At 43.0% G+C, this 71,756-nt stretch overlaps 1 protein-coding gene across 1 annotated transcript; it reads left to right on the top strand.

Annotated features, from left to right (window-relative positions):
- The first annotated feature begins 24,645 nt into the window (after positions 1-24,645).
- MARCO (macrophage receptor with collagenous structure) lies at positions 24,646-66,238 on the top strand. Its single transcript, XM_090266707.1, has 16 exons — positions 24,646-24,781; positions 38,152-38,253; positions 39,081-39,302; positions 40,315-40,350; positions 45,004-45,048; positions 48,092-48,136; positions 48,438-48,545; positions 51,790-51,888; positions 51,996-52,031; positions 52,511-52,609; positions 52,704-52,766; positions 62,401-62,445; positions 63,314-63,412; positions 63,932-63,976; positions 64,622-64,798; positions 65,974-66,238. Exons 1-16 carry the CDS (start codon positions 24,748-24,750, stop codon positions 66,102-66,104), a joined length of 1,386 nt encoding a protein of 461 aa, XP_090122833.1. The 5' UTR covers positions 24,646-24,747; the 3' UTR covers positions 66,105-66,238.
- The last annotated feature ends 5,518 nt before the right edge of the window (positions 66,239-71,756 follow it).

Below are 71,756 nucleotides of genomic sequence, written 5' to 3'. Positions count from 1 at the left end.
AAGTTAAGAAAACAATTCCATTCACAATTGCTACAAAATGAATAAAATACCTAGGAATTATCCTAACCAAGGAGGATAATTCTGTATTCAGAAAATTATAAGACACTGGGAAAAGAAATAGGAGAAGGTACAAATATGTGGAAGTACATATTGTGCTCATGGATAGGAAGAATTGACATCATTAAAATGTCCATACCACCCAAAGCAATCTATAGATTCAATGCAATTCCTATCAAGATTCCAATGACATATTTCATAGAACTAGAACAAATATTTCAAAAAATTTTATGGAATGACAAAAGGTCCTGCATAGCATATAGTGATCCTGAGAAAGAATAAAGTTGGAGTAATCATGCTACCTAATATAAAACTATACTATAAGAATAAAAGAATAAAAACAGCATGGCACTAGCATAAAAACAGACACATAGATCAATGGACTACAATAGAGAGCCCAGAAATAAACCCACACCTTTATAGTCAATTAATATTTGACAGAGGAAACAAGCATATACAATGGGCAAAAGATAGGTTATTCAATAAATGGGGTTGGAGAAACTGAACAGATACCTATAAAAAATGAAACTAGACCATATGCTTACACCACACACAAGAATAAATTCAAAATGGATCAAAGACTTAAATGTTAGACTTGAAACCATAAAAATCGTAGAAGAAAACATAGGCAGAAAAATATTGGACATTGCTTGTAGCAATTTTTATCAGATATACCTTCACAAGCAAGGGAAACAAAATAAAAATAAACAAATGAGACTATAGCAAACCAAGAAGTTTTAGCGGAGCAAAAGAAATCATCAACAAAATAAAAATAAAACCCAGAGAATGGGAGAACATATTCGCTGATACATCTGATAAGGGGTCAATATCCAAAATTTATAAAGAACATAAAAAACTCAATATCAAAAAACAAACAACTCAATTTTAAAAATGGGCAAAAGACCTGAATAAACACTTCTCCAAAGAGGACAATAGACATAGGAAAAGAAGCTCAACATCACTAGCCACCAAAGAAATGCAAGTTAAAACTACAATAAGATGTCATCACACACCTGTCAGAATTGCTGTCATCAGTAAATCAACAAACAATAAGTGCTAGCAAGGATGTGAAGAAAGGGGAACTGTTTTCCACTGTTGGTGGGAATGCAGACTGGTACAGCCACTGTGAAAGACAGTATGGAGATACATCAAAAAATTAAAAATGGATCTGCCTTTTGACCTAGTGTGATCCCACTTCTAAGAATATTTCCAAAGGAACCCAATTCAAAACCAATTCGAAAGAATATAAGCAACCTCTATATTTATTGCAGCATTATTTACAATTGCCAAGATATAGAAGCAGCCCAAGTGTCTATCAGTAGATGAATGAATAAAACAACTGTGGGACATTTACACAGTAGAATACTACTTGATTATAAAAAAAGAAGAAAAATTTACACTTTGTGACAGTATAAATGGACCTAGAGAATATTATGCTAAGTGAAATAAGCCAGTCAGAGAAAGAAAAATACCATATGTTTTCACTCATATGCAGAATCTAATGAACAAACTGAACTAACAAGGAAAGTGGGGACAGACACAGATGGAGAACCAGATTACAGCTCATTGTGGGGGAGCTTAGGTGGTGGAAGGAATTATTGAAAAGGAAAAAGGACTCATGGACAACAGAGTGGTGATTACTGGGGGGATGAGGGTATAAGGGCATTAAATGGTAATGATAAAAAATACAATAAAAGTTAAATAATAAAAAAAAGAAGCACAGGAAATTTCCTGGGACTTATACTTGGCACTTCTTTGTCTTTTTGTCCCACTGTGCCAGCTCTCAGGGCAACTCTTCTTTAACATGGGACCTTCATCTGAAGTCTTTTTGTTGGGAACTCAGGCTGGTTACATGTATAAACACTCTGGTTCCTCCTTTTGTGTATTTTTAATAAAATGGATGAACTTAGGAGAGAGACAAGATGGTGACCATGTAGATGGAAGCTGAGTCAACTTGCTCTTGTCCCCAATTCAGATACTTAGCTGAACTTATGAAAAAATGAATGGATTATTCAATGGAATCTTAGCTGATATGAAATTTGGAAGCCAAAGAGTATAGAAGATGCATCACAATGGGTGCATACAAGAAGTGGCAGGGTTTGTGACCCCCCAGTCAGCCAGCTGAAGGAGAGAACACAACAATAAGTGAGCCATCAATAATCAAAGCTGAGGTACAACAAGAAATCCCACATAGACACACAGGAGACTTCTGGCCAAGATGGAGGCCTAGACTGACACTCCATCTCCCTCCATAACTAAGAAGAAATACAACTACCGCAAAACCAGAAATAACCAGAAGTTCCAGAAAATAAATGGAAGTCCAATATATGAAGTTATACAGAAGTGGTGATTGTCCGGACAGGTATGAGGGGTGAAGCCGGGGTGAAGAGGTGAAGCTGTGCTGGCAGTGGCAGCAGCGGGGACGGCAGCGGGACAGCCGCGGGATAGCAGTAACCACAGACACCCGTATTTTAGGGGAGGTGAGAAACAATTGGCGATCACCCCAACTGCAGACCAGACCCATCAGCTTGCGATTCCAGTGCTGGGGAAGGCAGACCCCCATTGCCTTGGACTGTGAGGCCCAGAGGGAGTGTGGATGGAGAAGGAGGATCCAGGTCTCTCAGTGATGAGTGAATGGCAGAAATCAGTCTTGGACCCCCACACCCAGAGAAAATGTAACAGCATGGTAAGAAGGGTTGCCCAGTTGTGACGAGTACACGAGGCTCTGCCCCCTATAGTGTAGGACGTGTGACAGCCCTGCCTAGGAAGCAAAGGTAAACCCAAAACTTTCAGGATGGCACATATCATGATAGAGATTCCTGTGATGCAGCTGACCAGAGAGCAAATATCTAATCTAATGGCTCTGCAGATAGGAAATCTTTCTGAGGCTCAGTTCAGAGCTTTGGTTATAAAAATGCTTACAGATCTAACAGCAGATCTTAAACAAGACGGGGAAGGAATGAAGGCTAGTCCTGCTGAAATGAACAAAAACACATATGAAACTAGTGGTGAGGGCAAGAAAACCAGAGATCAAATCAACAAATTGGGACATAGGGGAGGAACAAACAGTCAACCAGTGCAGAAAGAGGAAACAAGAAGTGAGGAAAATGAGGAGAGGCTCAGAAACTTATCAGACAGCTATAAACAGGCCAACATCCAAATGATAGGGCTGCCAGAAGGTGAAGAAGAACAACTAGAAATGGAAAAATTATGTGAAAAAATAATGAAGCAGAACTTCACGAACTTGGGGAAGGAAAGAGACTTACAGGTCCAGGAAGCACAGAGAGTTCCAAATAAACTGGACCCAGGGAGAACCACACCAAGACACATTATAGCCAAAATGTCAAAAATTAAGGATAAAGAGAGAATCTTAAAAGCAGCAAGAGAGAAGAAGAGAATTATGTACAAAGGGGTCCCAATAAGACTATCAGCTGATTTCTCAAAAGAAACTCTGCAGACAAAAGGGATTGGCAAGAAATATTCAAAGGAATGAAAAGCAAAAACCTACAATCACAATTACTCTATCCAGCAAAGCTGTTATTCAGAATAGAAGGGCAGAGAAAGTGCTTCCAGGACCAAGTAAAACTGAAGGAGTTCATCAGATCCAAACCATTGTTATAGGAAATATTAAAGGGACTTGTTTAGGAGAAGGAGGATCAAAACTATGAACATCAAAATGAAAACTGTATCACAACAACCAACAACAGAAGCTAGGGAATTGAAACAAAGGCAGACTAAGTAGGCAACGAGAATGGAAAAAGAATTACAGGTATGAGGAACATTTTGGGGGGAGGTCAGTGGGTAGGAGGAAGGGCGGAAATGGAGGAAGATGGTACAGGAATTAAGAAGTATAATAGGAGGGAGTGGAGTGGATAGGAAGATGTTCAGAAGAACTATATGCACAACAGATGGACATGGACAAAGGTGGGGGAAAACTGGAGGGAGGGGGGTCACTGGCTGGAGAGGAACAAAAGGAAAAGAAATTGGGTCAACTATAATAGCATAAACAATAAAGCATATTTTTACAGTAAAAAAAAATATATACACACACACACACACACACACACACAAATATATATATATAATCACCCTGGAAACTTCTCTGTACTCACCTGAGGTTAGTTCCCCTCTACCTGCACCCCAGGAAACCATGGTTCTATAAATGAGTGTCGCTTGTTTTGGAACCTCATATAAATGAAATCACACAATCTGTCCTCTTTGGGGTCTAACTTTTTCTTTTTCTTCTTTTAAAAATTATTTATTTATTTATTTGTTTATTTGTTTGTTTCATTTATTTTTAGACAGAGGGGAAAGGAGAAACAGAGAGAGAAAAACATCACTGTGTTGCTGCCTCTCACTTGTGACCCCAACTGGGGACCTGACGTGCAACCTAGTCATGTGCCCTGACTCGGAATCGAACCAGCGACGCTTGGCTTGGAGGCCGATACTCAATCCACTCAGCCACAGCAGCCCAGGGGGTCTAACTTTTTCATTCAACACAGTGGCTTTTGACATTTGTCCATATTGTTGTTTATTTCTTTCTATGCTGATTAGTGTCCTATTGTATGTATATACCACAACTTATTTAATCTTTATTTATCTATTTGCCTGTTGATGGCCATTTGTGTTTTTTAATTATATTTTATTGATTATGCTATTGCATTTTCCTCATTTTCCCCCTCTACCCCCTTCCACCCAGAACTCCCCACTTCCTCAGGCAATCCCCACACCATTGTTCAGGTCCATGGGTCAAGCATATAAGTTCTTTGGCTACTCCATTTCCTATACTGTAATTTACATCCTCATGACTATTCTGTAACTACTTATTTGTAATTCTTAATCCCCCCACTTCTTCCCCGTTTCCCAACACACCCCCTCCCATCTGGCAATTATCAAAACACTCTGTATCCATGATTCTGTCTCTGTTCTTATTTGCTCAGTTTGTGTATTAGATTAAATTGTTGATAGACATGTAGTTCTTTCAATTTTATTGTTCATGCTTTTGATGTTCATTTTCTTAAATACGTCCCTTTAATATTGTATATAATAATGGTTTGGTGATGATAAACTCCTTTAGTTTTTTTCTTATCTGGGAAGCTCTTTAACTGCCCTTTGATTCTAAATGATAGCTTTGCTGGGTAGAACAATCTTGGCTGTAGGTCCCTGATTTTCATGACTTTGAATATCTCTTGCCAGGCCCTTCTATCTTGCAAACTTTCTTTTTAGAAATCAGCTGACAGTCTTATGGGTACTCCCCTGTAGGTAACTAACTTCATTTCTCTTGCTACTTTTAAGATTCTCTCTTTATGTTTAACCTTTGGCATTTTAATTATGATGTGTTGTTGAGTGGGCCTCTTTGCATCCATCTTGTTTGGGACTGTGTGCTTCCTGGACTTGCATGTCTATTTTCTTCATCAAATTAGGAAAGTGTTCTTTCATTATTTTTTCAAATAGATGTCCACTTTCCTGCTCTTTCTCTTCTCCCACTGGCACCCCTATGATGAAAATATTAGACCACTTAAAATTGTCACAAGGCTGCTTATACTGTCCTCATTTTTTAAAAAATGTTATCTTCTTGTTGTTCTGATTGTTTTTTTCTTCCCTATGTTCCAAATTATTGATTTGATTTTTGGCTTCATCCATTCTATTGTTTTTTCTCTATAAATTGTTCTTTATTTAAACTAGTGTATCCTTCATTTCTGACTGGATCTTTTAATGCTGGTGAGGTCCTCACTAAGTTTCTTGATTATCCTTTTTTAAAATTATTTTTATTATTTTTTATTTTTTGGTTTTTCAATTACAGTTGTCCCATTTTTCCCCAATTGCTCCCCGCCACCCACCCCACCCCTTCTCCCACAACCATATCCCTCCCCATTGTCCATGTCCATGAGTCATTTATACACATTCCTTGACTAAACCCTTCCCTTACTTATTCCCCTTCTCTCCCTCCCCGCTATTGACTGCTATTCTGCTCCTTGTTCTATTTAGTTCATTTATGTTGTTCTTTAGTTTTCTGTATTAGGTGATATCATATGGTATTTTCCTTTCTTTGCTTGGCTTATTTCACTAAGCATAATTCTCTCTAGTTCCATCCATGTTGTTGCAAATGGCAGGAGTTCCTTCTTTCTTTCTGCCACATAGTATTCCATTGTGTAAATGTACCACAGTTTTTTGATCCACTCATCTACAGATGGGCACTTAGGTTGTTTCCAGCACTTAGCTATTGTAAACAGTGCTGCAATGAACATAGGGGTGCATAAGTTCTTTTGGACTGGTGTTTCAAGATTCTTCGGGTATAATCCTAGTAGTGGAGTCGCTGGTTCAAAAGGCAGTTCCATTTTTAATCTTTTGAGGTAATTCCATACTGTTCTCCATAGTGGCTGCACCAGTCTGCATTCCCACCAACAGTGCACTAGGGTTCCCGTTTCTCCACATCCTCGCCAGCACTTGTTGCTTGTTGATTTGTTGATGATGGCCATTCTGACTGGTGTAAAATGGTATCTCATTGTGGTTTTTATTTGCATCTCCCTGATGGCTAATGATGTTGAGCATTTTTTCATGTGTCTATGGACCTTCTGTATGTCCTCTTCGGAGAAGTGTTTGTTCAGGTCCTTTGCCCATTTTTTAATTGGGTTGTCTGTTTTCTTGATGTTGAGTCATATAAACTCTTTGTATATTTTGGAAATCAGTCCCCTGTCTGAGATATCATTGGCAAATATGTTTTCCCATATGGTTGGTTTCCTTTGCATCTTGCTGATGTTTTCTTTTGCTGAGCAGAAACTTTTGTTTAATGTAGTCCCATTTGTTTATTTATTTTTCTTTATTTCTCTTGCCTTAGGAGATGTATCCGTGAAGATCTTGTTACGTGGAATATCTGAAAATTTCCTGCCTATGTTTTCCTCTAGGACTTTTATGGTGTCATGGCTTACATTTAAGTCTTTGATCCATCTTGAGTTTATTCTCGTGTGTGGTGTAAGTTGGTGGTCTAGTTTCATTTTTTCGCAAGTCCCTGTCCAGTTCTCCGAGCACCATTTGTTAAAGAGGCTCTTCTCACTCCATTTTATGTTCCTTTCTCCTTTATCAAATATTAGTTGACCATATAGTCCTGGGCTTATTTCTGGACTCTCTATTCTGTTCCACTGATCTATATGTCTGTTCTTATGCCAGTACCAGATTGTTTTGATCACAATGGCTTTGTAGTATTGTTTGATATCTGGTGTTGTGATTCCTCCTGCTGTGTCCTGTCTCAAGATTGCTTTAGATATTCTGGGTCTTTTTTGGTTCTATATGAATATTTGGAGTATTTGTTCTAGGTCTGTGAAATATGTCATTGGTATTTTAATAGGGATTGCATTGAATCTGTAAATTGCTTTGGGTAGTATGGTCATTTTGATGATGTTGATTCTTCCCATCCAAGAACATGGTATTTGCTTCCATTTATTTGTATCTTCCTTAATTTCTTTCTTGAATGTTACGTAATTTTTAGAGTACAGATCTCTTATCTCTTTGGTTAAGTTTACTCTAGGTACTTTATTTTTCTTGTTGCTATAGTAAATGGTATTTTCTTTTTTGTCTCTGTCTCTGTTATTTTATTGTTGGTGTACAGAAATGCCTTATATTTCTGTATATTTATTTTGTACCCTGCTATTTTGCCAAATTCACTTATTATATCAAGTAGTCTTTTAGTGGAGTTTATAGGGTTTTCTAGGTATACCATCATGTCATCTGCATATAATGATAGTTTTACTTCTTCTTTCCCAATTTGGATGCCTTTTATTTCTTTTTCTTGTCTGATTGCTGTGGCTAGGACTTCCAACACTATGTTGAAAAGGAGTGGAGAGAGTGGACAGCCTTGTCTTGTTCCTGATCTCAGGGGGAATGCTTTCAGTTTTTGTCCATTGAGTATGATGTTGGCTTCAGGTTTCTCATATATAGCCTTAATTATGTTGAGGTATTCTCCCTCTATTCTCATTTTGCTAAGTTTTTTCATCATAAATGGATGTTGTACTTTATCAAATGCTTTTTCTGCATCTATTGATATGATCATGTGATTTTTGTCTTTCATTTTGTTTAGGTGATGTATTTTATTTATTGATTTGTGAATATGAAACCATCCTTGCATCCCTGGGATGAATCCCACTTGATCATGGTGTATGATCTTTTTGATGTATTGCTGGATCCTGTTTGCCAATATTTTGTGGAGGATTTTAGCATCTATGTTCATCAGTGATATTGGCCTGTACTTTTCTTTCTTTGTTGCATCTTTACCTGGTTTTGGAATTAGGGTAATACTGGCTTCATAGAAAGAGTTTGGGAGTCTTCCCTCTTCTTGGATTTTTTGGAATAGTTTGAGGAGGATAGGAGTTAGTTCTTCCCTAAATGTTTTGTAAAATTCACCTGTGAAGCCATCCAGTCCAGGGCTATTGTGTGCTGGGAGATTTTTGATTACTGTTTCAATTTCCTTCTTTGTTATTGGTCTGTTGAAACTTTCTACTTCTTCTTGATTTAGTTTTGGAAGGTTATATGTTTCTAGAAATTTGTCCATTTCTTCTAGGTTGTCAAATTTCTTGCCATACAGTTATTTGTAGGAATTTCTTACTATCGTTTGCATTTCTGTGGTATCAGTCGTGATTTCTCCTCTTTCATTTCTGATTTTGTTTATTTGTGTCTTCTCTCTTTTTTTCTTGATGAGTCTGGCTAGAGGCTTGTCGATTTTGTTTATTTTTTCAAAGAACCAGCTCCTAGTTTCGTTGATCTTTCAGATTGTTTGTTTAGTCTCTATGTCATTTAATTCTGCTCTGATCTTGATGATTTTCTTCTTCTTGCCCTAGGCTTTGTTTGTTGTTGTTGTTCTAGTTCTTGTAGCTTTAGGGTTAGGTTTTTTATTTGAGATTCTTCTATTTTTTTTTTTTTTCAGATATGCCTGTATTGCTATGAACTTCCCTCTTAGGACTGCTTTTGCTGTGTCCCATAGGTTCTGGGCTGTTGTGTGTTCATTATCATTAGTTTCCAGAAACTTCTTGATTTCTTCTTTGATGTCATTGTTAACCAATTCATTATTTAATAGCATGTTATCCATTCTCCATGAGTTTGGGTGTCTTTGACTTTTTTCTCTGAGGTTGATTTTTAGTTTCAAGACATTGTGGTCTGAAAAGTTGCTTGATATGATTTCAATTTTCTTGAATTTGTTGAGGCTTGTTTTGTGTCCTATCATGTGGTCTATCTTTGAAAATGTCCCATGTGCATTTGAAAAGAATGTATATTTTGCTTCTTTGGGGTGGAAAGTTCGATATATATCAGTTAAGTCCATGTGGTTTAGTGTGTTGTTCAATGCCTGTGTATCCTTGGTGTTTCTTTGCTTCAAATATCTGTCTATTGTTGATAATGGGGTGTTAAAGTTCCCTACTATGAGTGTGTTGTTGTTAATATTCTTCTTGCGGTCTTCTAGTATTTGCTTTACGTATTTGGGTGCTCCTATGTTGGGTGCATATATGTTTATCAATGTTATATCTTCTTGATGAATTGTTCCTTTCAGTATTATGAAATGTCCTTCTTTGTCTCTTTTTATTGCCCTTGCTTTGAAATTCGTTTTGTCTGATATGAGGACTGCTACCTGGGCTTTTTTTCAGGTCCATTTTCTTGGAATATTTTTTTATATCCCTTTGCTTTCAGTCTATGTAAATCTTTTGTTTTGAGGTGTGTTTCTTGTACACAGCAAATATGTGGGTCCTGTTTTTTTATCCATTCCATTACCTTATGTCTTTTAATTGAATCATTTAATCCATTTATATTTAAGGTTATTATTGACATGTATTTATTCATTTCCCTTAGTACCTCTGTTCCTCTCCTTATTTTTTCTTCTTCTTTTTTTTTTTTTTTAACATTCCCTTTAGTGTTTCTTGCAATGCTAGTTTGGTGGAGATGTATTCTTCTAGTCTTCCTTTGCCTGAGAAACTCCTTATTTCACCTTACATTTTGAATGAGAGCCTTGCTGGGTAGAGTATTCTTGGTTGTAAGCCTTTGTTTTTCATTGCTTGAAATATTTTTTGCCATTCCCTTCTGGCTTGTAGTGTTTCTTTTGAGAAATCGGTCGATAGCCTTATCAGAGCTCTCTTGTATGTTATTTGCTGTTTTTCTCTTGCTGCTTTCAGGATTCTCTCTTTGTCTTTGAATGTTGCCATTTTAATTATGATGTGCTCTGGAGTGGGTTGTTGGGGGTTCCTCTTCATTGGGACTCTCTGTGCTTCCTGATTTTGTATAACTTTTCCTCTCATCAGGTTGGGAAAATTTTCTGTCACTATTTCTCCTATCAGTTTTTCTCTTCCTTGTTCTTCTGATCCCTCTTTAATTTCAATTATTCTGATATTGTTTTTCCTAATGCTATCCTATAATTCCCTTATTTTTCTTCATACTTTTTCAATCTTTTTTCATTTTGCTGTATCATCTGGGAATTTTTCTCTACATTGTCTTCTAACTCACTAATCCAATCCTCTGCTTCGTTTAGTCTGCTTTTGACTTGATTCTACTGTGTTTTTCAGTTCAGAGATTGAATTCTTCAATTCTTCCTGGTTCTTGTTAATAGTTTCTATGTCTTTTTTTATGTTGGTGTAGTTCTCTGCAAGTTCCCTGTAATTTTCTTGGAGCTGTTGGTAACTTCCTTGGAGGCTGTCATAGTTGTTTTTGAGGTTGTCGAGTATATTGAGCTTCTTCACCACCATTGTTTTTAATTCCGTGTCTGACATTTGGGCTATGTCCATTTCATCTACCTCTCTTTCTGTGGATTCCTCTTTTCTTTTCATTGAGAGGTTGTTTCTGTGTCTTACCATGTTGGATTCTTCTTGTTTGTTTTTGTTTTTTGGATTTGTCTGCTTTGACTTCCCACCTTTGTGGTATGAGATTCTTTATAGGAGATCTGGAGGTTTCAGTGGTGCAGTCTCTTTGATCTCCTGAGCCTGATGTTCTTGGTGTACCCTTTATGTTGTTTGTTTATGCTGTCTGGTGATATTTCCGATGCTCTTTGGTAGGATCTTCCTTCTGGCTAGTTGATTGAGAGTCACTCTATCCACTTTGTCTTGAGTTCTGTTGTGGAGATGTCAGTTCAGCCTTTGTGTGTCGTCTTCTTTTTCTGTGTCCACAGCTGGTCTAATGAGACAGATCAGAGGTTCCTTTTTCTTGCAGCAGAGGTGTGTGCCTGCAGTGGCCGGCATGGCGCATTTCTTGGCACCTGTTGGACCCAGCCGAGGTGCTTTTTCGCACGTGCCCCTGTGCGCACAAGGTGGCCCGAGAGCTTGCTTCAGGCCTGCCAAGCCACGTTCCAGGAGTTGGTCTCTCACCTAGTAGGACGGAGCCCCAGACACTTGTGCACAGTGGAAGTGAGCTTCTGTGAGTCGCTGCCACCTGCTGTTCCCTCGCTGGAGCCACCCGCCACTCCCTCGCTGGAGCCACCCGCCATTCGCGCACCCACCTGGGCAGGCATAAGCAGAGCCTGAGCAAGTGGTCTGTGCTCTGGCCTGGTGCCCACTGGAGCTGGCCATGGGTGTCTGCGCACAGTCTTTTGTCTGTCCAGTAGGCCCTCTCTGCGCCTGTTGGGGCACTGATCTTATGTCTGTTGGGGTGTGTCCGAGAGGCACCTGGATGCTCGGCCCCGTGCACCGGGTCCCGTGAATAAGGGCACTTTCCTATGCGCACCTGATCGACCCAAGGGGAGGGTTGGGGAGTGGTCAAGCGCACTTCTGTGCCTGCGCTTTTCAAGAATGTCCTATCACCCCCAAAATTTCCACCCCTCTCTGCAGTTCACAAGAGAAAAATATATAGGCAAATTATGTTCTCACATGCACAGCAGTACGCCGTTTCTTGTCTTTCAGCGCCAATGCCACATGGTTGAGTCCTGTCTCTGCCAGTGGGCAGAGATCCGCTCTCCTCCCGGTTCCTCTCTGGCAAAGCCTGTGGTTGCCAAAAAGCCATTGTGTACTTCCAGCTGCAGCTCAGGCAGCCATCCCAGTCAGAAATCTCATCTAGCCCCTTTTTCCTCTGCTATCCTCACTAAACAGGTTGTTCCCAGATGGTGTTTCTCTAATCCAGCCGTGCCAAGGCTCGACTCCTGCCAGTGTCCAGCTGCTCACTGAGATGTTCTGTCTGCAATTAGTCCAAACTACAAACGGGTCTCGGAAGCCAGAAAGCACAGCCTCCCCTCACTCCTCCGCCATCCCTTGAGCATTCTTATAACTAGTGTTTTGAATTCTGTATCTGATAGATTGCTTATCTCCATTTTATTTCGTTCTTTTTCTGGAGTTTTGATCTGTTCTTTCATTTGGGCCATATTTCTTTGTCTCCTCATTTTGGCAGTCCCCCTGTGTTTGTTTCTATGTATTAGGTGGAGCTGCTCTGACTCCATGTCTTGGTAGTGTGGACTAATGTAGCAGGTGCCCTGTAGGGTCCAGTGACAAATCTCCCCTATCACTCAAGTTGAGTACTTGAGGTGTACCCTCCATGTGGGCTGAGTACATTTCCTCTTGCAATTGATCCTTGGTTGTTGTTGGCAGATCAATGGGAGGGATTTATCCAGGCCATTCACCTGCAAACACTGGCTGTGACCACTGACCATGAAGCTCCACCCTCTATGGATAATCACCTGTGCAGGGGCAAGGTGGTGGTGCTCTGACATGGTCTGTAGCTCTCCGCTGGGTGCACAGGCTCTGACGTTTCTGGGTGATTCAGGCCAACATTAGCCCCTACCTGTGTTCTGCCTGGGGCCACCCTACCTGAGCTATAAAGCTGTCTGAGATTCCCAGGTGAAGCCAAGCTGTGAATCTAGGCTGGCTGTTGCTAGTGCTGGGTCTGGGGCTCGCTGAGGCTGCCTGTTCCTTGTTTGAGAGGATTCTGGTACTTGTAAAGCATGAGCTAAGACCAGTCATTCATATGGAAAAGCATCTTGGTCTGGCCCATAATTTGGGTGGGATGTAATCTGAGGATCTCCAAGGTGCGTCAAACAGTTTTAGCTAGGTTGATTGGTCTCAGATACAGCACCAACTTGTGGTTCTGTGGAGGGAGGGTTTCAAGAAGGGACAATGGCCTCTGCTTGCCTTGATGCCAAAAAATTCAGTTCCTCCCTATATGCCATTGGTGTCTTTCAAGCTGCTACCCCGGTGCTGGAGCTCAGAGGGAGTGAGTCAGAGTAGGTGAGTCTGTGTGTGGGTTCTTTTAGATTAACTTCTTGGGGATCCAGCAGTTTCTTCCACTGACTCAATCCCTGATGGTTTTTGCAGCCAGAGGTTGTGGGGTCTTATCTTCCTGGCACTGGAACCCTGGGCTGGGGAACCTGATGTGGGGCTGAGACTCCTCACTCTTGAGATATCCCTCCCAAATTTGTATCCACTGCATGTGGGTGAGGGACCAGCCCATTTCATGATTGCACCCCTCCTACCAATATGGATAGATGTGGTTTCTTTTTCCTTTCTCTCTCTTTTTTAAAATTATTGTTTTTCAATTACAGTTGTCCCATTTTTCCCCAACTGCTCCCCACAACCCAGCTTATCCCTTCTCCCACGGTCATATCCCACCCCGTTGTCCATGTCCATGAGTCATTTATACATGTTCTGTGACTAAACCCTTCCCTTACTTATACCCCTTCTCGTCCTCCCCCCTCCCTCCTCCCCCCTGATAATTGTTATTCTGTTCCTTGTTCAATTTAGTTCATTTGTTTGTGTTGTTCATTAGTTTCCTGTATTAAGTGATACCATACGGTATTTTTCTTTCATTGCCTGGCTTATTTCACTAAGCATAATTCTCTCTAGTTCCATCCATGTTGTCGCGAATGGCAGGAGTTCCTTCTTTCTTTCTGCTACATAGTATTCCATTGTGTAAATCTACCAGTTTTTTGATCCACTCATCTACAGGTGGGCACTTAGGCTGTTTCCAGCACTTAGCTATTGTAAACTGTGCTGCTATGAACATAGGGGTGCATAAGTTCCTTTGAATTGGAGTTTCAGAATTTTTTAGATATTATCCTAGTAGTGGAATTGCTGGTTCAAAAGGCAGTTCCATGTTTAGTTTTTTGAGGTAACTCCAAACTGTTTTCCATAGTGCATGCCCACCAATAGTGCACCAGGGTTCCATTTCTCTGCATCCTTGCCAGCACAAGTTGTTTGTTGATTTGTTGATGATGGCCATTCTGACTGGTGTGAGGTGGTATCTCGTTGTGGTTTTTATTTGCATCTCTCTGATGGCTAGTGATGTTGAGCATTCTTTCATGTGTCTATGGACCTTCTGTGTATCCTCCTTGAAGAAGTGTTTGTTCAGGTCTTTTGCCTATATTTTAATTGGGCTGTCTGTCTTCTTGGTGTTGAGATGTGTAAGTGCTTTATCTATTTTTGGAGATCAGTCCCTTGTCTGAGGTATCATTGACAAATATGTTTTCCCATATGGTTGGTTTCCTTTTCATCTTGCTGATGTTTTCTTTTGTTGAGCAGAAATTCTTTAGTTTGATATAGTCCCATTTGTTTATTTTTTCTTTATTTTCCTTGCCTTAGAAGATATATTGGTGAAAATATTGCTATGTGGGATATCTGAAATTTTCCTGCCTATGTTTTCCTCTAGGACTTTTATGGTGTCACGGCTCACATTTAAGTCTTTTATCCATCTTGAGTTTATTGTGGTGTGTGGTCTATGTTGGTGGTCCAGTTTCATTTTTTTGCACATCCCTGTCCAGTTTTCCCAGCACCATTTGTTGAAGAGGCTCTTCTCTCTTCATTTTATGCTCCTTTCTCCTTTGTCAAATATTAGTAGACCATATAGTCCTGGGTTTATTTCTGGGCTCTTTATTCAGTTCCATTGATCTATATGTCTGTTCTTATGCCAGTACCAGACTCTTTTGATTACAGTGGCTTTGTAGTATAGTTTGATGTCTGGTATTGTGATTCTTCATGCTGTGTTCTTCTGTCTCAAGATTGCTTTGTCTTTTCTGGGTATTTTTTGGTTCCATATACATTTCCGAAGTATTTGTTCTAGGTCTGTGAAATATGTCATTGATATTTTAATAGGGATTGCGTTGAATCTGTAAATTGCTTTGGGTACTATGAACATTTTAATGATGTTGTTTCTTCCCCTACATGAACATGGTATTTGCTTCCATTTATTTGTATCTTCCTTAATTTCTTTCTTCAGTGTTACTTAGTTTTCCAAGTACAGGTCTTTTATCTTTTTGGTTAAGTTTATTTCTAGGTACTTTATTTTTCTTGTTGCTATAGTAAATGGGATTTTTTTTTTTTTTTTTTTTAGTTTCTATCTTCGGTATTTTATTATTGGTTTACATAAATGCCTTAGATTTCTGTATATTTACTTTATACCCTGCTATTTTGCCAAATTTGCTTATTATGTCTAGTAGTTTTTTAGAGGAGTCTATAGGGTTTTCTATGTATCCTATCATGTTATCTGCAAATAATGACAGTTTTACTTCCTTTTTCCCAATTTGGATGTTTTTAATTTCTTTTTCTTGTCTTATTGCTGTGGCTAGAACTTCCAACACTATGTTAAATAGGAGTGTAGATAATGGACATCCTTGTCTTGTTCCTGATCTCATGGGAAATGCTTTCAGTTTTTGTCCATTGAGTATGATGTTGGCCTCAGGTTTCACAAATATAGCCTTAATTATGTTGAGGTATTCTCCCTCTATTCCCAGTTTTCTGAGTGTTTTCATCATAAATGGGTGTCATATTTTATCAAATGCTTTTTCTGCATCTATTGATATGATCATGTGATATTTTTCTTTCTTTTTGTTTAGATGTGTATTATATTTATTGATTTGTGAATATGAAACCATCCTTGCATCCCTGGGATGAATCCCACTTGATCATGGTGTATGATCTTTTTGATGTATTGCTGGATCCTGTTTGCCAATATTTTGTGGAGGATTTTAGCATCTATGTTCATCAGTGATATTGGCCTGTACTTTTCTTTCTTTGTTGCATCTTTACCTGGTTTTGGAATTAGGGTAATACTGGCCTCATAGAAAGAGTTTGGGAGTCTTCCCTCTTCTTGGATTTTTTTGGAATAGTTTGAGGAGGGTAGGAGTTAGTTCTTCCCTAAATGTTTTGTAAAATTCTCCTGTGAAGCCATTCAGTCCAGGGCTTTTGTGTGTCGGGAGTTTTTTGATTACTGTTTCAATTTCACTCTTTGTTATTGGTCTGTTCAGGCTTTATGCTTCTTCTTGATTTTTTGGAAGATTATATGTTTCCAGAAATTTGTCCATTTCATCTAGGTTGTCAAGTTTCTTGCTATACAGTTGTTTGTAGTAATTTCTTACAATCCTTTGTATTTCTGTGATATCGGTTGTGATTTGCCCTCTTTCCTTTCGATTTTGTGTATTTGGGTCCTCTCCCTTTTTTTCTTGATAAGCCTCACTAAAGTCTTGTCTATTTGGTTTATTTTTTCGAAGAACCAGCTTCTACTTTTGTTGATCCTTTTGATTGTTTAGTCTCTATGTCATTTAATTCTGCTCTGGTCTTGATGATTTCCTTCCTTCTGCTCACCCTGGGCTTTTTTGTTGTTGTTATTCTATTTCTTGTAGCTTTAGGGTTAGATTTTTTATTTGAGATTCTTCTATCCTTTTCATGTAGGCCTGTATTGCTATGATTTTTCCTCTCAGAACTGCTTTTGCTGTGTCCCATATGTTTTGGGCTGTTGTGTGTTCATTATCATTAGTTTCCAGAAACTTCTTGATTTCTTCCTTGATGTCTTTGTTAACTCATTCATTATTTAATATCGTGTTATTCATTCTCCATCAGTTTGAATGTCTTTGATTTTTTTCCCTGAGGTTGATTTCAAGTTTCAAGGCATTGTGGTCAGAAAAGATGTTTGATATAATTTCAATTTTCTTGAATTTGTTGAGGGTTGTTTTGTGTTCTATCATGTGGTCTATCTTTGAAAATGTCCCATGTGCATTTGTAAAGAATGTATATTTTGCTCTTTGAGGTGAAAAGTTCTATATATATCAGTTAAGTCCATTTGGTTTACTGTGTTGTTCAATACCTCTATATCCTTGGTGTTTCTTTGCTTCAAAGATCTGTCTATTGTTGATAATGCTGTTTTAAAGTCTCCTTCTATGAGTGTGTTGCTGTTGATATCCTTCTTGTAGTCTTCTAGTATTTTCCTCATATATTTGGGTGCTCCTATGTTGGGTGCATATATGTTTACCAGGGTTACATCTTCTTTATGGATTGTTCCCTTATATTATGAAATGTCCTTCTTTGTCTCTTATTATGGCCCTTGCTATGAAATCCGTTTTGTCTGATATAATATTGCTACCCCAGCTTTTTTTTCACGTCCATTTGCTTGGAATACTTTTTTCTATTCCTTCACTTTCAGTCTGTTTAAATATTTTGCTTTGAGATGCGTTTCTTGTAGACAGAATATATGTGGGTCATGTTTTCATATCCATTCCACTACCATATGTCTTTTAATTGGAGCATTTAATCCATTTATATTTAAGGTCATTATTGACAGGTATTTATTCATTTCCCTTTGTATCTGTGTTTCTCTCCTTCTCTTTTTTTCTTATTTTTCTTAAAGCATTCTCTTTAGCATCTCTTGCAATGCTGGTTTGGTGGAGATGTATTCTTTTAGTCTTCCTTTGTCAGAGAAACTCCTTATTTCACCTTCCATTTTGAATGAGAGCCTTGCTGGGTAGAGTATTCTTGGTTGTAGGCCTTTGTTTTTCATTGCTTGAAATATTTTTGACCATTCCCTTCTACCTTGTAGTGTTTCTTTTGAGAAATCAGTTGATAGCCTTATCAGAGCTCACTTTCTATATTATTTGCTGTTTTTCTCTTGCTGCTTTTAGGTTCTCGCTTTGTCTTTGAATGTTGCCATTTTAATTATGATGTGCCTTGGAGTGGGCCTTTTTTGGTTCATCATCATTGGGACCCTCTGTGCTTCCTGAACTTGTATGACTTTTTGTTTCATCAGGTTAGGAAAATGTTCTGTCATTACTTTTCCTATCAGGTTTTATATCCCTTGCTCCTCCTCTTCTTCTTCTTGTATCCCTATTATTCTAATGTTGTTTAGTCTTATATTGTTCTGCAGTTCTCTTAAACCCTCTTCATTCTTTTTGAATTGTGTTTCATTTTATTGTATTGTCTGGGATTTTTTTTCTACATTGTCCTCTAACTCACTGATCCAATCCTCTGCTTTGTTTAGCCTGCTTTTGATTGATTCTACTGTGTTCTTCAGTTCAGAAATTGTATCCTTCATTTCTTCCTGGTTCTTATTAATAGTTTCTATGTCCTTTTTTATGCTGGTGTAGTTCTCTGTAAGTTCCTTATAATTTCTTGCAATTCTTTGTAGTTTTCTTGGAGTTTCTTGTAATATCCCTGAAGTTTATCGAAGTTTTCTTTGGGATTGTTACATACATAGAGCTTCGTTTTCACCATTTGTCTAAATTTCATATCTTATAGTTGGCTTATGTCTATTCCATCTATATCTATTCCTGGTGATTCCTCTTTCCCTTTCATTGGGAGGTTGTTTGTGTGTCTTCCATGTTGGAGTCTTCTTGTTTGTTTTTGTTTATTAGATTTGTCTGCTTTGTTTTCCTGCCTTCATGGTATGAGATTCTGTATAGGAGACCTGAGTGATTCAGTGGTGCAGTCTATTTGATCTCCTGAGCCTCGCGCTCTTGGCATGCACTTTATGACATTTGTTTAAGCTGTCTGGTTGTATTTCAGTTACTCTTTGGTGGATCCTTCCCTCTGGCAAGTTGATTGAGGGTTACTCTGCTCATCTTGTCTTGAGTTCTTTTGTGGAGATGCTGTTAAAACATAAACATACAACCCAGGCAAGAAACCCATACCCTCAAAAATATCCCCTACCCACAATCCCACTGTCAGCAGCAAATGAGCCAGTATTAATATAAATGTAGAGATGTTAAATTGTTATACTATAGGAGAAACAGATAAGAGTTGTTTTAAATGAAAGAAAGATGATTTTTGAGAGGGAAGATGATAGAATAATAATAGTAGCAAGTAGGGTCAAGGCTATGTGAGACAGTAAGTAATATTTACATTGTATGTTAAAAAAGAGGGAAGAATGAAGAATAAAGTAAGAAAGTGGAAGTGTATAGTATTAGGTTTAAGTAGCAGTTATACGCTATATGTTAGTGTGAAAGGGAGTCTAAACAAAACAGACAAACAAGCAAACAAACAAAAATTAAAGAAGAAGTTAGGAGGTAGAGAAGGTAGGAAACAGATTAAAGAAAGAGTTTTTTTTTAAAGGAAGAAAAATATAAAAATAAAATAAAATAAAAAGGAAGAGAAAAAAAGGGAAGAGAAATAAGGGAAGAAAACAAAGGGGAACAGAAAAAAAGGGGAAGAAAAATAGAAAGAAAGAGTTTTTACTCAGTTCAACCTTTGTGTGCAGTCTTCTTTTTCTGGATCCACACTTGGTCAAAATTCCATGAGTTTCAAATCTTTTCTGGCTGGCTGGCTGTGAATAGATCTGGCTGTTTTCTGTGGCTGCTTTTCTTTCACTCACGAGCCTGCTGCAACTTTCTGCTGTGAGCCACATTGAGTTGGGTCTGTCTCCACTGGTCCTGCGGCACCCTTCAGCAATCCTTAGGCTTCTCTAGCAACGTTGTTCTGCTGGCAAGCCAGTGCGCATGTTCCTAGTCCATGGCCAGCCTTGGATCCTGTCTTCGATCCTCGTCCCAAGAAGTCTCTATGCTCCAGGCCGCAGCTCCAGGCTGCGTCTATCCATGGCTGGCAGCATCTCACTGTTCACCTCTGCACACTGCTTGCCTGCCTGGGGTCCCCACTGAGTCTGCATTTCCACCACAATTCTCTTGTATGGGCCCCTTTCCCTGACTTAGTTCTGCTCCTTTTTGTTTAGTGGTGCCATGATGCATGTGCCCAGGGTGCAGGGTTGCCAGCCCAGATTTGCCAGCCCAGGGTGTCCCCACCTAGACTCATTTCATACAGCTCCCCACAGTCCAGGTCGCTCGCTGTCCTCCCACACCTCCAGCTATTTCAAGGAAACCTTCCTATTGTCTCCCTCCAGGACTCTGCTGGTCCCAGCGCCTATGGCAAGCGTCAGTTTCCAAGCAGATCCCGGCCAATGAGCCGGTCTGAAGCTGCCCCTTTGGGTTGCCATGCGGCAGCGGTGCCAGGCTAGGGGGTCCAGCGACTCCCTTTGAGAGTGCGGACAAGCCTTCTGCCCTTTTCTACTCCACTCCCACGCTCCCTTCCCTGTTCGCGCTGTCTGAAATCTGTACTCCCCCACTCATCTCTGTGTTTGTACTCCAAGCCTTTCTGCGTTGGGAGCAAGCAGACAATACTGCTACCTACTCTGCTACCATCTTTGTACTCCTCTGATGTGGTTTCTTTAACTCCATAGTTGTCAGACTTCCATTCAACTCGATTTCTGATTGTTCTGAGGGATGGTTTTTTAATATTTTAGTTGTAATTCTGATGTGGTTGTGTGAAGAGGCACGCCATATTTACCTACACCGCCATCTTGACTGGTGTGGTGGGTTTTTTAAATGTTAAAATGAATCAGCAGTTAAGCTTCATTTGGTACCAGGCAGTGAGCGAGGCCTGAGGACACTGACCACCACTCTCATGCACAACTGACAGCAAAAATCTGACCAACAGAATTTTAAACATTTGCCTCCTATACATTGTCTTTAGCACAGGTTCCTCTTCCATCATCTCTTCTAGTGAGCTCGGGTGGGCAGTGGGGCAAGTGGCCAGACAGCTAGTGAGATGTGACAGGGACTCAGGGATTGCCATGGAGGCTTGGCTGGCCTGCTTGCTGTGGGGTTTTGTTTGTTTTGAACATTAAGGTTTGTGTCAGTGGTTTTTATATGATGGAGTAACCAGGTTGCCTCACTTTTAAGCTATAATGGGGTCACTCAGGAATTTTTGATGATCTTTCAGGTGGCCCAAAAACTAAACTAGTTTAGTACCCACGAGTTCATAGAAAGTCAAGTTCTGCAGAGGCCACCAGGACTGAGGCTGCATCTACCTGGGACTCTAGTCCCATTTTCCATCTGTTAAAGCACTGTGAATCATGTGGCTGTCACTCTGGAGAATATCAGAGCTTGATAGAACTCCATCAGAGCCACTCTGAACAAAACTTTAAATTCTCCAATCCAATTATATGCACTCTACTAGAAGAATAAAGCCCAACCCTACGTTTCTTGAACAACACGGGCCCCCAGTGCCAGTTGGCCACTTTGTCTGATGCTCGAAGGAAGGAATAGCCATATCCGTGTTCTCGAAGATAAAAGTGTCTGAGTTCGACTTAGGAAGAGACTGCACAATTATCCCAAATTGTGTGTTTTGTACTTTATGGAAGATTTACAAGATTTTTAGGGGTAATATAGACAAAGAAGGCATTTCACGTTATAAATGTGGTTTAATAGTAGATGATATTCTACTCAGAGCCCTTTCTTTTGTTTCATCCTCACAACTACCCTATGGGCAGGCAGGGTGCCTATTGGCATCCCATTACACAATGGGAATGCCAAAGTCCAGAGTAATGAGAGGGGCTGGGGCCAGGCTGAGTAAGTGAGCAGTAATTTGCAATGGGATCCTGTCTTTATTTAAAATGTTGATGTTTTGTACATGCTGGGATTTTTGCATTAACTTTCTATTTTAAAATATTGTGTTCGCATATTATTTACCTTGATTACTGAATGTTTTGTACCCCATGCTAGTAAGCCTCAGTTGCCTCACTGTAATCTCGGTCCCAAAGGCTGGATGTATTAGTTTTCATCCTATGAAGTGGCTATTTTATTGCATCTCAAAAAGGATGATTATCAGTAATTTTATATGGTCCAACCTAATGGATCCTCCCACGATGGAGTCTCGAGGACCACACTGGTCTTTGTGCTGCATGTGACCACTTCATTATTCTGCACAGGATCCTCAGCCTGGCTGTGCGTTAGAACCCACCATGAGGCTGCCATTAAAACCAGAACCTCTAGCTGCAGGTAGGAACAGGCATGTGAGCTTTCAGAAAGCTCTTCTGGTATAAACCTCTGGATTCTAGCTCCTGGATTATACTGGGTGTAGAGGCAAGGGCACATCAGAGAAGGAAAACTCTGACTCCAAAAAACCTCCGCTGCCTTGCGGCATACCTCTTCAGGGGAAAGGCTAAGGGAGTAAACCCCGACAGAAAATCCGGAGCCGGAGTCCCTAAGGCGGTTTGACGTTGTAGTCAACACCGGCAACTCCTGCGGCGCACCTGAAGCCAAGCTGTATTGACTCCGTCTTTCCCTTGGACCCTTCAGCTGCGAAGAGAGGGGGGGTCTGTTGCATGGGCAACAGCAGACCCTCCATATCACCCTGCCCAGGCTCTGTAGCTTCAGCTTCACTGGAGAGGACACTCCAGCGTCATCGCAAGATGTCGATTCAACATGGGAGGAGACAGATACCGTGTCACTCCCGAGTCGGACTGCACAGCCATTCTCGGCGGTGCAGATAGACTCTTAAGAAGCTACACCATCGTCTCTCGAGACGAACAGCTGCCGACGATGACGAGAGGCAAGGGCTTCTGGATTTGAATTCTGGTGTCATCAGATTCTTACCACGAGATCTGAGGCAAGTTACAAGTTGGTGTGAGTGTTGACTAATGTATATAAAGTCTAGCAGTGCCTGGCACCTAATAAATTCTGGATAACAGTTAATGGTTCTACAAGCTATCACCTAGTGTCTATAAGCAAGTTTGGGTTGAAGGTCTGTCTGGCCCCATAGCCAGAGCCAAAACATCTGCACTTGACTTTCACTAAGTGCTCCCCTCCAAGGATGGTGGCACTAGGTCATGAGCCCACAGTTTTTCTATGAGACTCTTCCCCACTTCATGAATGAGCATGGCCTTGGTCAGAGCTGAGCTAATCAGGTAGAGGGAGGAGGCACTGATGTCTAAGGAGGCTCAGTTCCTTTGCCTGGGGGATTTCCCTCCTGTGGGGGAAGCCCCCTGAAGCTTCTATTACTTTGTGTTTTCCACAGAATTTCTGACTGAACTCGAGCTGCCTCAATTGCTTCACTTTCAGTTTTCTCTTCTTAACCTTTCCTGTTCTGGCTTCTGTTCTTAGCCCTTGGCCAAACCAGAAACTTCCTGAATGTTGAAATTGTGGGCACTACTGGGGACCTCTGCCTTGTGGGGCATAGCCAGTGACCCAGTTTCTTGAATTTTTCCTACTCCTTTTCTCTCTGCCATGCAAAAGGGCAAAGAAGTGAAGCAGCCAGCCCAGCCTCATCTCCTGCTGCCTCCCCTCCTCACCCAGAGGCTGTGGTCCCCTACCTATGAGAGGTAGCACTTGCCATTTTTCCTATCTGCAGGCCCTTGCCTTATCTGGCTATCCAGGTAAACCTGTTGTCATCCCTTTAAACCCAAGTCTGATCTTGAAACTTGTTGTGATATTCCCATCCTGCCTCCCCTACCTCCAGGCCACTTCTGTCCTCTCATGTGCTTCAATTACCACCACACTTAACAGTGATTTTCTGGAGTTCAGTTGTATCCACATCCATCCTGCATACTAGACTGTGAACTCCTTTAAGGCAAAGGCTGTTTCCTTCATCTTCCTGGCACCCTGGAGCCTCACAATGTCTCCAATGATAACTGGCAATGTTACCTTAGTGCTCATTGCTACCAGGTGCCATCTTAGCCACCTTGCATGATTTCATTCATTTAATATATATATAACAACTATTATAATCTTTCCTATTTTACAAACGAGGAAAGTAAGGCACTTAAAGCTTACGTGATTTGCCCACAGTCAAACATAGCTATTATGTGGAGGAAGTAAAGTTTGAACCCAGATATTCAAGCTCTTAGTGTCTGGGTCTTAACCACTGCACCATACAATCTCCCAAGTAGGGGCCTGCCCAGCACAGGAGACAGAAGGAAGAGGTTTCTTCCCCCAAGTTTCTCAAATCTTACTGGGACCAGAACAAGCACATATGTGCACACAGAGAACATGGGAAAACTGTAAGGGGAAATATAATTGGATGCTAAAATGTGTGGCATAGAGCAGTGCTTCTCTAATACTAATGTAAACATACATCATCTGGGGATCTTGTTAAACCATACATCTGAATTCAGTCTATATGGGGTGGGACATGAGACTCCATTTCTAACAAGTTTCCAGGCAATGGAAATGTAGCTGGTCTGTGGTCCACACTTTGAGTAGCAAGGATGAACCCCCAAGAACAGGAGGTCAGAGGAAGATTTCAGTGTGGGCTGGAGGGGTCCTGGGGCAGGGAGCTGGGTCTGGGATTAGGTAGGGGGAGGGGAGGTAGAGAAACAGCCTTCCCAGGGTCATTCACTTCTCTGCTCTCAGGAGCCTAGGAGCAAGGGGTGGTTTCAAGGACTTGTGTTGAAAACCACCTCCACCCACCCTTACCAAGCAGCTGCACTAAGCAGGAGCTCTCTACATGTGAATAGCCTGTTTTTGAGAAATGGCAGGAAACATTTTGCAAGTTCAGAAATCAGAGCCAAAGGGAAGTGCTGCATGGTCTACAACTAGCTACAGTGGTTAAATGGGAACAATCTTTCCCCGAGTGGTTCCTCATGTGGGAAGCATTTCTGCTGGCTCCAGGACTTTGACCATCTATAAAGCTTAGCAATGAAACGTGAGGAAATTCTCAAGGAGGAAGAGTCTTAGCTAGCACGGGAGAAAGAGCTGCTCTGGACCAAACCATGTTGTCTACAATGGAGTCCTTTGAACTCAGTGGTAAAGTACTACTCCCCAATAATATCAATGCCAGGTGATGTAATCTTTCTGTTGGCGATGGAAGACTAGAGATGTTGATAGAAAGTCTAAGTTTGCACCATAGATTGAATATTTCAATCTAGAATTTGTGTAATGCTAATAATAGATGCTATATTTTTAGCATATGGTGGGTTTTTAGGCTTCACAATTTCTTTCATTTGCATTTAAATATTTTCCCTTTCATTAATACTAATGCTTATTGTATTTCCCTCTTTTTTTTTTTTTTTTAAATTAGGGTCTTGTTCTAAAAAAAAAAGTTGTGTAATGCAATAGCAATCCAAAACAAGAGGAATGAAAAAGTTCCACAAAACTGGAGCCAAGTGCCTTGTATTTATTTAATGCAATTCCTTTAAAATTCTTTAAGGTGACTTCTGTTATAATTGATGTGTTTATCAGAAGGAGCTTTCTCTATTTCCTGCTGGCTATGTCCATGGCTTCATAATTAGTTTGTTTAGGTTAAACTCAGATTTTGAAAATTCAGCCCACTCTGTTGTCTTTATTTTGCTCAATGTTACACAGGTGATGCATTGCTTAAATCTTCTAGAATTTGTAACATTTAAAGTCACCAGGGAGCTCTGACCTCCCATTCTAGAATATCCTCTGTGAATTATCTTCCAAGTTGATCTGCCTTTCCCACTCCCAGTGTTTTCTTGAGGATGTTAGTTCAGGAGCTACTGCATCTCTGTCCACTGGCTTCAGTGTCCCTCTCTCATTGAGCACCTGTTTGTGCAGATTGCTGGTTGGAATTTATGGAAGTACAAAGATGAAGGGTCTGCTCTGTTGCCTTCAGGAATTTATACTGTAGTAACAGAAAAGGCATGTATGTGAATGACTTTAATGATTGTTGGTTCTTCAGCACCTTAGGGAATGAGCATTCTGGATGTATGACTTTTAAGATACTGAAATGTTTAGACAAAGTCAGATGATTCAACATATTCAGCACCCACTACCTGCTGGGCACTGCACCCAACACTGAGAAAACAGACAGCAATAAACACAGCTTCTGGCCTCAGGGAGCCCACAGTCCTGTCGGTGGTGGCAGAAAGCTGGCAGGGCAAGCCCACCCATAAACTATTTCTATACAATCCGTCATTGGTTGTAAGAGATATTTGTGCAGGCAATTATAGATGCATCTGGTGTAAAGTCCTAGAGGCCAGAGTTGTGACCCCTTCTACAGCTGAATGGGTGAAGGGGGTTAGTTACAGAAAAGATACATGATGGCTGAGATGGGCTAGGAAATCATATGTTTAATATATATTCACAAGGACTGTTCAGAGAAATATAAACAACTCAATATTTTTGGAGAAAAATTGGGTGGGGAAAGCTCAGCGGGGATTGAGATAGGGCCAATTAATAGGGAATTTATCCCAAGGGCAATGGCGAGCTTTGAAGGGATTTAAGCTGGGCTTAGAGTCATTGGTTTAAATTCAAGGTGACTCACTGTCAGAGGAACAAGATGGAAAGAGTAACGCTGAGGAAAGAGAGGAATGAGGCTGCAAAAGATGATGAGAAGCAGTGGCTGTAAAGAAGAAAAGAGAAGATGGTCTGGAGAAATATTAGAAGTCAGATCAGTGGGACTGTAATGGCGGGACCCAGCAAGTGCAGGAGATACAGAGGTCAAGGGTGAACCCCAGATTTCTGACTTGGGTTGTGGACACCACTGACTAAATATCTACCCAAGAAACAAAATTACTCCGGTTTGGATGGAAGGAATCTTTTCCTAAATGCATTTACAATTCCCTGTCTTCTTGTACAAAGATCATGGAGCAAATGGAACTTTCTAGATGAATTCCATTATGGACAGTAGTCCCTATGGGGCTCTGTAACATAGTGAGCCCCCCAGGTCTTACTGAGATGGATAAAACTACGTGTCTCAGCAGTAAATGGCCCCAGGCATCCTCATTTACTGATTTATTTCTGAGAAGTTTACTTTAGTTTTCTGAAGAGTCTTGAGCCTTGAAGATCCAACAAAACCCAAATTCTGCCCCCACATCAGCGAGCTCTGGCAGGCCTATGGAATGCCATCTGTGTGCCTCTTACCCTAGGCCCCTACTCTTTCAGCCTTCATATCTTTCTTCTTGATGTTTCTTCTCACTAATTTTAGTCTGAAGAACTTCATTTATTTATTTATTTTTAATTTTTATTGAGTTATATTTGACATACAACATTATGCAAATTTAAGGAGTACAATGTATTGATTTGATATGTTTATACTGCAATATGATTGTCGCCATAATATTAACTAACACCTTTAGCACATGCCATAATTACCAGTTCTTCTAGTGTTGAGAGCAATTAAAATCTAGTCTCTTAGCAAGTTTGATGTTTATAATACAGTTTTTCTTTTCTTTTTTGGTTTTTCAATTACAGTTGTCCCATTTTTCCCCCATTGCTCCCCCCCACCCAGCACACCCCTTCTCCCCCAATCATATCCCACCCCGTTGTCCATGTCCATGAGTCATTTATACACATTCCTTGACTAGACCCTCCCCTTACTTATCCCCCTTCTCACCCTCCACCCTCCCCCCTATTGACTGCTATTCTGCTCTTTGTCCTGCTTAGTTTGTTTGTTTGTGTTGTTCTTTAGTTTCCTGTATTAGGTGATATCATATGGTATTTTTGCTTTCTTTGCCTGGCTTATTTCACTAAGCATAATTCTCTCTAGTTCCATCCATGTTGTTGCAAATGGCAGGAGTTCCTTCTTTCTTTCTGCTGCATAGTATTCCATTGTGTAAATGTACCACAGTTTTTTGATCCACTCATCTACAGATGGGCACTTAGGCTGTTTCCAGCACTTAGCTATTGTAAACAGGGCTGCTATGAACATAAGGGTGCATAAGTTCTTTTGAATTAGGGTTTTAGGATTTTTCGGGTATAATCCTAGTAGTGGAATCGCTGGTTCAAAAGGCAGTTCCATGTTTAGTTTTTTGAGGTAATTCCATACTGTTTTCCATGGTGGCTGCACTAGTCTGCATTCCCACCAACAGTGCAGTAGGGTTCCCATTTCTCCACATCCTCGCCAGCACTTGTTGTTTGTTGATTTGTTGATGATGGCCATTGTCTGTAATCATGGTACTGCGTATTAGGTCTCCAGGACTTATTTATCCACAAGTTGCCAGTATGTAACATCTCTTCCATCCCCCTCCACCCTAGTCCCTGGTAATTTATATTTATCTTCATCTATCTTTTCCTAATCTTTGAAGAACATTCTTCTTGACAAAGAAGACCTCCCAAAATATAGATAGAGAAGTTATGGGTTTTGTTGTTGGGAACATTGGCTCCTAGCTGTGGACCTAGCTGTCTCTTCTTCCTGCTCTAAAGATAATTTTAAAAATTTGCTCAACACCTTAACCTTGGAGTCCACTCAGGGTCAGCCTTGCTGATATGACTACTGTTTGCTTATGTTATTGTTCTGACTTTTTTCTTTATTGTGTCACTATTTCTCGGCATTTTTTAAGCAACTGGTTTTAACCTAGAGATTTTTTTAGTATTTTTTATTTAGAAATAATTATATTGTAGATTTACAGAAAATTTTAAAAAATGTATAGGGAAGTCTCTGTGACCCACACCCAGTTTCCTCCAGTAATGACATTTTGTGTAGCTATGGCACAATATCACAACCAGGAAACTGATATTGTACAATGCACAGAGCTTATTTATTTATTTTTATTTTTTTAAATGTTTTTTATTGATTATATTGTTACAACAGTTCCAATTTTCTCCCCCTTGTTCCCCTCCACCCAGCACCCCCCTCCCCCAGCAATCCCCCCCAAGTCCATACCCCTGGTTCGTAAAAATTAACTATCCCCCCCCTCTCAAATATTAGGACCCTTTGTAATCTTGTAAAGCACAATGGGCGAAGGTCTCAAGCTCCTCTAGCTGCTTCAAGCTGGACATGGTCGTCGTCCTACCTACCCTTGGGTCCAGAAAACCCTAATAAGAGTGGGGGTGTGGAGGGGAGGGTGGCCTTCCCACATGGGGAAGGATCATGCAGACTCCAGGTCAGTTGGCTGTCTCCGGTCAACGGCGTGCTTGGTTTAACAGGCTGGTGTCCTTGTTGTGTTCTGGGGGCAACAGATTTGGCGAAAAGGGTTAAAAGACATCATTCAATCCATAACTACTAGATGACAAAAGGCAGGGATTAATTTTTCAATGTTCCATATTAGGGGAAAAAAAAAAAAAAAAAAAAGGCTTCTTTGTAAGAAGGTGTGCTAGGCACATCTCGCCTGTCCAAAGCCCTTTTGCCCATTATACTTAGTTTGGGCTGAGGTAAATAGTTTAGGTTTTTCCCCCTCTCAGACCTCTGGGCCTTTTCTGTCCAAGCCATTAGGATAGAAAAGAGAAACCCGTTTTAAAGTGAAGCCCACAGACCACCCCATTCTTCCCCAACCCAGCCATTTAGTTCAACCAAACCGTTGAGTCTCAGGAGGCAGCGCTGCACAGAGGATTAAGTGAGGCTTATGCGTACAGATAATCACTCAGGTCAGAGAAGGAAAACTCTGACTCCAAAAAAAACCTCCGCTGCCTTGTGGCATACCTCTTCAGGGGAAAGGCTAAGGGAGTAAACCCCGACAGAAAATCCGGAGCCGGAGTCCCTAAGGCGGTTCGACGTTGTAGTCAACACCGGCAACTCCTGCGGCGCACCTGAAGCCAAGCTGTATTGACTCCGTCTTTCCCTTGGACCCTTCAGCTGCGAAGAGGGGGGGGGTCTGCTGCATGGGCAACAGCAGACCCTCCATATCACCCTGCCCAGGCTCTGTAGCTTCAGCTTCACTGGAGAGGACACTCCAGCGTCATCGCAAGATGTCGATTTAACACGGGAGGAGACAGATACCGTGTCACTCCTGAGTCGGACTGCACAGCCATTCTTGGCGGTGCAGATAGACTCTTAAGAAGCTACACCATCGTCTCTCGAGACGGACGGCTGCCAACTCGAATCACTCAGGTAATGCGATCATAGGCTTATGTCCTTTGAAAACAAAAAACACGTGTTAATTTATGTAACATAACCCGCAAACAAGTCTCTAAATCTGGAGAAGAAACTCACAGAGCTTATTTAGATTTCATTAGTTTTACATGCACTCTTTTGTGTATGTGAATATACTTTTCTACAATTTAATCATATGTGTATATTTGTGTAACCACCACTCAAATCAAGAAACAGAATGTGTTTAATCACCATAAAAATCTCTTATGCTACTTCTTTGTAGCCATACATACTCCTCACTCCCCTACCAACGACCACTATACTGTGACAACCACTAATCAGTTTTCCATTTCCATAATTCTGTTATTTAAACAATGTTATATGAATGGAACTACACAGCATGTAATTTCTTTAGGATTGGCTCTTTCTCCACATAGCATAATTCTCTTCAGATCCATCCAAGGTGTTGTATATATAAATAGTTGGGTTATTTTTTTTTATTATTAATGAGTATTTCCTGACATGAATGTACCACAGTTTGCCCACTGTAAGATGTTTAGGTTGTTTCCAGTTTGGACTATTACAAATAAAGCTGCTATGGTAATTTAGTAAAAGTTTTTGTGAGAACATAAGTTTTTATTTCTCTGGGATAAGTGCCCAAAAGTGTAATTGCTGGATTATAAGTGTGTGCTTTGTTTTCCAACAAGCAGCTGTTCTATTTTTCCAGTCCATGGTGGAAAAATGTACCATTTTACATTCTTATCAGCAACCTACAACTAATCCAGTTTCTCTGCATCCTTGCCCGCAATTGGTATTATTATTATTTTTATTTGCGACATTCTGATAGCTGTATAATAGTGATATCTCATTCAATTTTAATTTGCATTTTCCTAATGACTAATGATGTTGAATATCTTTTCATGTGTTTATTTGCCATTTGTATATTCCCTTTGGTGACATGTCTCTTTCTGTCTTTTACCAATGTTTAGTTGGATTTTTTTTTTATTGTTTACTTCTGCAAGTTTTTTAATATATTCAAACTACAAAGTCTTTGCTGGATATGTGATTTTTAAATAGTCTTTCCCAATATGTAATTTATCTTCTTCATTCTCTTAAATAGAGCCTTTTGCAAAGCAAATTTATTTAATTTTATTGAGATCTAACTTGTCGATTTTTTAAAATTGTGTTTTTAGTGTCAAGTCAAAGACCTCTTCATCTAGCCCTAGGTCCTATGTTTAATTCTAAAAGTTTTATAGCTTTACATTTTAAAATTAAGTCCATGGTTTACTTTGAGTTGATTTTTAAAATAAGATGTGAAGTCTAGATCAAAGTTTGTTCATTTGTTTTTTGTCTATGCTGCCCAATTGCTCCAACACCTTTTGCAGAAAAGGCTTTCTTTCTTCCATTAAATTTCTTTTGCCCCCTGTCAAAAATCAGTTGGGTATATTTGCATAGGTCTGTTTCTGTGTTCCTTATTCTTTTTTTAAAATGACTTTATTTATTTATTTTTAGAGAGAGGGGATGGGAGGGAGAAAGGGAAAGAAACATCAATTGCATATGCCAGGGACCAGACCTGCAACCCAGGGATGTGCCCTGACCAGTAATCGAACTGGTGACCTTTTGCTTTGCAAGATGAGATGTCCAACCAACTGAGCTACATGGATTAGGGTAGTATTTTTTAATTTTTTCCATTGATCTATATGTCTGTCCTCCATAAATATCACACTGTTTCTATTACTGTAAATTTATTATAAGCCTTAATATCAGATTCTCACATTTTATTCTTTGTTTTCAAGATTATTTTACCTATTCTATGGCTTTGCCTTTCCATTAAATTTCAGTATTAGATTATCTATAACTATGAAAAACCTTGCTGGAATTTTATAGGAATTGTACTACACCTATAGACAAATTTGAGGAGAATTGACATCTTTACCATGTTCAGTCTTGCAGTCCATGAAGAACGCATGTCTTTACATTTATTTAGGTCTTTGATTTTATTTTTTAAGTCAAGATTTTATGATTTTCAGCATATAGATACTGTATACACTTTGTTAAGTTATATCTAAATATTTTATTTTATTTGGAGTGACTGTAAATGACATTGCGGTTTAACTTTTATTTCCACATGTTTGCCAGTAGTATGTAGAAATATGATTGAATAAGAGAGTGAGAACAGACATGCTTGCCTTGTTCCTAATCTTAAGAGAAGAGTGTTCTGTCTTACCATTAAGCATCATATTAGTTTTAGATATTTTGTAGATGCTTTTATAAAAATAGACTTTATTTATTTTTAGAGAGAGAAGAAAGAAAGGAGAAAGAGAGTGAGAGAAACACTGATGTGAGAGAGAAACACACAAGGGTTGCCTCTGGCGCATCCCAGGTCCAGAGACCGAATCTGAAACCCAGGCATGTACCCTGAGCAGGAATCGAAATGGCAGCCTTTCACTTTGTGAGACAATGCCCAACCATCTGAGCCATACTGCTCAGGGGGATGCTTCTTTTTTTTAAGCTGAGGAAGTTCTCCTCTATTTCTAGTATTTTGAGAGTTTTTATTATGAATTCGTTATTATGAATTTGTTATTTTAAATTGGATTTTTGTCAAGTGCTTTTTCTGTATCAATTAGATGATTATGTAATTTTTCTCCTTTAGCCTGTTGATATGCTGGATCATATTGATTTATTTTTAGATATTGAACCAGCCTTGCATATCTGGAAATCCCATTTAGTTATGATATATAAATTCTTCTTATACATTGCTTGATATGGTTTACTAATATTTTGTTGAGAATTTTTGTGTCAAATTTTATTATATATATGTGTATACATATATATATATATATATTTTGTACTTTCTTTGTCTTGTTTTTCTGTCAGGGTAATCTTGACATCATAAAATGAGTTAAGAAGACTTCTCTGCTCAAATTGTGTAAAACTGGTGATAATTTTTTATAAAAGATATACCAATAAAATCATCTAGGCCTGGTTATTTCTTTTTCATGTGCTTTTAATTACAAATTAAATTTATTTAATAATTATAGATATTCATGTTATATATTTCATGTTGACTGAATTTTGGTGGCTTATGTTTTTGAGAAATTGGCCCATTTTTTCTGAGTGGTAAACATAAAGTTAGTAATTTCCTTATTTTCTCCTTAATGACTGTAGGATCTCTGATAATATCCTTTGTTTTATTCCTGATATTGGTGATTTGTGTCTTTTTTATAAAATCTTTGTCAGTCTTGCTAGAGTTTTATCAATTTTATTGATATTATTCAAAGAACCAGAATTTTGTTTTGTTAATTTGTTTCTTTTGAATTTCTACTTTAAATTTCATTGACTGTTGCTCTGATCATTATCATTTCCTTTTTTCTGGTTGCTTAGGGTTTACTTTGCTCTTGAAGTAGGACTTTATTGATTTGAGATCTTTCCTCATTGGTAGTGTAAGCACTTAGTGCTATAAATTTTCTCACAGTGCTGCTTTAGCTGTACCCCACAATCTGATATGTCATATTCTCACTTTCATTCAGTCCTTTTAAAAAAAATTTTTTGGAGACTTCTCTATGGTCTGTCTATTATTAAATTATTTTTTAATTTTCAAGTATTTTGGAGATTTTCCTATGGTCTATGAGGAGGAACCCCAAAAATGGAATTTTAAAAATAATTGTGTATTTATTCTTACATGTTTAAACTTCAGTCACCTTCAAAGTACTGCCATTTGATGCAATACAACTATCAAGACATTTTTTCCACCGCTCAAAACAGTTTTTGAACTTGTTGATTTTGATGTCTTTTAGTGCTTCTGCCATTTTTGCTTTTTTTCACCTCTTCCACATTGGCAAAACATTTCTCTTTAAGAACCTTTTTCATCCAGGGAAACAAACAAAAATGTCTCTGGGATGAGATTGGTTAGATAGGGAGGGTGGGACCTGGGAGTCATGTTGTGTTTGGTCAGAAACTGCTGAACACTCAGTGCAGTGTGTGCAGGTGTGCTCATAAAATGCCTATCATGAAACAGACAAACTCATTTAAAGAGTCTTCAAAAAAAAATTCACTGAAGCCAAATGCAGCCTCATAGCAATGCTAGCTGGTACACTGATACAGATGGATTCCTAGAATGCTCACCTCGTGGAGGAAGCCTTACCACAAGGAACCAACCTTCCAGAAGATAATTTAGGGTTTTGGGGGGCTCCCCCCTCATATATATTATTGGTTTCTATTTTTATTCCATTGTCAGAGAACATATGCTATATAATCTGTATGACTTTATTTCTTTTACATTTGTTGAGGTTTGCTTTATGAACCAGGATATGGACTGTCTGAGTGAATATACCATGCATGTATGAAAAGAATGTATATACTACTGTTGTTGTGGAGAGTATTTTACCAGTGTTAAACAGCTCTTGTTGCTGTACGGTGTTCTTCAGTTCTTCTATACTTTTGCTGATTGTTCTATCAAATGCTGAGAGTGATATGTTAAATTCTCCAATTATAACTGTGGACTTATCGATGTATATTTCTCCTTTTACTTATATCAATTTTTGCCTCATGTGAATGGAAGCTGTATTTTTTATTTGTTTGTTTCCTATAGATAGTATATAGTTTAAAAACACTTTGCCAATATCAACCACCAATAACTTATCTTAGTTTTTCTTCATCTCTTTATTTCCCATTCATTCTTAAAAGATATGAAAATTTATTTCTTTCAGCACAGGAAAAATGTGTCACTTCCAATTGATCACTGTAGTTTCAGATGAGAAATCTGCTATCATTCAAAATGGTTTGCCTTTATAGGTAATGTGCCATTTTTATCTTGGCTGCTTTCAAGAGTTTCCCTTTTTATTTAGATTTTTAATTTTTTTGTATGTATTTCTTTTTCAGAATTTTCCCTGTGGTGTCTCTTGGTATTGATATCTTTGCCCCCTATCATCATTGGGTTTTCTCAATTTCTTGAATTTGTAGGTTTATGCCTTTCACTAAATTTGAGACATTTTCAGCCACTATTATTCCTCTGAATATTTTTTCAACCTCAAACTCTTTCTTGGACTTCACTGAATCAATATAATGTGTTTTGCTATTGATGCACAGGGCTCAGGTCAGTAGTTTTTTGTCATTTTTTTTGTTTTCATATTAAGCAATTTTTATTATTTCGTGATTTTATTATTATACAATTGAGTCCTTCTAATGAGATATAAGTTTTTGCAGTGTTTTAAGTTCTATAATTTTTATTTGATTTTTTATATCTTATTTTTTGTGAAATTAAAAAATTTTTATTTGTTGCAGGAGTATTTCTAATTGTTCATTAAAACATTTTTGTTATGGCTGCTTTAAGATCCTTATTGGATAATTTCAATATCTGTGCCATCATAATACTGACATCTGTTGATGTCTTTTCTCATGCAAGTTGTAATTTTCTCTGTTTCTGTTCTCAGATTTTTCATTGTATAGCATGTCAAGAGATTCTGGATCCTATTTAAATTTCTATTTTAGTAGGCAGTCACACTGTTTAGGTTTACTACACAGATTCTGACCCACTTTTGTGGGCTGTGATTCCAAAAACAGCTTAGTTTTCAGAGGAGGGGAGAGGTACAGGAGCGGGGGTGCTTCTGTTTGATCTCTACTAGACTTACAGCAGAAGAGGAGTGAACTCACCAAGCTGTCTTCTGCCACTGTGGGAGTGGGAGGGGTTGGGAGATGGCAGGCCTGGAAACTTTAGAGTTTGTGTGCAGCCTTTTTATTCATAGAGAGCTTTTATAAAATTGAAATTTTATTTTCCTTTGGAGCCATGTTTCTCTTGTAAGTCAGGCAATAGAGTTGTCAAGTTTCTGAAAACTGCTTCCCTGGACTCTTCACCCAGACTCACCATAGTTTACTTGAAGGAAGCAAGCTTGTTCTTATTCCTCTGAGTTCTCTCTCTTTCCCTCTCTCTCTCTCTCTCTCTCTCTCTCTCTCTCTCTCTCTCTCTATCTATCTCTCTGCCATTTCAAGTAACAATTTCTCATGGAAATATCCAATCTAGAATAGATTTCCTTCTCTCCTTGAAGAGACAAAATGATCAGCATAGAGGGTAAAAAAATTATCAGATCCTCTGTTTTATACAGATTGAGTTAGATAATGCCAACTGATTCAAAATTACCAGTTTCTAAATTATATTGCCTCTATGCCAGGTAATAGCTCTGACAGAAAAAAGCATTCTGGGCCTTGGTGGACATTCATGAACTACTGTTATCAGATTACCACATCTGTTTTTTTCTTTCATTATCCTTATTCAAATGCCTTCCACTATGCTCCTACCATCCAGTATGAACATATCTATTATCTTCCATGCTGGCCCTCAACCTCACCTTCTGCCTCTGTGATGCCTGTGTCTCTGAAGCACAGCTTATTTTTTCATTCCCATCTATGCTATGTTTCCACCAATCTTAGTTCTATCTACAAATTGTAGTCACCATCTACCATCTTCTGTGAAATATAAGGCTTCACAGCCCACCCTGATAGTTGTATGTATACCCGAGGCCCTAACTTGCATTCCCAATGTTCTTCCAACACTTCTTAACTGGCAGAGTTTAACTCTACATATGCTCAACGTCCAAACATCTGCAGCCACTCATTCATCCCTTCCTCAATTCAGTCATCATCTTTCCAGCACATATTGTGTGCCAGACATCATGCTGATGCTGGAATATAGCCCAAGAAGCTTTCAGGCCATTTGAGGAGACTGAGATATAAAGGGACAGTTCAGGGTGATTGGTGCCATAGTGAGGTGGGAAGGCAGATGGAGCTCCCATGGAGCTCAGGGGAACCAAAGGATGTATCTTGGAACAGGAGAAATGCTACAGTGCTTCCAAAGGATAAGTAGGAATTAGTCACACTGTAGAGAGGAAGGAGGGCTGTATATTCAGAAGAAGGACGTTGCCCAAAGCAAGAAGGATGTAACCATTAGTGATCTGGCCTGACAGTAGATTAGTAGAGGTGTTATAGGAGGTGTGGCCCCAGGAGAGCTGGCTGGCAGGAAGGCTTTATGTACCAGGTGGGGAGCTGTTTGTACTGAGGGCAGTGAGCAGCCCTGCAGGGGAATGACTTGGCCAGGTTGTATGTTAGAGAGCTCAGGCAGTTGTGTGGACCTCTATATGGGAATATGGTGGTGGTGGTGGGGACACTTTATGCTGTATTGTGCATAACCAAGTGCCAGTAACTAAAAATAAACCCAATAAAAAAAAATACTCTTCTTGACACTGCCAGAACCATCTTAGGCTACCATGCTTTAGAGATGCTTGAACAGTACTCCTGTTCTGCAGGTGGCTGGAAAGTAGGTCAGCAGAATAACACAGGCCCCACAGGAGATGGAAGAGACCCAAGGCCATACATTGCTATTGCAATAGTCAACTGAAAACCCACCCTCACCTATCTCTACCTCTGTCCCTTGCATTGCTCACTTCTAATCTCTTTTGCCCCCAGGTCTGCCCTGGGGCTCATATCAACTGTATGAGCAGCATTTAAGTGTAGGCTAGTGAGGTGAGCACAGGCCTGGGAATTAGCTGGACCTAGGGTCAGGGGCCCGCTGTGTCACCTTTTTGGAGCTCCAGGTCTGTCATCTGTAGGAGGAGATGATCACACCTACCCCGCAGGATTACTGCAGGCATTAGAGATTATGTTGGTCAATTCCTGGAGCAGGGTAGGTGCTCGGTAATGAGAGTGGTGGGTCTTCCACAGGCCAGGTCCATTGAATCTTCTTTTGTAGCACCCCAAACTGGAAATGGCTCATCAATAGGGAAATATTAGCATGAATTGTGGCTTTTGTTTTTAAGGACTATTAGGTTGCTGTTAAAAAGAATTGTTAAATCTTTCTCTACAAAGAAAACTAGAGGAATGCTCTTGGAAAATCATTCATGCAAAAAGCTAGGTGCTGTATTATATGTGATATGATATCATTTATGTAAAATTAAAAGAAAAAACAAGCATACCTAAGAGTATATGGGTATTAAGTTTCTGAGAGCAAAGGAGATGGGAGGAAGGGCTACACCCCAGAATAGTAACCAAGCTCACCTCCTCAGTTAGAAACTCAAGGAGTTGAGGGAAAATTATCAACTTTTGTAATGCTCTCTATATTGTTTAATTATATTAAGAATGTTTTACTGTTATAATTTCAAAATCTAAAGACAAAGAAAACAAAGGCCCGGTGGTTTGTTTGCCTGGCTACACAAATGAATGACCCACAGTGCCACTTCCCATACTGTGGCAAGAAGGAGGATTAGGGGGAGATTTTAGGGAAATGGGCTTTTGGTGTATTCTCCACACAACCTCACAGGGAGCCCTCTGTTCGCCCACACAGAGGACTCGCCCAGGTTGGGGCCCCTGCTCCCCACCCTTAGCAGCAGCCACCTTCTGCCTGATTTTGTTTCAGAACCAAAGCCCAGAAAGAAAAAGGGGGTGAAGTGCTTCATGGTCATGGTGGTCATCTACCTGATTCTGCTTTCTGCGGGCACCGGCTTGCTGATGATGAAAGGTAAAGCAGTCTTGGTCCCCCTGGGAGTGACTGACACAGAGCTTCAGTTGAATGGAGAGCCCTGGGGCCGCTGCTGCCACCTGCTGGGAGAGAGCTCTTAGTCCCTCAGTTCCTGGAAAGAGGCAGAGGGGGGAAGTGAGAAGGAAGTGTGTGCTGTGTTGCATGTGTGTGTGTGTGTGCGTGTGTGTATGTGTGAGAGAGAGAGAGAAAGAACATGCACAAAAGCCTGTGTGAGTCCAAAGCAACGAAAGATGCAATGATTTCACATAGTTGTGCCATCAGCCTCTTACATCAAGGATTTCCAGCCTCTGAGTGGGAAGGGGCTTTGTTTATCAGTGTTTATTTTAGCATGGCTTTACTCTTCAAGGTGTTCCCAGTCCAAATGTTAAGGTCCTGAAGCAATTCCATCAGCAGACACTGAATTCAACAACATCGTGTGCCCAGCTGTCATCAACACATTTGACATGCATATTAAAGTAACATATGAATAAGACAGACCAGCACATTAGTTGTTATGCATTCATGTCCAGAGCATGCACAAGGGTCTTAACTGCATGGAGGGTAAAGGTTGATTTGTGATGCCATGGGTACATGCTGGGATCTTCTGTGAATATGTAATGCCATGCCTCAGTGTGGAACACACATGTGTAAGATACAGAAAAAGCTCTGTGCTCATACTAGGTCCTCACAGCATATGTAACATGTTTATGTATTCAGGGCCTAGAAGAGGTATGCACCTATGACACAGAAATACCAGGAATGTGCTCAAATGCCTCAGGCTTTAATGAGGTCCTAAAAGAACACTGTGGGATGGGTGGGGTGTCCAGTTCTGAATCTGCAGGAGCAGCTCAGGGCCCTGGAGATTCACCTTGGCAATGGAACGCTGGCTGCTGAGGACAGCCCATCCTTCGCCTTACTCTGGTCTGTGCACACCCCTCACCTGGCTGCAGATGCATTGAGCCTGCCAGTTCTGCAGGCTCAGCTCACCCAGGTCCGCACCAGACAGCAGCACCTGCTGCAGCAGGTGGACAACTTCACTCGAAACCCAGGTTTGGCTCCCTCCCCCTCTAGATTGGGACTTCTCAGAGAAGGACAAGGAAGGAGGAGCTGATTGTTGATGGACAAGGGGGTCGTTGGGCCTGAAACTCCTTCCTGGGAAGGGGTCCTCCAAAATCCTAGCTTGGCATGAAACTTTGGGGTCCAAGACATGGTGTGAGAGCCATATGGGGTGGACATGAAGTTACAGGTGTTGCAGAAAGGGCTATAGGAGAGTGAGGCCAGGAACATAAGAACCAAAGGCTCTCTCCAAGTATAGTGTAACCTCAGGAGCCAGGGACTGGAGCAACCAGCTCAAGGCCCAGTCTGAGTCACAAAGTTAACTTGGGCAAAACCAACTTCTAGGTGTGACCTGGCTATTGCAGGGTTTACACCACTGCATGGAGCCTGGGGTCCTTGCTCTGACTCCTGTGTTTGGGGTGAGCTGGGGCTTAGGAGGGTGAGTATAGCCAGGGGCCTGTGCCCATGGGAACACGTGCTGGACACGGATGCCATGAGAAGCAGCTGCCTCCCCAGTGAGCATAGATGAGAGCTGAGTTGGGATATGCAGAGGGGGGACAGTGTGGGAGATGGGCAGAGTGCAGGCTAAGGCGCTAGACGTAGGGAGTGTCACTCTTTCCCTTGAGAGGTGAAGGAGGAACTAGTGCTGATGAGCAAAAGAGCCCTTCCTCAAACTTGAGGCACTTCCCAAGCTGGTTTGTCCCCATAGTCTCTGACAGTGTGGGGTGCTTGCTCTCCGGGGTCCCACACTTTTAGGACTCCCAGAGATCTACAGCTCTCAGGTGTAGAGCACTAGTTACAACTAAATGCCTGGCTCTTTCTAAGGACCAATTCCTGGAAAATTCCCAGGTGCTTGGCTCCTATTGTCCAATGCCCATCAGCTTTCCCCCAGCACTGTACAATCTACCTCCCTGCCCACCTGGGAGCTCTGACTCAGCACCGAGCTGGGACCTCTGGGTGGTGCCACCACAGCTTGGACTGCAACCTGCTCCCCTTTCCTTGCAGACCTCCTCCGGATGAAAGGTGAACGAGGCGCTCCAGGTGAGTTCATTTCCACTCTGACCCACACTGCCCACCCCACAACCTTCATCCTCGGGCCCCTTGGCCTGTGCCTTTCAGGGCCTCCACACTTGACCTGAACTTACCTTCCATGGGTCTCCCCATAAATTTCATGGTCCTCACCTGGATTCTCCTCTCGGTCCCTGACATGTTTGCACACCCAGCATCTGGGCCTTTAAGCTACTCCTTGCCTGAAATGGGAAATGGCTCCCCTCAAATCTAGCCACTTCTAAGACAAGCCCCATCGCATTCCCTCAGCTGGTCTCTCCTCCCAGGATCCCAGATACCAGCCTAAGCCACCTACTTTGTTTCCCGTAAGTGCTCTTTCCAGGTAACTATCACCTGACACTTACCACTTAGCACCCATCTGGCTGTGGTAACTGTAATGACAAGGGGAGGGGCAGCTGTGGGGTCAGACTGATCTGAGTTCTAGTCCTAGGTCTGCCACTCACTAGCTGTATGACTTTGGGCCAGTTACTTAATTTTTCTGGAACCTGGGCTGCTCACCTGTGTAGAAAATAATGGAGATAATTCTACACCCATTACAGAGTTGCTCTAAGATTCAAATAAGGTATTGTGAAAAAAATATCTGTCAATAACAAATAGTCTCTGAGGATAAAGCTTGTGGCTTAGTTTCCTTGTCTTTCTACCTCAACACATACATTTTATTACACACACATGCACACACTTTGCTCACACCCTGCTCCAGTCCATTAGCTAAGTGGCGGAAATTTTATTTTGAAAATAAACATACACAACATTCTTAGGGCAGAACTCTTTGGTCTCATATTTTTTCAGTATCACCCAGATCATACCACTGACCAGAGGGACATTGAGTAAGCCTTGCAAGTCACAGGGGCCTCGGCTTGCAGGACTGGCAGACTTGGGCACAAACCCTAGCTCTGCCTTTCAGGAACCAGTTGGCCTTGAACAAGTCACTTGCCACTTCTGAGCTCTGTGCCCTTCCCTGTAAGATGGGACCTCCAGAATTGATGTCAGGATAAAATGATAAATGGAAAAGTGCTTAGTCCAGTGCCCAGCTCAGAGTGAGTACTCAGTAGTGTTGTTATTGTTATTATTATTATTATTATTTGCTTCATTATTGTTGTTTTTGGGAAAATTAAATGAGCTCATGCTTGAACAGCCCCCAGCCTGAAGAACGTTAGTCTCTTTACTCTAAGGAGACACTCTTCCCAAACCCCTATCACTTTAGTGGACAGAATCAATGCTTAAACTCTTTCAAATCAGTGGGGTTAGTCTGACATTTAAAATCTGCTTCATCACCTGTCCAAGGCATAGTAAGTGGCCCAGGGATCAGACACAGAGTCTACCATCCCCTACACTAGGGCAGGAACAGGCTCCCTGTGGTCCCTCTCTGTTTCTGTATGAGTATACATGTATGTATATACATATATAACCTTCAAACACTATCATTACGAGGTTCTCAGTCTCTGACAACTTCTTTCTGTCTTTCTCTCCCTTCTGGATCCAGAGACCAGAGGCAGGAAATAGCAATTCCAGCAGCCTGGTCTGCAAAAGATCTGGGCTCTGCCTCAGGGCCCACCTGCCTTCTCAGGTGGCCCACCACCTTGGCTACCTTGGAATGCTGTAGTCTCTCTATCTCCTGCCCCATCCTGCATTGCCTAGTCAGGGCTCCCCAAAGGCACATTTTGCTGTAAAGCCCCATGAACATCAATAGGTTGGGCAGAAAGGACATGTGTGTGTGTGTGTGTGTGTGTGTGTGTGTGTGTGTGTCCCTGTGCGCACAGCTCATAAGTTAGTGCTCTCACCCTCAGGCAGCCTGCTTGTGAAGCTGCACACTGGCCCAGGCTTCCTAAAACACAGTCGGGGTAGGTGGGGGAGGGGGCAGTTACTCTTAGGTCAAGCTTTGGAGAACTATAGTGTGGACCCCATCTATGCCTCAACTTTCCTCTTTTGTATGTCCAAGACTTTTTCTTTCCTTCTAACAAATATTTATTGAAAGCCTCCTAAGGATCAGGCACTGCCCAGGCAGTGAAAATTGAGACATAAGAAGTCACACAGGACTCCTACCCACAGGGACCTGCCTTTTTAGGCAGGAGATGAATTTGGATCATAATTTGGTAGCAGCCCTGGCTATTGCTCTGAAAGAGGGATGATTCCCTGGGTTAAAAGAGCATAGAGGGGACCTAACCTCCACAGGTGCCAGGGAAGGCTCCAGAGTCACCTTTTAGCTGAGACCTGAGGGTGAGGGAAAGTTGCAATGAAGCATGGGCCCCAGGCAGCAAGAATCCCAAGTGTAAGGCTCTGAGGTGGGAAGGGAGTTTGGTGAGTCAAGGAATGCTGAGAAGGAAAATTCATGAGCCTGGAGTGCAAAAGCAGGAGAAACATATGTGGGAGATGGGCTGGGGGAGTGACAAAGTCTAGGCAGACCCGGAGGCAGGGCCAGTGACCTTAGTTAACTGAAGGCACATTTTGTCTGTGCTTTTGTTGACTTCTCACACTAATGCTGAGTGGCTATTGTTATTATCCCTATTTCACAGATAAGGAAAGTGAGCCTCAAAGGTATGTTGACTTGCTCAAGCTGAGCCAGGAAGAATTGGGAGAGCTGAGTTGAGCTCCAGAGCCTGAGTCCCATCCCTGTCCCAGGGGCCAGGCTACCACGGTGGAGCTGGGACAGTCTGTAGAGTCTGCAGTGGAAGGGAGCCTCCCTGGAAGGGGGCACAGAGTCCTACGGCACTTCTGAAGTGCCAGGGGTGGGAGCCTCTGGCCTTGAACTCCTAGGAGGAGGAACAGCTCTCCTGAGATGTTTTCTGTGTCCATGGGGTCTCTGGGGTTCTTGTGTCTTCCCTTTGGTAATAAGTATAGCAAGAGCTCCCTTTTACTGGGTTTCTACCCCATCCCGCAACCTCATCAAGTGCCCTGAGGATTCTGTGAGGACGGTGCTGCTATTTCCATGCTCAGAGGAGAGCAGTGTGAGGCCAAGTGAAGGCCCTCATCCAGGTCTTGGCAGGGGAGCCAGCTCTCAAAACCTGAACTGATTTTCACAGGGTTCTTTCCTGAGACCCCATGCTGAAGTGAGGGTTACAGTCCCCAGTTCTACTTCTATCCCTCTGGACCCCAGTGTTGTGTATATAAAATGGATCTTGTAACATTAAGGATTCCGCACACTGGACTGCAGTTCTACTCTGAAATACACTCAGCCCTCTGCCTCTGTGGCTCTGCATCTGCAGATTCAACCAACCACAGACTGAAAATATTTGGAAAAAAAATTCCAAAAAGTTGTTCCCTAAAGAGTACAGTACAACTATTTACATAGCATTTACATTATGTTAGGTATTATAAGTACCCTAGATATGATTTAAAATATATAGAAGGATATGTGTAGGTTATATGCAAATACTAATGCTAATTTATATAAGGGACTTGAGCATCCATGGCTTTTAGTATTCGTGGGGGTCCTGGAACCAATTTCTTGTGGATACCAAGGGATGACTGTAGAAGTTTTTTCACCATGGAGCGCTGGCATGGGTACAGGCTTTACTATTGGGAGACTCAGAACCTGCTGGCCTCTCTCCAAATGTGTCACCTTGGGCAAGGCCCATGCCTCTCAGAAAGTCATTCTTCCCTGCCGTGATGTGGGCATATGCTATGGTCTGAATGTCTGTGTCCCCCCAAAATTAATGTATTGAAATGCTAATGCCCAAGGTGATGACATTAGGAGGTGGGGCCTGTGGAAGGTGATTAGGTCCTGAGAATGGAGCCCTTATATTTTGGGATTAGAGCCATTATAAAAGAGGCCCCAAAGAGAACCCCAGTTCCTTCCACCACAGCAGTAAGTCAGCAGTGCGCAACCAGAAGAGGCCTTCACCAGAACCTGATCATGCCGGCACCTTGGTCTTGTACTTCCAGACTCCAGAACTGTGAGAAATAAATTTGTTTGTAAGCCACCGAGTCTGTGGTGTGTAGTTACAGCAGCCAGAATAGACTGAGACAGGACAGGGAGCCCTGTGCTGCCCATCTGAGTCATTGTGAGACTTGATTCTGCAAAGCAGAAAGGCCCTTGGAAGGATGGAGAACTGCATGTGAATGGCAGCAGTCATATGTGCAATTTGTCCAGAGCATTGTCTCCATGTGACCAGCTCAGAACATCCCCGTGTAACCGGTGTGTCAACACCATTGTACTGACAAGAAAGGTGAGGCCCAGAACAGTGAAGTGACTTGCATAAGGTCACCCTGCTACTACTGGGACCCAGGTCTGTCTGACTCAATCCCTGTCAGAAGACGTTGCCTATACAGTTGTGTCTTGCCTGCTAGGCCATGAGCTTCTTGCAAGAAGAATCTCTATCTTTTTTTATTTATTTTTTCATCCTCCCACAGTTTGGCTGGTCCTGGGTGCTCAATAACAGTTTGCTGAATGAACATTGGCATTGAGTGGCATTGTCAACACACCTGGTTGGTGGGCTCATTAGTGTCTGTGTGCCTCTTCCTCACATCTTCCAGGTCAAAAGGGGCCTGACTTTCTCTGCTGAGAAGAAGGATAAGGGGGTTGAAGGGCACAATGGAGCCACCGATACTCCCCACTTGTCTACTGGCCCCACAATCCTCTTTCTCCTTCTCGTCCAGGCTGTATTCTGAACCTCTTTTCCTTTCCAGGCCACCCAGGGCTCCAAGGCCTGCCAGGAATCAAGGGAGAGGCGGGTAAGTGGGGGCTAGAGTGTGTATCAGCACTCCCAGCAGGCTTTCCCAGAGATGCTGCAGAGGGCTACAGACACAGACCCACTCCAAACACTCAGCTGGATTTCTGTGTGAGGGAGGCCAATAAGTGTGACATCCTAGATGAGCTAGGAATGCTAAGAAGCACCCTGCATTGCAGGGAGCACATCTAGATGAGGCTAGAAGGGTTTGGACGCTCCAGTCTCCTCCTCAGGGCTCAGGAGGTCAAGCCTGTGAGCATTGCTGGGGAGAGTCAAGCTCATTGGTGTAGCAGGAACTCTTAGGTCTGACATATCTGCCTCCACCGTGGACTAGCTCTGTGATGTTGGGAACATTCTCTTATCTTTCTGAACCTCAGTTTTTTTGTCTATAAAATAAGGATAAGTGTGCTTCAGAGGGTTACTGGGGGATTAGAAGTAATGATAAAAAGCCAATGATTGGGGGACTTCCGGCCAAGATGGAGGCTTAGACGGACGCGCTAGGTCTCCCTCTACAACTAGAGAGGAATACAACTACTTCAAAACAAAAGATAACTAGAAATTCCAGAAAATAAAACTACACGGAAGCCCAACATATGAAGTTATAAACCAGCGGCGCTCTTTGGGCAGGTAGGAAGAGTGAAAGTGGGTGGTGGTGTTTGTGGTCGCACCAGGGACAGCGGCAGGGAGAACAATCCCAGCGGCAGGGAGGACAACCCCGGCTGCAGTCAAACCCTGGCGGCTCACAACCCCAACGCTGGGAGAAGCAGCCACCATATCACCTCAAACAGTGAGGCCCAGGGGGCAGGAGGATGGATCCCGGTCTCCTAGCGGAATAACTGTGTGAATCCATCTTGGACCCCCGCCCCCACACAAACCGCCACAGGGCTGCGAAATAAGTTGCGGATCGCCACTGGTCGCTGGGCAGTGACAACAAAGCACCGGCGAAAAAGGTTGCGGATTGGCGCCGGTTGCTGGGTTGTGATGAGTACACAGGCACTGGCCCCTATAGCCGGCCCAAGAAAACAAAACGCATCTGTCAAAATGAGGCAGACAACTATAGAAATCCCGGTGGCGCAGCTCACCAGGCAACAGATGAAGAATCTGACAGATGAACAAATAAGAAACCTGTCAGAGGCTCAGTTCAGGGCCATTGTTATCAGGTGGCTTACAAAATTAACAAAAGATCTGGAAAAAGATGAGAAAGAATCGAAAAACACTCATACTGAAAGGAACAAAACCACATACGAGACAGATGGTGAGGAAATAAAATCCAGAGTTCAAATCAACAAACCAGAACACAAAGAAGGAACAAACAGTCAACCAGTGCAGAGAGAAAAAACAGGAAGCAAGGAAAATGATGAGAGGATCAGAAACCTCTGGGACAGCTATAAAAGGCCCAACATAAGAATCATGGGTTTGCCAGAAGGCGAAGAAGATGAACTAGAAATTGAAAAATTAAGTGAAAATATAATAAAGCAGAACTTCCCAAACTTGGGGAAGGAAATAGACTTACAGGTCCAGGAAGCACAGAGAATTCCAAAAAAACTGGACCCAGTGAAAACCACTCCAAGACACATTATAATCAAAATGTCAAAAGTTAAAGATAAAGAGAGAATCTTAAAAGCAGCAAGAGAGAAGAAAAGAATCATGTACAAAGGGGTCCCAATTAGACTATCAGCTGACTTCTCAAGGGAGACCCTGCAGGCAAGAAAGGACTGGCAAGAAATATTCAAAGTAATGAAAATCCAAAACCTACAACCACGAATACTCTATCCAGCGAAATTGTCATTCAGAATAGAAGGGCAGAGAAAGTGTTTCCAGGACAAAATAAAACTGAAAGAGTTCATTAGATCCAAACCACTGTTATATGAGATGTTAAAGGGACTGGTTTAGAAAAAGGAGGATCAAAACTATGAACACTAAAATGAAAACTGCATCACAAGAACCAACAACAGAAGCTAGGGAATTGAAACAAAGGCAAACTAAACAGGCAACGAAAGTGGAAAAAGAACTATAGGTATGGGGAGCATATTGGGGGGAGGTCAGCAGGGAGGGGGAAGGGGGAGAGGGAGGGAGATGATATAGGAATTAAGGATCATGGTAGGAGGGAATGGAATAGACAGAGGTTGAGAAGAACTATATGCACAACTAATGGACATGGTCTAAAAGGGGGAGACAACTGGAGGGAGGGGGGCCACCGGCTGGAGGGGAGAAGAGGGAAGGGAAATTGGGACAAATGTAACATTATAATCAATAAAACACATTAAATAAATAAATAAATAAATAAATAAAAAGCCAATGATTGTGTCTGTCTTTCAGGCTGTAGCCTAAACCCACCCAGCTGCCTTACAAATGGCCACAGCATTTGTAAGGCATGGCTGGGGCAGAGGATGTAGGAAGTTCAGCTGCACCCTCTGGGGGAGGGGAGAGACCGAAATACCAGAGCCCGTGACCCTTACAGTCCAGTCCACTCTCCACTTAGACTCTTCAACCTCCAGGTCCCTGGAGGGGCTCAGGTTGCTGAGATGGAAAGATGCTAAGACAGTGAGACTTTACTAAAGAAAGAGCTGAAAGAAAGTATTTGCAAGGAAGGGCGAGTAAACAAACCAACAGTCACTAAGCCTCCAGGCCACTAAGGCGGAAAGAAAACACCACCAGTTATGGAGGGGAAACTTGTTAGCAAATAAAAATCTTTTTGGAGGAACTAATTTGGGGGAGGAGTTTAATAGAAGGGATCTCAAAGAGTCTCTTGTTCTAAGTCTCCAACAGGGGTTTCTCCAGGGAGGTTTTCAGAGGTGAGGATGGGCAAACAACAGGGGGAGAATTTATGATGCAGCAAGGGACTCACACAGTAACATGCACACCCATGTGCTCACACACACACACATGTGCCTTTGTGTGTATATGTGTGTGTGAGAGAGAGAGAGACAGAGATGGAATGAGATCTCTGCAGGGTGCCTTGTCCACAGCGGAGGCTCTAGAATGTCTCCTAATTGAAGAACCCAGACCACAGAGTGACTGAGCTCTTCTTTTTGTTTTTCCCACAGGCCTCCAAGGACCCAGGGGTGCTCCAGGGAAGCAAGGAGACACAGGTAAGCCATACTTCCTCCGCTTGGGGTCAGTGACACACTGGTACAGGCACTGAGTCAGTCGTCCCCAGTGCCCCTTCCCCTCAGCTGCTTCCCAGCCCCAGAGCATGAATGCCTCCTACAGCCCTCATCTCTTGAGTCTTACTGTTCCACCTCAAGATTACCCAATAAGTAAGCTAATACACCCCTAGATTTCCTCTGGGGACTCCTTACTCTTCTTCCCAAAATGCCTCCTGTCGATCACCTAGCAGCCCAGCCCCAGGAGGATGCTGGGAGCCTACCTCACTGACTATTTCCTTCACAGGCAACGCAGGACCTCGGGGAGAGAAGGGCAACAAAGGCGATGGGGGTCTTGTTGGCCCAAAAGGGGAAATTGGTGCTAAGGGAGACAAAGGAGACCTGGGCATCCCAGGTAAGAGCCTTGTTGAAGTGTTGGTGTTCACTAGGAGGCCTGGGGGGCTGGGACCCCACTAACAATGTCTGTTCAGTGCCCATGGAGGGCAGGGCTATGCTTTGCTTACCCGCATCCCTGGATTGTAGATGTGGTACCTTCCATCCAGGTAAGCAAAGAACAGCAATGTGAAAGCTAAGAGCAATGTGAGAGGGGCAATAATATCACACCAAGCATAATGTGGCAGGAAAAGAAAGTGAAGCACCAAAGTAGGGGCCTGAGGTGAGCCTGGGGAAGGAGGGGATCCTAGGTGGCAGTGAGGGCAAGGGGCCGACACCAGAGGGAGGACTTTAGACACCTCACCCCACCCCTTGATGGCAAGTGCTACCTCTAGAATAGTACTTCTCAAGGTAGGGGCCATGGGTAAGAACTATTTTGGGTGCTTGTTCAAAATGCAAGTTGGACCCAACAGTCTGTTTCAGAGACCCTGGATGATTCTGACTCTGAAGGTCTAGGGGACAGCTCTGAGAAGCACTGCCCTAGGGACTCTGGCCATGACTGAGTACCGTCATGCCCTTTGTTAGTTGGCCTCTTTTGTGGGACCCTCAGCATGGCTCTGGGGTGTAGTAGGGGAAATGAGGGCTACAGAGCCATCCAGCTTGGTTGCCATCTCTGCTCTGCGCCTGTCCACCTGTGTGGACTTGACTTAGTCTGTTGATATTTGATTTCTTCATTACAGAAAAGAATGATAATTAAATTAAATCAATAATTAAATTATGCACAGCTTGGAGGACAGTTATAAGGGTTAGAGATCAGATTTTCATACTCTGCCACATCATTGACACTGAATAAATGACAATCGTTATTAATAGTAGGATTAGTGTTCCTGTAAGGTAGGAAGGGAAGAGCTTCAGTTCCAAGATCAAACCAATCTAGGATCTATTATGGCTCATGAGCTGTGTGACCTTGGACAAATGACTTAACCTGTTTGAGCCTCAATTTACTCACCTAAAAGAGGAGGGTAATAATAATAACCTTTAATGAGGATTAATTACAACAGGAGTATGAGACACAGAAGAAGTGTGATACTGTTACTACAAATTGAAATTATTTACATTATAAGAAACTAGGTACACTGGTCTTCAGGAAGAGAGCCCTTAGCAGGGAGCTGTCAGCTATCCTCAAATCTTAGAGAGGCACTTGTGGAAGAGAAAACAGACTTGCTGTAGTGGTCCCCAGCAGAAGAACGAGGACCAACAGACAAAGGTTTCAGGAGAACCAATTGTGCCGTGGTGAGGGAGGAAAAACAAGGTAAGGTAAGACTTAAGGCTACCCCATGATGAAATGGGCAGGCGAAGGTCTTAGGGAGCAGTTACTACTAGGGAGGGGAAGAGTAAGTGCAGAATTCTCCCAGGTGGGACTGAGGGGGATCCTTGCACCAGGCAGGTGGTTGGACAGTTGATCTCTAAAGTTGGTTCCCAAAGTGGCAGTCTGAATTCTCTTTGCAATAGGAAAGGGAGGACCAAACTCTTCTCAGGATGGCTCTGCCAACCCCAGAGAAGGGGACAACAGCCAGGCCTTAGCCCTCCAGCCCTTTCCCAGGGATGTTTTCCATCCATACTCATGCACTGCCACATAGGAGGGCATTGAGCTCACACCCAGACACAGCCTGGGAGCACTGTGGTTGGTGAGAGGAAATGCAACAGACTCAGCTCCTCAGAAATCAGGACTCTGACCTCCTCCTCCTCTTCCCAAGTCTCCTCTCCCAGGATCACAAATGCTCTCTTACCCACTGCTTGTCAAACCAAGTACAACCTGCCCTGGTGGTACTGAGGTTTTCCACTCTTTGTCTCAGCAGATGGGTCATGCTAAAGTGGTGACATTCCAGGAGACATGCTACATCTTTAACTGTGATTGAAAAGTTCTGAAGTCAGAGATTGATGTGATTCCTCAGTTGGTGCCAGACTGGTCTTTTCACTGATACTGCTGTGCTTCCAATGTTGTCCCCTCTGACGGAGACATGGAAGTCATAGAAATACAGATTCAGGCCCAGGTCATGCTCAAGAAACCTCATACAGCCAGGTATGATGGGCCTGGCTGGCTCAGAGCAGTGGGACACCAACAAATTCCTCCAGAGAAATAATTTCTGGTCCCTCTAACAAGTGCCATTTGGTCCTTCCGCCAAAGCGAATGCTGAATGACCAAGAATTGCTTTCTTGCTGTTTGCCCCTGGGCTTTTGTAAGAAATCCCAACTCTAAACAAGTTCTTGGGAGTTGTTTTGTCTTCTATCAAGAAATAATCATTCTTTGAATATCCAAAGCATCTCCAAGAATCTAATTTCCAAGCCCTGCCCTAACATCCCTCAAAGCTTATGCCCAGATAGGTTTGTACAACAGTAGCTCTTCTTTAGTCCATTTTGTCCCCTTTCCTCATTCATTAGAGAGAAAGCTGGTGGACTTCTGAGTCCTCTCCATCTCTGATATCAGAATATTAATGAACTTCTATCCCAACAACATCCCCAGAGCCTGAGAGAGTTGCTTGGGGTGGGTCTTCACAGCTTCCTCAATATCAGCCAGCCCGTGGGTTGCTGATGAGCATGGCTGCGTGGTGCAGCTGCAAGGGTCATGCAGCCCACCCAAGAGCCAGACATGCAGTTCAGGAAGGGTTTGGTGGATCCTGCCCTGTGAGGAACGACCCTCCATTGATATGCACCAATCAGTGGCAGAAAAATGGGGGTGAGGGGAGCAGAGGAGGATCAAGAAGCGGACAGTCTGGGACAATCCTCAAATGCTGACAAGTGGGAAATTTGAATCCTTTGGCACAAGGAAAGCCTGTGACTGAACCGCTGGCAGGAAAATGAACTGCCGCAATGTTTTTCTCTCCATCGATGCTTCAAAGTTTCTATTCTCAGCATGTGAGGTCTGCCTTCTGGAATATTCAGATTTCAGTTTGAGAGACTTGAAAAAAATAATTCCTCAAATAAGCCAGGCAGTGAGAATTGAGCCTGGGCTGTGGCCCCTCCCAAGGGGACTGAATACTGACCTGGACCCTGGGAACCTGGCTTCTAGACCTTCCACTGTCGGTCAGCCAGGCCAAGTTGCCTTCTCCATTTTTCATGAGTTTATGTCCTGTCTCTGGGGCAAGGTGGTGTGCTTCTTGAGGGCAGCCATTGTATCTTTGAGTGGGATGAAATGTGTCAAAGTAGGACTTGGTGCCCAGGTTTGCCCTTGTCCCATGCCTGACTATGACTTCTTGGTTTTTCAGGAAGCAAGGGGAACATGGGCATGAAAGGAGACAAGGGGGTCATGGGACCCCCTGGAGACCAGGGAAGTAAAGGTGACTCGGGGAAACCAGGCCCTCCAGGTAAGAGACTGCATGGTCAGGTCCACTGGCTTATAGGTGTTACGCCTTTTTTTCTGGAAGGCTGAACTAGAGAGGAAAAAATCTCTAAAAGTCCTTCTTAATTTTAGGTGTGGCTGGCACTCCTGGAATCAAAGGAGCTCAAGGTAAGAACTGTAGGAATCTGGGCACCATTCCAGCTCCCACTCTTCCTGGGCAAAGTGAAGTCCAGGACCTGACTCTGCTATTTTTATTTCATTTTGGTATTAATCTAGAGCATCTGGGATTTCTAAAGCCTGGCCCCTCCTAAAAGAAACAAAGCAGAATGCTTAATTGATATTCCTCTTTAAAGTGTCATCCCACTCTGCCACCTGGGGTTGGAGCTGGGCATTTGCAACCCAGGGTTTCTAGTAAGTTCACAAGCCCCAAACTGTAGCAGTGAACGGAAAAAAGTAATAAATTGCTGAGACTGCAACCCCCTATCCCCCAATTGTTAGGGCTACTTCATGCTTCTAAACCTGCCCAGGGAACATACACGGTGTCAGGCCATACAGGTCTCACTGCTGAGAACAGATGCGTGTTGAGGGGATGGCAGCCAGGCCCTCTGCCAACCACCCCAGCCTTGCAATCATGACTTAACTTTCAGGACCGCCTGGAGCAGAGGGTCGTCAGGGCCCTCAGGGTGCGGCGGGAGCCCCAGGTGCCAAGGGTGATCCCGGCAGCACCGGTGCCCCTGGGCCAGCAGGTGAGGAGGTCCTCTGTCCTGTGGCGGGCTTGGGGAGTGATATCTGAAGATCCATCTACCAGCCCTGATGCCCGCCATGGCACCTCTTGTCCAGGACCACCAGGGAGACCCGGGAGTCCAGGAGCCAACGGTGTGAAAGGAAGCAAAGGAGACACAGGTAACAGAGGGTGTAGGTAGACGCATGGGTGGGGTTGTTTGTTGTCAGAGATGAACAGCAAGGAGGACTGTCTCTCTGTAGCCCCACCAGGAAAAGGCAGAGGGCATCCTGGGCTCTGCCCCCTGAGGGTCCTAGGGCTATTCTTCCTCTGCCCGAGGTTTCTTAAAGACCTTGACGGCCATGAACAAACCTCCAACATCGAAGAGGAGAGAAGAGTGCTTCAGCCACACTGTCTGCTTGTTCTGCCTTCCCACTGTGGGCACAGTTTTCACTCTCTTCTGCTGACCTGGGATTCAGGTAGAGGGTGTCAAGATACCTCTTCTCGCACATTCTCTCATGCTTCTCGGGCTTGGAGAACAGCCCACGGCAACTGAGCTCACAGAGACTCACTTCTAGATCATTGTACCAACTTAGCTTAGGTTATAAACTGTCATGCCAATTTAGTCTGTGTTATAAACCACAGTGCCAACTGGCCTAGGTTATAAACCATCATACCAATGCAGTCTATATTATAAACCGCTATGCCAATTTTATCTAGGTCACTATGCAAGTCTGGGTACCTGCAATGTTCTAGAAAGTCTCGGCCACCGTGTTGGGTGCTGGGCCCCCATGATGCTTGAGACCTGGTTCCTACCTTTAGACATACAGTTGGGGCAGAAGATAAGTAGACTTTTGCCAGACCATGTCAGGCACACTTTGATGTAGGCACTTGCACGGGGAACTGTCACATGCCATTTACAAAGCCTGGTGCAGTCCAGGAAGTGCAGTGGCAGTGTGGGGCTGTGAGAAAGGGCTGCATGTCTGCCTAGGATAAGTGCGGGGAATCTGCTGCAGTCTCCTCCTCTGCCAGAGCAGAAGTCGTGCTGGTTTTAGCAAACGTGGATATCCTCACCCCTTGTCAAGTGGCAGACTGATTAACTCATTAAACAAATGGGACTTAACCCTGTTAAATGCTTCAGGTTATCAGTGGCTGGAGTCTGGCGGGGGTGGTGAAAGGCAAGAGCTTGAGCTGAGTCTTGGAGGATGAGTGGAGCTTGGACATGTGCCAGAGGGGAAAAAAAGTCTAGAGAGAGGGAACTGAGCAGGTAAAGTCCTGGAGGAGCGAGGGAGAGCTCTGTAAGGTGTTGTGCCTGGCAGCTGGTTGGTATCTAAGGTTTGTATGTAGGTGGTCAGGAACTCTGGTCAGAGGGGCAGGTGAAGCCACCTCCTGGCCAGCTTTGGACTCTGCGCCTTTGACATCTGGGGTTTTACTGAAGGTTGTCAGGAGCCATTGTGTGGGCAGCTCCTGCACCCACTGTCCTTCCAATCCATCCAGCCTTGGAGCTGATTTCTTTTTCACAGATAGTGTGTCAGTATAGGCAGGGACTCTGCTACCTGATACCACCTGGAGGCCACCAGCAAGGTCTCACCTTTCATAAAGTCTCCATCTGGGTGTGGTGGTCAGGTGGCCCTGACTTGTTGGCTCCCTCTTCTGATCTTTTACCTCCTTCTTTTCCGAAGATCTTAGGATGTCTGACTTTGAGACCTGAGGCTGTCTTACCCCTGAGTTTTCTGCTTGGCTTCATAAATATGATGGCTTTCCTCCCACAGTTATAAACAGAGACTGTCCCTTCTCTTCCACCCTCCCACCCCTTATTGCTAGACTAAGCAAGAACATTTCCAGCAAAACATGATTTTACCCAAAGGCACCCTGTGCCCACTCCCCAGGCCCTAGTCCGTGTCTCCCGCTATCTGAGAGCAGGGTACCTTGCCCTGCACTCTGTGTCCTGAGAAGCCTTACATAATGAGAGCAGCTCCTGACAGTGAGCATCTCTATGACAACCAGTGGGCTGAGCAGTCTTGGGAGTTCTATTGCACAGTAAGAGGTGTGGCGAGGGTTCAAATCCGGGCATGGCCCATCCAAAGCTTGGGCTTTATCCATTACACTTTATCATGCCATCTTCCTTCCCAAGCAGTCTTAAGTGTCCCCTGCCCCCATCAGGGCATGCCGATGAGTGACACTTCTCCCTCTATCCCAGTCCAAGAAGATGAGAGCAGAAGCTGAAGCAGCTTCTTCTACTCTTAGGAGGAAATCAGAAACCCTCAGTCCCTGTTATGGTTCTTCCCCATTTACCCTACCCCTGTTTTTGTACACAGTCTGGGCATCATTTTCACTCCATCATTGAGTCCTTGTCTGTTTACTAGGCACCTTTACAGGGATCTCCATCAACCAGACCTAGTAGTAAATACCAACCAGGCAAATTCTAAGGGTAATTCCTTAATTCTGGCTGCCCAAGTAAACATGGTGAATTACATTTTCATTTTGAGGCATGTGATAATTACAACTTATGTAAACTTGCATAACTTTCCCACACAAATTCAAATGTTTGTCTTGAACAAGTAGCTGATGGTCCACATGGACATCTCAGAAGGGAATTCCCATTGAGAGGACTACAGTCTGGCCCATCATAGCCAGGTCGATATATTATCCTGGAGTAAAAGACTAATGAAATTGGGGAGTGGTTATATTTCTGGAGTGGGAGAAGGAAGGCAGAGCAGTGGGTGGTGGAAAGATCTCATTGTGGAGATAATGCATCCTTTTCAGTGTCAGGACACTGGTATTCCCCCAAACAGAGGTCCTTTGTTGTTTATCCAGTTTCGATTATATGAAGCCAGTTTTTCAAACGGATGTGTTTTTCCCATTTTGTAAATAAAATCATTAATCTCTCAAGAGGCTATCTAGCTGCATTGGATAAAAACAGAGAAATTACAGTGCCTTGGCTTGACCTGGTAATGGCTAGCTTTCAATATTGTGCATTAATAATAAAAACAAAGGGGCCTGTTTGTTATCAACAATGCCTCTGGGCCAGACACTGTGCTTGGGACTTTATTCCCATGATTTTAGTTCATCTACCCACACACCTGAGTTTCATTATCTCTCCTACCTTATAGCTGAGGAAGCATAGACTCCCAGAGGGTAAACACTTTCCTGGGGTCTCACAGTTAGTATATATGAAATCTTGGAGTTAATATCGAAGTTTGACTCCAAATTTGTACTTTCCCAGACTTTATTGTATAGAATAACATAGAGTATAGGACTCAAGAGAAACCAAAATCTCCTGTACCTTCCACCCCACAGTAGAAGGGTAAATACTGGCTTAGTCACCAACTCCTCTGCTGTCACAGTCATTAGTCACACTCCAAGCCATTCTGGTGAAATGTTTCCTCTTGTTCACACCTCTTGAGCAAAAGGAGGCATCTCAGATGAGAGATGGTGAAAAGGAAAGTTCTTCCATTCTGTTGGAAAAACAAACTGCATAACTTATTCAGTAAGCATTATCACCCAGCAGAACTTTCTCTAATGGTAATTTTCTTTACCAGTCATAAAACAGGGTTTTATCAAACTCCCAAAACTTAGTTTTTCTAAAACTTCGATCTTTTAAACAATTGTAAAATTGTTTAAATTTTTTTTTTTTTTTTTTTTTTTTGCAAAAAATGAAAATCCCACAACAAAATGAATTTTAGCTCAAAATTCCTTAAAGTTCATTTGGAAATGAAAAAGGACTCACTCAACTTGTAATAATGGCATTTCTCTTTCTGTTTCCATTTCATGGAATGATGTTAGAAGCAACCAAAGTGCTTAAGCTTCAAAACACCAATCTAATCAGAAATTCTGCATCTCAACAGCCTTCAAATCTAAAACAAAACAAGAACCTGAGTTTTCCATATCCTTTTATTTTCCTCTTGAGGCAAACCCAAAGTGCAAAATAACTTGAAATCAATTTTCTCATCTGTAATGTTTTACTTTAAAGATAAGCAACAAAAAGTAATTCATAATAGCAATCAAGCCCTATATTGTGAATTTAATTTCTCAGTTAATTCTATTCCCCATATCTAAGCACTGAGTCCAAAAATTTATTAAATTGTACCAAGGTATATTACTAAATTGTCACTTATGAATTTTTCCTTGTTTTTCTCTAAGTTTCTTAGAGATATTTGCAGAAGTCTACATGCCTCCCAATTTTGGGTCCACTACGCAACCTCTTACCTCTTGACAAACAGCCCAATTTGTCATTATTAAATTAATTCTTTTTTTAAGTATATTCTATTAATTATGTTGTTATAGTAGCCCCAATTTTTCTCTCTTTGCTCCCCTCTGCCCGGTACCCCCCTTCCCTCCAGCAATTCCCTCCCCCCTTAGTTCATGTCCATGGGTCCTGCATATAAGTTTTTTGGTTTCGCCCTTTCTATATTATTCTTAACTTCCCCCTGTCTATTTTGTACCAACCAATTAATGCTTCTTAGTCCCTACACCATTTCCCCATTTCTCCCCCTCCCTCCTCCCAGCTGATAACCCTCCAAGTGATCCCCATACCTATGATTCTGTTCCTATTCTGGTTTGCTTAGTTGGATTTTGTTTGTATTTTTTAGATTCAGTTGTTGATAGTTGTGAGTTTGTTGTCATTTTAGTGTTCATAGTTTTGATCTTCTTTTTCTTAAGTAAGTCCCTTTGACATTTCATATAATAATGGCTTGGTGGTGATGAGCTCCTTAAGCTTCACCTTGTCTGGGAAGCACTGCATCTGCCCTTGCATTCCAAATGATAACTTTGCTGGATAGAGTAATCCTGGTTGCAGGTTGCCTTTCATCATATTGAATACAGCTTGCCAGTCTCTTCCTGCCTGCAAAGTGTCCTCTGAGAAATCAGCTGATAATCATATAGGCACCACCCTGTAGGCAACTCTCTGCCTCTCTCTTGTGCCCCTAGGACTCTGTCATTATCTTTTGTCTTTGGCATCTCAATCATGATGCATCCTGGTGTGGTCCCCTCTGGGTCCAGCTCACCCGGGACCCTCCGTGCTTCCTGGACATGTCCATCTCCTTCGCAAAATTTGGGAAGTTTTCTCATTTTTTTCAATTCTCGCTTCCTCATTCTGCACTGGTTGACTGCTTTTTTCTTCCTTATGTTCCAAATCATTGATTTGAACCTCGGTTTCCTTCCCTTCACCATTGGTTTTGTGTGGATTTTTCTTCGTTTCACTTCTTCTCTTATGCATTTGCCATATTCAAGCATATCTATCAAGCCTGCGAGCATCCTATCACCAGTGTTTTGAATTCTGCGTCTGTTAGGTTGTCTATCTCCTCATGTGTTAGGTTAGCTATCTCCTTGTTGCTTAGTTCTCCCGCTGGAACCTTGATTCATTTCCTCTTTTGGGCCATACTTCTGTCTCCTCATTCTGACAGACTCCTGTGTTTGTTTGCCTCTGTGTCCCAGGTAGAGCTGTCGCTCCTGTTACATTGTAAGGGGTGGAGCCTTAGGGATTCGTCAACAGGGTGACCTGTTTCAACACGTTGTGAAGCTGTATGAGGGGGAGGGGTCCAAGAAAAAACAATGCCATGTGCCCAGCACTCGCCCCTTTTCCAGGCACCTCTCCCACTTCCGCACCGGACTGGCGTCCCTCTAGCTGCTGCCCTGGCCATAGTTCCCAGAGTGGGTGGGTCTGTGGCTGTTTTAGGACCGTGGGGGCCCTTTAAACAAGTGGACTCTGCTGAGAGACCAGTAGTTTCTGCCTCCACCTGAACCCCCACTGGTCTGCATAGTCAGAAGTAATGAGGCTTGATTTTCCCTGGTTCTGGGCCCATGAGCTGTGAGGTCCGGTGAGGAGTTGGAAACACTCCACCGCTTCTGCCGCCACTGCCACCACCACACGGCATCCTCTCCGTCCTGGCTCCGCCCCTCCTACCTGTCTGGATGAGTGTTTCTTCTTTATATTTTTGTTTGCTGGACTTCCATGTAGTTTGATTTTTTGTAACTTCTGGTTGTTTCTAGTCTTGAGGTAGTTGTATTCCTTCTTAGTTGTGGAGGGAGATGCAGCGTGTCTGTCTATGCCTCCATCTTGGCCGGAAGTCACATACCTATTAAATTAATTCTTAATTACCAGGTTACATTCAGTGTGTATATCAAAATGATATTTAAGGAAGTTTCCTAATGTACTGGAAATTTCTGCATTAAATCAGAGTCAGGCCATGGCTGGTGTGACTCAGTAGATTGAGCATGGGTCTGCAAACCAAACGGTTGCTGATTCAATTCCCAGTCAGGGCTTATGCCTAGGTTGTGGGCCAGGTCCCCAGTTGGGGGCATGTGAGAGGCAACCACACATTGATATTTCTCTCCTGCTCTTTCTCTCTCCCTTCCCATTTCTCTAAAAATAAATAAAATCTTCAAAAAAAAAATAAACAAAAAGGTAAACACAAGAAAAATCAAATAAAACAGAGTCAGGAGACCTGTGCCTCAACTTGGACTTGCTGTTGACTAGCTTGATGACAGTGGGTCAGTACTTGACCTCCCTGGGCCTCAGTTTCCTCCTCTATGAGGTGTGATGAATAGTCTAGAATAACATATGGATCCTGCCATCTCAGCAGCACTCTGGGTTTGAAATAGGCAATTTTCCCATGGAGCAGGAATATTCTAAGATTTTATATAGAACATCAGCTGAACACTAAACAATAGTAAGGCATTTGCTTTCTAACTAAGCTATTTTGGAGAAAGAAATATCTTCCCCAAGTAAAAACCTTGCAAATAAATATGTTTGGCCCTCTCAGCCTATAAGTTTGTGATACCCAGGAAAACCCAGTTTGTTTGTGGTTAAGAGGAAAACTCAGTGTTCATTCGCGTTTCAGTGTAGTTTTATATACATTTCTAGATCCTATTTTTGAATCATTTTCTCTCTCTCTGGTCATGCCACCTTGATTTATGGTGAAGTAATTACCAGTCCTTTGATCAAATGCAATGCACAGCCACTCAGAAACATCCTCTAGAGTCCAGTGAGGCTTAGAGAGAAATCAAACAAAACTCAACTCCAATTTCCTCCACTTAAAGAGGAGAGTTTTGAAGACAAAACCACCATCCATTATGCACAAAATATCAGAGATCATTTTATCAAGGGTCAGAGGTTTTGGGAGCACTCATACTTGGGAGGGGCTGAGACTTCCTCGGAGATGGGAAGACTGCCCACAGGGACTGGTCCCTGGATCAGCAGCATCACCCTCACCTGGGAACTTGGTAGAAATGCAGACCCTCAGGTCTTGTCCCGAGTCCATCCACTGAACCAGCTATTCTGGGTGGGGCCTAGCATGTTGCTGTTTTTTTTTTTAAACCCTGTACAGGTGATTCTGATACATGCTCCAATTTGACTACTGTACTTGTTTAGGAGAAAGGAATAGCCCATAGCCAGCTGGGAGTATCTTAAGAGCCAGGTGAAAAGCCTGACTGAAACTCCAGGAAGCAATGAGCTGGCAGCTACAGGGACTAGTGGGAAACCGAACCTGGGATCCAACCCCAACTTCACCTTAGATAATCTCGTCACATCTTTGAGTGTGGGCTTCCTCCTATGTAAAGAGGGAAATGGCCCTGCCTTTCAGGGTTGCTGAGAGATGGAGCAAGGAAGTGTATATAAAGCCCTTGGCACAGTACAGGCAGCAGCAGACACTGAGTCCCCAGGAGGTGAAAGGCTGGAAGGAAGGGTATGACAAATGAAGTAGGGAGGGTCAGATCAAAGGGGTCATGTACCTAATGAATAAGGGCTTTCCTATGGTTCCTGTCTGTACAGGGTGTTTGTTGATCAGTGCTTTGGAGGCGACTGGAGGAGAAATTTCTTTGGGGGGTGAGGGGGACAATAAAGGGAGGTCACAATTCCTTGAGTCCCTGAACCTGGCTTCTATGGACAGGATCTTCAGGTAGAGATTTCTGCAATATGATGCCCTCTAGGCTGCAGACAGGGAGGGCCAAAAGTCTACACATGGACCATTTTTAAATTTAATAACAACCGAGGGCATATTTCTGAACGTGTCTTCACCTCACTTGTCTTAACACATGTGATTCAGATGCAGGTAAGCAGAGGGACAACATCTGCCTCCTCTGGAGGGTGATCTCAGGTCAACAGCAAACAGGAGATTCTCTGGGAAGCAAGTGTGAAACTCCTGTGGGGGCTTCAGCCTCAGAGGAGGAAAGGGAGGCTCAGGGAGGGAGACACCTTGCTCAAGGTCACAGAGGTGAACACAAGCCCAAAGCGTCTGATTTTAGCCACTTTGCTGCCTTGGGAGGAAGTGCACAATCAGTGGGCAAGGCCAGAGAAGGCTTCACCGTCAATGACATCTGACATTTTAGCAAGTTTTACAGGCTTGATCAGAGTTCTCCAGGACACCAAAGAGGTGAAGCATTTTAAACTAAGAGACCAGAGCACAAAGAAATGGCCCGGGTGAGAGGGGCCTGCCTGCCAGCATCAGGCCTCTAAGGTACCTCCAGCTCCTGGAAGAAGCTCTAAGCCTCAGTCCTATCTCCATCCCTCAGATGAACAGCTGGAGAAGTTGCCCTCTCAGATCCTTCCAGCGTGTCCTCTTCTCTTGGCACTGAGACATGTAGTGGCAGCTCATGGCTCCTTGGTCCTCTGACCCTCCTCCCCAGCAGTGTCTGGCCTCAGGCAAGACATTTGAAAGGCTGCCAGGACTTCCCAGCTCATTATTCAGGACTTCTTTGGCTCATTGTTCGAAGAATATATCCCAAACAGACCCGCCAGGCCTCTAGCTTGCCCTCCATTGCACAGTAGGTGCTCAGGAAAGTCAGAAACTGGGAGGCAAGTATTTCCTCGGGTGGGAACTTCCCGCAAGCAGTCAGCAATGAGGGCAAATGTGGTTTCTGTTGAACACCAAAGGCCGGGCATTTGGTTAAGTCTGGGCCAGCACCATGGGAGGGACACCAGTCCAGGGCAGGGTGATGAGCACAGCTGCTGTCTGCATTCCTACTGTTACCCCACAGTAACTGTTACTTCACATCAATATCAAGCTTTCATTTCCCCAAATTTGTGTGACTGTCATGAGGAGTCCTGTTTCTCTGAAATAAAACTAATATTGGCCCTTAAAATCAAGACACCATGGTGTGGCTAAATCAATAAATTATTATCTCACAGTGACCCAATCTGGTGCTGGAACAGTGGAACTTCCATGGAAATTAGTGAATGAAAGGATGGATGGAAAGAAAGAATGAAGGAAGAAAGGAAAAGAGGGAGGGATGAAGGGATGGAGGGACAATACTACAAATAGTATCATCACTAATAATGGCAATCGTTATTTTTCCATTTGCTGAACATGAGACGCTTTAGCTGCATGAATCTTAAGCCATATTGGGGGACAAGAATGAAATAAACCAACCAAACTATTGAGCATCTGCTATAGGTGAGGCTCCCAAAGCTCCTGGTGGCCACTAAATAGACTCCATAGTCTTTTGGAAATAAAGATAACTTTATTTTCAAAATATCTCTCAATTCTTTTCCAATAAAATGCAACAGGAAAGGATGGAATTGGATTTAGACACCAAGTCAGGCTATCACTGGCAAGGAAAGCCAGCCAGGAAGTTCGGGGTCTGTCTGTATAATTCGACTTCCATCCAATACATTTCTATTTAACCCTGACACACACGTCCCCATTTATCTGCAGTCTGTCTCCTTTACACTCTGATGAAGAGGCTTTAAACAATCATGAAGAACCAATGTCTCTTTCCATCTGCATTAATCAGACAAAAGGTAGAGGTTGTCTAAGATTAAAAGTATCTAATATCCAATTTTATTATCTTCTCCCCTTATTTGTATTTTGATCTTAGGACTTCAAGGACAGAAAGGAACAAAAGGAGAATCAGGAATTCCAGGTAAAGGGCCAACTTTGTTTTAATTTGCTCAGATGATGACTGGAAAGGCTCAGGCTCAGAGGGCGGGTCGCTTGACTTTCAACGCACCACTGTGACCTTCCCCAAAGTGGCCGAGGCCTAAGGCAATTCGAGACTAAGAGTCCAGAGTTCTGTCACTCAAGCCTAAGATTTTCTCTCTGGAGAACCTGAGGACTTACAGGAACTCAGTGAACTGAAAGGTGTAGGGAGATGGCTGGGCTGGAGTGTCGTGAAGGATAAAAAATGCCAAGAGAGCGGGTGGTCAGGTAGCTGCTTCAGGTTGTGCAGCCACCACGGTGTCTTTAACCCCTGCCCTCCTCCTCCTTATCATTAGAGTATTATCATCATCTTCATTCACTAAGCCCCTGCTTGTAGTTGGTTACTACACCTGGCACTTTCTATACAGCTTCTCTAGTCTTCTCAGCAGCCTGAGCCAAAGGAGTGCTAAGCCAGCACTTCTCAAGCAAACCGTTTGAGCAGTCTTTCTTCCTCACAAACTGGATACTCAATTCCTATTTTAACTTACTAAAGGAGAAACTGAGGCCTAGAAACTTTCTAGCAAATTCTTCCAGAATGGCTAGAACTTCCATACAATTTTGTATTCCGATGAGGACCAGTAATCTCTGGAATCCTGTCAGCAATTTCTTAACTAGCATTTACGCGCATGAGTCAGGAGATCCAAGGAGCATCATGCCCTCCTCAGTTGGACCAAAGATATGAGCTGAACATCCAAACAGCCCAATTCACGGGGGATACCTGCTAGTTAAGGAGAATTCATTCATTACACACCAAGGCTGTCGGTCCTCTTGCAGAGCAGAACATCTGATAAAGTAGTCTCTCTCCTCTCCAGGCCCTGCAGGCATGAAGGGAGACAAGGGAAGCCCAGGGCCGGTAGGTCCCAAGGGTGCATCTGGACCAGGTGGCCAGAAGGGAGACCCAGGAATGAAAGGTAAGGTCTCTGTTTCTCTCTTGTGGTTTTGAAGAAGCCCTGATGTAAGGGGCTTGGGAGTTTTGAGAACCAGAAGGATCAAGATCTGTGGGTATGGTGGTTAAGTCCTGAGCTGGGATTGGCCTAGCACTGAGCCTACAAAGGCGAGTAAGACACAGTCTGGCATTCAGAGAGGCAGCATGTGAACTTGCATTCACACTATGCCCAGCCATGCCCCCGGCCACTCGGACAGTTTCCAAGACTGACCACATCTTTGCATGAAAGAAATGCTTCCCACTCCATGTCTTTTACCTGCTCAATGCCCCTCGCTGCTCTATCTTAAATTCTTCCTGCTGTGGCTTAATCATTGGTGCCCATAGAACTTCCTGTAGCCATGATGGAAGAGGTTACTGGTAAAGCTGGAAAAAGAATCTGACCTCCCCTGCAACCTTCCCACCTCCTCCCCACTGATGACAGAGGAGGGCAAGGGGGTCCTGGTCTTGTTCCCTTCCATTCATGTGGTTTTTCTCCTTGTGACAGGATCTTCTGGGCCACAAGGAGCAAAGGGAGAAAAAGGTCAAAAAGGTAATTGCTATTTTTTTCTGTTTAATTTGTGCTTTAGTGTCAATTCTATATTTGAAAACTGTATGTGTGATAGGGGATGAGGCCCTGGTTCTCAGAAAAATTTCTCATTTTTTAAAAAAGGTTAATGGGCTCTTTCTTTGAATAAGCCTGCTCATAGCAACAACCACAGTGCGACAGTCTCCCTTCCTTCCTTCCTTCCTTCCTTCCTTTCTTCCTTCCTTCCTTCCTTCCTTCCCTCCCTCCTTCTCCTCCTTCTTTCCTCTCCCTTCCTTTCTCCTCCCTTCTATCCCTCTCTTTTACCTCCCTCCTCCTTTCTTTTTTCTCTCGTCCTCTCTTTTTCCCTTCCTTCCTTTTTTCCTCAACTTTTCTTTTTTTTTCCCTCCACAGCACAAAACACAACATGGCTGGTGGATTTACAGAGCCAGCCACAGGGGCCCCTGGTCCTATGGCCTCATGCCTGCAGCTCCAGGGCACAAAGGCTGCTTGCCAGGTCATGTTGTTGCCATATGTGGGATCTTCCCAGCCAAGCAGGGGGGGTTCTTTCCCTTAGCTATAGGACTTCCAAAAATGAAATGGCAGAGCCTACATTCACACAAAGCCCTAGGCTGCTGCCCTCACCTCTCTTAACATGTGTTTTTTACCCAGGTGAATCCATTGTACCTGTCAGGATTGTCGGCTCTGCGACCCGAGGCCGGGCTGAAGTTTACTATAGCGGTTCCTGGGGGACAATTTGTGATGATGGCTGGGACAATTCGGATGCCACTGTCTTTTGCCGCATGCTAGGTTACTCGACAGGAAAGGCCATTTACAATGTGGGAGCCGGTAAGTGAGTCCTCAATTCACAGCCTCTTTCCTTAAGGAGCTGGTGTGGGCTTTCTCTCCTTTTGGCTGCAAATGATTCAGTGTGGTTTGTATTAGAAGAAAAGCATTGGTTCAAGCAACTGAGAAGTTCTACAGCTCAGAGCCCTAGGCTTACATCCTTCCAGCTTGGCAACCCTAGAAGAAATATAACCTTTCCTCTCCAAGAGTGACAGCAAAGGCTTGTTTGGGGCTCTGGTTGGTCTGACTTGGGTCAATATCTGTCCAGCCCTTGAGCCAGAATGCAGCATGGCTGATGGTGTTTGAGAGGCATGACTCTCCAAAGAATGGCTGAGGTGCTGGTGTGCGAAGAATGGAGAAAAGAGGCAAGGCAGGCAAACAAAGGTATTCCTTCCAGCTCTCTGGAAACTAGAGGCCAGGGCTGCCCACTCTGTGATCACCTTTAAGGAGGAGGTGTGAAGGAAGAGAAAGCAAATCAGAGCAGGAGCTTCCTAAAATCAGTTTGGGGTGCTAGAAACCAGCCTGTGTCTTTCAGCAAAAGATTCAAACTTTCAATAAAGGAGTTAAGTCCTCAGGCTGAGGCCATTTCTTTGGCTATAAGGGCTGACCTGGCAAGAACACTAGGTCCAATTCTCCTGCTCGCACATTCAAATGCTCTCTGCTCTTACTCAACCCCAAAGTGTATAATTGTTTTTTAATCTGAGTCCAGTTGGGTTGTAAAACAATTTTAAAATACACATTTGCCCATATAGATATTGTCACACTGTGGTGTAAATTACTGCAATCAATCAATGCAACTGTTTTTCTCTAAGCTCTTGATCTGAAATCAACTGTATCAGAAGAAAGGGGGGTTAAAGAAAGCAAATGCTTGGGAGGGACATGGATACACTCTAGTGAGTTAGCAGTAAGAGATGAATGCTGGGAGACCCCCAGGAGGACATTTCAAATAATGCATGGATTAGCATTAAATACTTAGATGAGACTTTTGTCAAAGGGCAGAAAGCAGAACAGAGTCAGAATCATTAAAAGAGAATAGTCCAGCTGTCAGCACCTTGGGCCCGAGATGATGTCAGAGAAATTGGCAGCCTACCCCAAATGGGAGCCCCCAATCACCAATGAGACACTCAGCTTTGAGCCTAATCCCATGATTCTTTCCCTCCTTGCTTCTCTGTACCTAGGCACTGGGTCGATTTGGCTGGATGATGTTACATGTCAAGGGACAGAGGCTACTCTGTGGAACTGCAACAAGAGTAAATGGGGCTCTCACAATTGCAATCACAATGAGGATGCCGGTGTGGAGTGCAGCTGACCTACTGTAGCCCTTATGTTGCTCTGCTCCCAAGGTGCCTGTAGGACCCACTTGGGGGGAGGCCAGTATTTTCTAACAGGTTCCCCGGAAGTGGAGTCATTAATAAAATTCAAAATGCTACCTGGCAACCCAAATGGCAGTGACTGAAATAATTAGTTTGCTCCTCCCATCCCTTCTTGATGTACTCAGTCAATGTACACAACATTACACCGAGCTCTCACATGTCCCTGCACACAGGGACAGTGGAGTCTCCACTTATAGCCAGGGGGAGGGGGAGGACATAGGGGATCTAAATGCAATGCAGAAAGTGAAGATCACCTGTAGTCACAATTAGTTATAACCATCCCATCAATCATTCAGATGGAGCATCTCTCACAGCAAGTTCTCCCTCCAGCACTGGAGCTGTTCAGCCCAATATATAGAAATTATACCTTAAAACATAAACGTTAGCTCTTATTATGATGTGAGCTCCAAAAATGCAGTACTTTTGTCTGTTTAATTCATCCCTGTAGGGCCTCAGTAAATATTTGCTCAGTGAATAACTGACTTAAACCAAGATGGTAAAGCAGCTCACCCTCTCTGAGAAATTTGGCTTCTCACTCCCTTTTCATTCTCCCCCTGGGGTATATGCTCTCTCTGGGTGCAATTGCATTCTTTTTATCTCTCTCTCTTTCTTACACACACACATATACACCCTGTCAGGCTGCCGTGCTCTGAGAAATCACCCAGAGAACAGTCTAGGATTTTATACCATGTTTCTTGAGGAAGAGGGGGAAGGAGGTTGGAAGGAAGAGAAAACTCCTGGACCAATTTGAGGGCCCGTCAGAGCAAGGGAAAAGAGGAAAAAGGGAAGGGAGAAGGGGGAAAGGGGAAAGGGAGGGGGAGGGGAGAATCCCAGTCACCCAGAAGGGCCTGTAGGAATTGCCTGCAGGCACTGACTCCACACTTTTCTGAACATACATTTTGGATAGGGTGAGTTCATACATTCAGCAGGTTATTTACATCTCCCCACTTTCCCCCAGTCAATACATCATGCTAGGTCCATCAACATTTCTTCTAGGAACGAGCAAAGTCCATTTTTATTTCTTATGGGAGAAGCTGGGATCAGGTTAACTTGCATACAGTTCATTTTCATATGTCAAAAGTCCGGGCAAGTTGTTCAGCCACCATGTTTTGACAATGAAAGAACGGAAAGTATAGGCAGCACAGATGCCCAGAAGGAACTGGGCTGGAGGGAGGAGCCTATGGGATGAGATGAATCACCATGCGTTGAACTTGCACAGCCACAGTAGAAGCTGCAGTAGAAGCCACACTCCTTCCCACTGGTTGCGCCAACCAAACCACCATGTTCTGACATTTCCAATTTTTTATTTGTAATAAAAAGAATGATGCTGAGGTCCAGTGTCAAGAATGGAGGGTTTTAAGGAAAAAGGGCATCACAGTCATTTTGGCTACTTCCTGCTGACATGGGGGTGTAGTTAGAGTGTATATTTCCTTATGTGTCTATATCTCAGATGTTTCCTGTGCTGGCAGGGGTTGGTACCAAGGAGTGGATAGGAGCACAAGGGTGTGAGCTGTCTGTACTGTAGCTATATTGACGATTCTTTTGATGAAGTTGACAAGGAGTAGCAGGAGGCAAGGTCCTAGAATAAGAGTTAAAAGTAGTGTTAGCAAAGCTGTAAAGAGGGGTAGAAGGATGGACTTCAGAGGGACAGTTAAGTCAAACCATGAAACTGAAGAGCTGCTTATCTTATCCCTTAATCAGGCAGTTCAATCCATTAGCCTCTTAATTCTGTCTTGTACTATTCCAGATTGGTTGACATAAAAACAGCAGTCTTCCCCCCCAAAAGCACAGGTACCCTCTTTATGGGCAGCAAGGAGGTCTAAAGCCCTTCTATTCTGAAATACAACTCTGGCTAGGGAGTTTACCTGATATTCAAGTTTGGAAACAGCCTGTGCTTGTATCTTCTAGGCTTTGTTCAAGCTCTAGGGATAACTCCTGATGATATTTGAGGGAAGTTCCCAGCCCTGCCACTCCCATTTCGACTCCAGTAGTAATGCCAAGGGCTCCAGGGTTGGGGATTAGTACTGGACCTTGCTCTACTCTTATTGCCATAGAAAGGGGAATAGGAATCTCAGAGTTGGGTGGCATCACCTGTAGGGGAGGGGTGGTGAACCTGAGAGGGTATGTAAATTTTGATGCCATGTTCAGACAAGAGGTTGGGTGATTCTCATGTTGTTCCTGGCATGTTATATTGATCATGAAGTTGCACAGGAGAGCTGGCAGGTGGCCTACTGGGCTAGAAGACCCTGAATGCTGAGTATGAGAAACACAAATGGGTACTTGCTGGCCTTGGGGATGGATACCCTGGTGAAAACTGGTCCTGCAATAGATAAGGACTTAGAAACATAAGTCAAGAGGTTTTTCAGATAGTTGTTAGCTAAGTAAGTAGGGTTCACAGGAGGTGGTGCAAATGTGGAGGAGAGCCATTGGCAGCAGGTGGGGCCAGGGTTCCCAGACCTGTAAAGCAAGCCAAGTTAAGTGGCTTTTAATAAGCTCATTCATGTGTCCTACCTTCCCTGAGGACTGAGGCTGGTATTGAACATGCAGTTTCCAGGTAATGCCCAAAGTTGTGCTGACCTGTGGAGTAATTTTAGAAACAAAGGCTGGGCCATTATCAGGTTGTAGGCATTGAGGTAATCCAAACCTAGAAATAATTTCTGTTAGTAAAACATGAACAACCTCATTTGCCCCTTCTGATGTAGTGGGAAAAGCTTCCACCCAATCGGAAAAGGTATCTACTAGCACTAGTAGATACTTGACCACTTTTATTTGTGGCATGTGAGTAAAGTCAATTTGCCAATCTTGCCCTGGAATTTGTCCCCTGGCCTGGTGAGTAGGGAATGGTGGAGGTCTAACTCGCCATTGAGCTGTCTCCTTTTGGCACCCTGAGCACTGACAAGTGGTCTTGGTGAGGGTGCTAAGAAGTTGAGTGTTTTGTATGGTGGGTGCCAACAGATTAGTGAGAACCTTAGGTCCCAGGAGTCTTACTAGTTTCATGCAAAGAAAAACCAGGTAGAAAAATTCTTGTCCTTCTAATACTAAAATTGCATTTCCAGGCCCTATACTTTCCATTACTAAAACCATCTCACAAAACTTTTACCATAAACATTCTTCATTTCTATGCCTTACATTCTCCCTTTTTTACTTTCCATTTATCTTTACAACTTCCCACAGATCTTCTGCAACATTCACAAACTTTCTAAATACCTTTACTCTTTCAGATTTAACCATATGCATATTTTTTCTTCTTATTTCTTTTCTACTTCCCATGTCCTTCTTTCATTTGGGGACAATGGGAGTGATCAGGATAGTAACTTCATTGACTGGCCAAAGATCCTGGACTAGGTGAAAAGACACATTGGATTTCTTAATAGCTAGGATGGGAGTGTTGGCAGGAGAGCTTGCTGGTCATAGGAGTCCAGCTTTGAGCAGGCAGTGAATGAGTGACTGGCTGTAAACCCTGCATCGCTTGTGTACTGAGAGGATACTGAGACTGACTGGGAAATGAAGCCCCAGGCTGGAGGGTGACCCATACCGGCTAGTGGTGTCTGGCTACTGCTGGGTTGTCAGTATCTCAAACAAGAGGATTAACATTCACACTACAGTGGCACAGCTGATGAGGGGTATCCCCTTGAGAAGTTTCTTGCACTAAAGCCAAAAGGAAAATGGAGTAGACCTTAGCCCCTCCATCTAGATTAAGAGACAGAGATGCCCCTAGTTTGGTCAGGATGTCTCTTCCCAAGAGGGAAACTGGGCATTCAAGCATAACTAGGAAAGAATGAGTGAAGGTTAAAGACCCTAATGTACATGTGAGGGATTTGATAGCTAAGGTTTTAGTATGGACGCTGTTAACTCCAATAACAGAGATGGGGGATGTGTGTAAGACACCCACATATTTAATAAGGACAGAATAGATCTCCCCCATGTCTACAAGAAAGGAGACCAACATACCTTCCACCACCATAATTACCCTGGGTTCAGCTGTTGAGATCGTCAGAGATGGGGGCCCCGAGCCCGGCCACTATCAGTCATCTGTGGCAAGCCCCAACAGATTGAGGATGCTGAAGTCTTTGTCCTTCTGAGGTTGAGCCAAACTGGACTGGAGCAGTCTACTGAACCCCCAGGTTAGAGGCTAGAGAACAGCTGACCCTCCAATGTCCCTTATGTCCACAGAATGGACAGGGATCCAGTGGGGATCATGGTTGGGGGCATTGTTGTACCCAATGACCTGTCTGCTTTCACTTGAAGCATGGTCCTGGCAGAGGCTTAGGCAAGCCTTTGTTCCCTTGACCTTTCATGGACTGACTCTTTTTCTTTTTTAAAGATATGTCTGTTTTTTTGTTCTGTTTTTTTTTTTTTTTTAATATATTATTTATTTATTTTTAGAGAGAGAGGGAGGAAGGGAGAAAGAGAGGGAGAAAAACATCAATGTGTGGCTGCCTCCCATGCACCCCCAACTGGGGACCTAGCCCACAACCCAGGCATGTGCCCCAACTGGGAACCAAATCAACGACCCTTCGGTTTGCAGGTTGGCACCCAATCCACTGAGCCACACCAGCCAGGGCTCATGGGCTGACCCTTAATGGTGGTAGCTAACATAAGGTATTTCTGCTGGTTCCTTTTTAATTTTTGTTGTTTTTCCTCCTCCTCTCTGCTATTAAACTCAGAAGGCAATCCAAATTACATCCCTTTGGGGAGTTTTGGGTCCATCCTCCAGCTTCCATAAATTTCTTCTAATATCAGGGGTAGAGTGTGTAATAAAATGGGTATTAAGATAGGCCTTGCTTTCTTCCAAGTTGGGGTCCAGTTTGGTGTACTTGAGAATGGCCTCTGTAAGGCTGCTCATGAACGAGGCTGGGTTCTCAGAGGCCTCCTGCATAATTTCTAGGATTTTGTCATAATTGACAGCCTTAAGGGCAGCCCTACACATGCCTTCAACTAGGCATGTGAGAAAATGAGAAATCTTAGCCAAATCAGGGGACCCTGACTGATAGTTCCAGTGAGGATCTGCAGCTGGGACTGTAATGGGTCCAGCTGGATTTCTATGGGGATCCCAGACATGTAGGGTGTCTGCAAATGTAGTGGCAGCAGACAGAATATGATCTTTTTCCTCTGGGGTGGTGGAGGAGGTTAGGATGACATAGACATCTTGATATGTTAATGAATAGGTTTGAGTTACATATTGGAACTCCTTGCAAAAGTGAGTAATATCTGCAGCATAAGACCCTAGACAGCGCTCAATTTGGGCTAAATCGATGAAGTAAAAGGGGACACGTACCTGGACAGTGCCCTTGGTTCCTGCCATCTCACAAAGAGGGTACAGGCCCAAGGATGGTGGGGAGGACGACGACGCGTGTGTGAGGAGGTGAAATGAGAAGGGTGGAGTTTGGGGCTGGCAATGGCTTGTCTTTGGCTGGTGAATCAGGAGGGGAGGGGGATGAGGGAGAAGGGTTTACTGTCAGGGGAGCTGTTGACTAGGAGGGGGTATATGGGGGGTGGATAAGGGTGTCCAAGGTCTAAGGGGTTTGCTTCTGTAAAAGATGAGGATGGAAGTAGGGAAATCAGGGAGTTTGTTGATGCAGAGGAAA

Source organism: Furipterus horrens, unplaced genomic scaffold, assembly GCF_987537825.1.
Source record: "Furipterus horrens unplaced genomic scaffold, mFurHor1.1.pri manual_scaffold_1, whole genome shotgun sequence".
NCBI classification, from domain to species: domain Eukaryota; kingdom Metazoa; phylum Chordata; class Mammalia; order Chiroptera; family Furipteridae; genus Furipterus; species Furipterus horrens.
Note: the sequence above shows the minus strand (reverse complement) of the source record. Positions and strands in the feature narration are given on the sequence as shown.

What these genes read in the sequence shown, in the direction of transcription:
- MARCO (XM_090266707.1), top strand. Translation starts at nt 24,748, where the DNA reads ATGTTGTCTACAATGGAGTCCTTTGAACTCAGTG. An exon ending in GGGGAAACCAGGCCCTCCAG is followed by an intron (nt 51,889 to 51,995) that starts GTAAGAGACTGC and finishes TCTTAATTTTAG; the next exon opens with GTGTGGCTGGCACTCCTGGA. An exon ending in TGGAATCAAAGGAGCTCAAG is followed by an intron (nt 52,032 to 52,510) that starts GTAAGAACTGTA and finishes CTTAACTTTCAG; the next exon opens with GACCGCCTGGAGCAGAGGGT.